The sequence below is a fragment of the Serinus canaria genome, chromosome 2 (assembly GCF_022539315.1).
Source record: "Serinus canaria isolate serCan28SL12 chromosome 2, serCan2020, whole genome shotgun sequence".
NCBI lineage: Eukaryota > Metazoa > Chordata > Aves > Passeriformes > Fringillidae > Serinus > Serinus canaria.
In genome coordinates, this window is record NC_066315.1 from 65909564 (window position 1) to 65981652 (window position 72089).

At 37.8% G+C, this 72089-nt stretch overlaps 1 protein-coding gene across 3 annotated transcripts; it reads left to right on the forward strand.

Annotated features, from left to right (window-relative positions):
• Positions 1–18909: 18909 nt before the first annotated feature.
• Positions 18910–42682, forward strand: SLC35B3 (solute carrier family 35 member B3). Of its 3 annotated transcripts, none has more exons than XM_050971107.1 (10): positions 18910–19067; positions 22455–22733; positions 24004–24125; positions 25983–26137; positions 27523–27630; positions 29692–29789; positions 32470–32562; positions 32953–33064; positions 35977–36046; positions 37024–42682. In XM_050971107.1, exons 2-10 carry the CDS (start codon positions 22533–22535, stop codon positions 37172–37174), a joined length of 1110 nt encoding a protein of 369 aa, XP_050827064.1. In that variant the 5' UTR covers positions 18910–19067; positions 22455–22532; the 3' UTR covers positions 37175–42682. The 3 variants fall into 3 exon arrangements, with proteins under 3 accessions (XP_050827064.1, XP_009087648.2, XP_030086346.1); XM_009089400.4 differs by having other exon boundaries at positions 19065–19191; XM_030230486.2 differs by lacking the exons at positions 35977–36046; positions 37024–42682 and adding an exon at positions 34894–35926 and having other exon boundaries at positions 19065–19191.
• The last annotated feature ends 29407 nt before the right edge of the window (positions 42683–72089 follow it).

Consider the following 72089-nt stretch of genomic DNA (forward strand, 5'->3'; position numbering starts at 1 on the left):
AGAAAAAAGATAAGACACGTAGCTCAACTGAATAACAGAGGCAGGTCTATATCCCTCTAAAATTAGGGGGAGAAAAACCCCAAAAGGACAAATCAAACAATAACCTTCAAAATAAAAACACAATACAACAGCATACCACACCAGAGGACTTTGAGCATCTGCTCATTACTACTCTTCAATCCAACCTTTTTATACTCTTCATCTTACAAGCCTTTACACCTGTGTTCCCTCTGTTCCCTTGGGTGATTGTGCACCTCAGCACTCCAGGTCTCATTACCTTCAATACTGGTCACCTGTCCTGCACAGCTGTAGCCCAATAGAGATGAGGCTCCATCACAGCCCCACTCCCAATTACCACAAACCATGTGCCTACAGAGCAGTATTCCCAGAAATACAAGCACCTGTGAAATTGAACTAATTGGTCTCCTCCTACAAACCATCACGAAACAGTAGTGTATCAATCAATACATCCAATGGAATAAAATAAATCATCACATGATTTTCACATCTACCCTTACAGCAGTCCTCTTTCCAGCTCCTCTCTTCCAGTCAAATCCCAGCACATTCCTCACAGCCAGCTCACATAACTTCTCCCACAAGCAATACTTTGCCATAGTTTGTTTTCATTAATTTTGTTCATCCTTTGCACTGAAACATCAGTCACTGTGTTATAATTCACACACAAACTCACACCACAAAACCCAAATTTGTACACCCTTGAAAAGCTTGCAAAGCCCAGTCCCACAATATTTAGCATAGTTATATATATGTGATACCAGACCTGATCTTGCATTCCCAAAAGGGTTTCAGTGAACAAAAATTCCCACTAGGCTGAGCAGAAGCAGCAACAGATCTCATGACACCCGAAGTCTTTCATATCCAATCACTACAGTCAATCTCAATACAACTTAATTTGTGGCTCAAGAAGCACAGTTACTGAGTGATGTGCATCTTGCAATGCTGTGTGCTGCAATCATTTTTATATCAAGCCTGTGTAATCACCAGACCACCCTGGGGAATGCTACTGACTAAAGAAACAACTGATAACTTAATATTCAAATGCACAATCTCACCAGATACCCTAAGACCATTGCTGGTATTTTTGCTATCACTAGGAGTTGCTGCTCCTGAGAACAAGGATCAAATAGAGGAAAAACCATCAAAACCAAAACCAAATTTGTATCTTTATAGCATTATTATTATTATTATTATTATTATTATTATTATTATTATTATTATTATTATTATTATATTATTATTATTATTATTATTATTGTTAACCTAATTTTGAGGTTAGCCAAATCATGGGGCAAAGCAGCTTAATCCAGCGATCTTCCGAAATAGCTGACTTCAGATCACTTCAAGCAATATGGCATAAAAAATCCCATACTAAGTAGTTTATTTTTAACTGCTTTTATTTTGCTATTAAGATACTTGATGTCATGAATTATGAAAGAGAATACACATTCATGAAAATTGATATAAAATTCACAGTAGGTGAAATTTCATTAAAGAAAAAAAGGGCAACCAACAGGTTTAGACTTCCTTAGAATGTTGAACTATAGACAGAAATATAGAAACTAATGGCATTGGCTTTCTTTAGTTTTAAAAGGTTGGCTTTCTGTAGGTTTTGAGTCTTTTTTGATTCATGTACAAATAAAACTAACAGAAAATTTATCATTCTATGGTTTTGTCTATTTGTGTGTGTGTGTGTGTGATGATCTATGGTACTGCCTAGATGATTATCCTTCACCATCTGGTTAACCTTATCAAGCAAGACACTAGAAAACAAATCCTGTGCACTACAATTTTATCTATACTTCAGTTATTCTGATCAGAAGCAGTTACCCAAAACCATGAAAAATTGTTATGGAGACTTGAAATGTGCTGCATAAACCACTTATGAACTAAGGGCTCCTGAACTATTCAAAGAAAAATATTTTCCCCCAAAACTCCACTCATGGAGTGGAGTTTGATCATGGTTTTCATGAGTGAGAATGTGCTATGTTCGATACTAGACAGATAATACTGGTTGGTACCAAAGTACTAAGAAAGCAGAGCACATGGAAGCAGGTTAAAGTTCTTCACATGCAAAATACCCACAGAACATTCCTGTCTCGGTAACTTTGGAATTTAGAAAATATAAGCAGCAATTAAATTTTGCATTAGATTCTTCAGAGCAAAATAGACATGTTTATCTTACAGATCAACAGTTACAGTGAAAGTCTCACACAGCAGTTATCCATATACACATGAGAGAGAAAACTCTTGAATTTATTGCATAAGTGCTAAGCAGAACTAAATATCTCACATACCACATGACAGTTATGCTGATGATCATAAGTAATCTCTTATTAAGAAAGGTACTTTCTAAAGGATGCATTTCTGTATTAATTCTGGAAAATTGATCTTTCTCAGTGTTTGAGACTGTAGAGTCTCCTAAAGAGGCCACTGAAACTTTAGAACTAATTTAGACCATGCTAAAAAGTGAAGTGGAAATCATCAGGCATACCGACTGGTTCTCCTAATTCCTCTGGGAAAAAGATTTGCCAGAGCAGACTTTTTTACTTGTAGGCATACTCAAAGAAAGCAGAGTGACCCGTTTTTTCTAAATGGCAGCGAGGAAAATGTTACCTAATAATTTCTCCATTACTGGAAAGAAGCCTTTATGAAGTAAAGGCAAACATTCTAATTGAAGTTGATAAAAGAATATATCTCCTAGAAATGGAAAAACCTTGCTAAGCTTTTTTCTTTCAGCTTTCTCCGGCAAAAACACCAAAGTCCCACTTTCTACTGTAAGGCAGCTTCCAGCGATCATAGTCATAAAGAAATGAGGAAGAGAAAACAAAGCATAAAGAGGGACATTGCTATACCTCACAAGAGTCATTCAATATTCCTCAGGTGATATTCCAAGTGGATTGTCCAGCCTTAACTTTTTGGTGCAGCAGTTTTTTTGAAAACAGAATTAAAATTTATCATAGTTTGAATCCTATTTTGTGTTATGTATCATACAAGGTCATAAACAAAGAGATTAACTCTGCAAATGAATGCAAACTGCTCTACTTGGACAGAACATTTCAGTAGTTAAGCAGAGCTGCTTGGATTAACCACTACTAATGTGATAAACAAGAAAAATTAGTAAATCAGAAGGAGGTAGGGAGAAATTACCACAGGAAGGCAACACAGAGTAAATAAAACTGCCTTATAGTCCATGCCAGGCACTAGTACAGAGCAGGATTAGGTGTGTGAAAACCTTGGATCTCAGTGCTATAGCAGATACATATTATATTGCATCCCACTGCTGAAGAAAGGCTGCAATGAATTACAGCACTCCACATAAATTCTCTAATTTATGCCAGAAGCTGTCATAATCCCTCCCTTGACAGAACCTTCTTTATTTCAGCTCCCAGGAGAGTTGCATCAAATAATCTGCCACACTGAGTCATGCATATTACAGGCACACACATCCTTTACAGCAGGACTTCAATATAGTGGGCAGCCTAGACTGTTATTTTTAGAAAGAACAAAGCCAGAATCTTCTGACAAATGCTTCACTTGAAAGGAATTGAAAAATTTTTGTTTGCAAAACAAAACACACACTCTTGTGCTTATTGTCACCCAAATGAAAGGCCAGTAATACAAGTTATGTTTTCTCTCAGCATAAAATCTCAAAAAATTACCTTGGAGGACCACCACATCCTGCTAACACAGAATTTAGTGTTCAACATTCCAGAGGAATTCTATCCTAACCTCTGTTACAATCTCTCTCTTCCTCATACCTACAGAATGCCAAGAGCTTTGAAATGCATTAGTATGCTAATATCTTGGGTGGCTTTACTACACATTTATATTGCAGAGTAATCAATAAATTATTATTTCAATATTTATTGGAATCTCAGAATAAGAGAGAAGACAGATTACACAAATCCATCTTAGTTGATTAATGGGTACTCCAGCAAAAGGCATACACTGATGGAGTGGGTCAGTATGCAGACTATATTACTGAATATTTCAGCTCAGTTGTAAATATAGTATCTGTTTCTCTTAGGGACTGTCACACTGAGTGCAGTATAAAAGGCAATAAATTTCAACAGATTAATTAACTCTTTGGTTACTGGGGCTGTGTGTCACCTATCCTGGCACCTAATAAAAAATCCTTTAATGCCAAGACATAAAGAAGGGCCTCTTTGAAAATGAGTTATTAACAGCATTTCGTGAATAGATGGAGAAATTGTAGCCCAGCCATTTAAGTGTCATAAAGTGCAGCAAAGGCTGCTGGAGGCCTCTGAGGGACGCCAGGCAATACCATAACAATCAAATCTGAGATGGAAGAGGGATTGAGCTGTCCACTCAGAATTTTTATATTGTCAAAGAGCAGCGAGGAAATAATGTGATCAAGAAGTGAATTAACCTTGTGTGTGAAAGAGAGGGGATGATCTGATGGAAAAGGCAGTAAAGTAAAAATCACTCCATAATGCCTACATTGCAGGCTGGTCATGAGGGGCCCCTAATGTCTGCAGGCTGTCAGGAAACAGATCCAGCCCTCTAAGTACCATAAAACCATTACCTGCATTAGTCAGTAATTGGAATACATTTATTCATACTTTCAAAGTTCTTAGGGTCCTGGTGCTAGCTAACCACACGGCATTAATTTCTAAAATGTTTTTTGTTTCTAGCCTTGTGATAGAACAGGGACAGTCTTCTGGGGCAATTAATACTCAAAAAGGCATGAAAGACTTCTATACCATATTACATTTATACATATGTCTATATCACACCATACAGTTTAATCTGGTTTCCTTGGTGTCAATTCCCTATGAAGCTATGCTGGCATTTCCAGTAAATAACAAGCTACAGAAATTTGCACTGTTGGAATTGAGGCAACCATATGTAAGGACTCCACCAAGGATGAAATAATCCATACCAAGGTTAACAAGGTTGATTCTGTCTTCAGTAACATGCTAGTCAAGAAAGAGGCTGTGAAAGTAATACAGTACATTTGTGCTCTGTAGGAGCGTGGAAAGTTTTTTCTTCTTACACAAGAAAAAGTTTTCCTTGAGCCACTCGTTATGGAAATAGACAGGGTCTGCAAGTAGATGATGTCTACTCAGCCCAAACCTCTTGCATATATAAAACTCACAATGAGATGTGACACCAATAAAGTCTAGTATAAGAAAAATCTTGGATGGACACACATATATTTATTGAGAGTCTAGATAAAGGACATGAAGAGTGGGCTCACACTTGATGTTTTGCATGTTAAAAAGTATCCTTCTATTCCTAAGGCTGCCTTCCTCATAAAGAATTGTTCACCTCAAAGCAGAACATATAACTGTGCAGTGAGACCTAATACCATCTAGTTGCAGCACCACTGTATAAAGCAAGCACTAGAAAAGCATCCTCTGGGGAAGGTCTCCCAAATTTTTATTCTATTAGAAGTAGAAGAATTACAAAATCAATACGCAAGTTTAACAAATATTTCAAAATGTAATATGGTTTTCCAAGAATTCTTATCTTGTGAGGAATTTTTAGTTATCCATTCCTGCATATTGCAGTTCATCTAGCAATCAAAATCAGGTTGAGAAATGCAAGAATGCAAATTCTCCTTGTTGCTGCCAACAGAATTTGCGAAAAAGAGTATGTTTCCTAGTCAGCCACTGCCATGAGAGGGAAGGCACAGGACTTGTGGTGTAAGCCATGTCTCTGAATAGCTCATGTTCAGTCACCATCCTGAGATGGTACTGCTGGTGGTTGTTCTCCACTGGCAAACCTCCCAGTCCAGGCCCTAGCATTTCTGACTCTCAGCATATGAACACATTTTTAGCTTAAGGAAGGTCGTTTATTAAGAATTACTGTTGTATTTAAATTTCAGAGGGCCTAGAGTAAATACTAGTGCAGGCTATCCTTTCCTTTATCAAACTGACATGAAGAAAACAAACATTGCAGCTGACATTTCTGCAAATACCACTTCTTGGACAAGAAGAGCTTGTATTTATGCAGAGGATTTATTAACATAAGAAAAGCATATAAAATAGAAATAATAATCAACAAAGTATTCTCCCCTCATTGTGAATGCATTATTTTCCTCAAATTCTATTCAATGGTCAACAATAGCAGGACTTGAATGAGTTTGGAAAGCTTTGGACATACTTATGTAACGAATTACATTATGAATATAACCATTGAGTTAGTCTTCTCTGCTCCATCAAGATTGTCCACACTCTTTCATGCTCATGACAAACATACAGCAAAATACCTTGTTGTCTGTCAGCATTATATTCACTTATCACCAGAAACTATGCAAAAGCTGCCTCTAGGCACATCTCTCCAGGGCATGGAAAAGTGCATCCCTAATCTCCCTTTCCCTTCTGTTCAAGCAGCCAAATATCCAAAGCAACTAAGTGAGCAAAAAATACTGGAGAATACATTCATAGCTGAAATTAGGTTAGTCACTTTCAACTCTGAAAAACAACAAATAATGTACCCAAATCCATTACCTAAGGAAATATGGAATCAAGATGTGCCTTGCTGAGCAGATTAAAAAGCACTTTCACTTAAAAAAATAAAACCAAGCATTTTTTGAAACAAAACAGATGAATGAAAAAGTCTTTTTCTAGGCCTGCAGAGCAGCAGAAAGCACAAAACAAGGCTCGAGCACAGCAAAATTAAATCTAGCAGAAGTCCAGGTACAGTGCCAAGTATTGCATGCTGCAGGGAAAACTATGCATCCTCCTACCAGACTTTCAGTTCAGTAGTAGGTGAAAACACCTCATCATTTTTAGTAACCTCATACTGATAATCCAATTGCTTGAAATGAAAAATATTTTCGCCAAAGAATATTAAATTCAGGTGACATTTGCTGAGACTAATAGCGTTCAAGCACATGGCCACAAATGTAGATCAATGTTTCAGACTCTTCCAGATTGGTGGGAAACAGACACTTTACTACTCAACAGACATTACAGAAACTGAAATCTCCATGAAAAGCTTGTTTAGTTGTTCAGTTGCATTTTAATTCCTTAAAATTCATTACTTAATCCACAGGGTTCGTGCTCTGGAAATGAAATGGGCACAAACTATTAGGAGGAAAATTTACTTATACAATAGTACTATTCACATTCATGATCAGAGAAGCCTTACTGATCCTGACTAACTCTTGAACATCATCCAACTAAAATCAGGTTGAATTAAATTTTTCCCATGATGATGCTACATGCACAAGTATTTCTAAAAAGAAAATAAAAAATCACAGAACAGAAACATACTTATATGAGTAAATTAAAAGAAAAAGATGATAAATGCAAAATTTTGAGAACAAAGACAAATATGCCTGTCTTTGGCAACAAATTAAAAAAATAATATGATAAGAATCAACCTACATTTTAAATGGCAAAGTAAAGTCAAACTCTCCTTAAAGCCAGAGCATTCTGGGACAATGATCACTGGGCTGTGAAAGGAATTAATGAACTCTAACAGTACAAGTACTACTGCCCACTGTGTTATAAATGCTTCACTCACTTCTTCAGTTTCCTCACCTATAAACAGGAGCTGGAATAAAAACAGCACGGTGTTGAAAGACTACTTGTGAGACCTTACATCAGCTTCAGAAATTATCAGACACTGTACTAGATTAAAGTATTACAGATAAATGGTTAGACTAAAAGGCCACATTTCTATGCAGATGACTTTTCACTTCAGGAAATGAGTAAATAAAATGGTTTTCATTCTTTCATAATAGAAAATGTTAAAAATGGATGGTGTGAGTCATGAAACATCAGTGTTCACTACTTAAGGTCATGCCTACCACTACACTCCCTTTGAATTGAGCTGAGTGGATGTTCAGTTTTGTAGTCAAGCAACTTAAAGACCTAAGTGGACACTCCAGCATGGAAAACACTGAATACTAGAGAAAAGAGAGACTAAGAGACCAAAGAATCCCATGGAAAATTACACAGAGGAAATTTGCTTCAATATAAAAAATACATAGATATTTTGTTTTGGGAGAGTTACTGAAAGATGTCCAGACACCTCAGCCAAAAACAATGATCCTCGTTAGGGAAAATTGTTCTGGTGAGTGAACTATCAAAGAGCTTCTTATAGGGAGCAAACTAGCACAGTTCCAGATACTTCTCATTAGAAATGGCCTTTAAGATAGCTGATATCTTACAAGCAAAGGACCCTGAAATTATTTTTCTATACAACCAGGTTCTCTTCTAATACAACTGTAGTATAACATGTTTTCAGAATGGCCAATTGAGATTATTGCTCACACAAACAGAATACTTTTAACCAATTTTACCTGTCAAAGTATTTGCCACAGCCATTACCATTAAAAGAACGCTGCTTTAAGTTAATGAACGTACAAAATTTATTTTTCTCTTTCTTTGAAAGAATTGATTAATCTTCAAAATTAAATGCAGCGGGAACAGAGGAACTAAAGGCCACTAGTTTCTACCTTAAAAAAAATTGTTTAACACTATCTTTACTTCTTTACAGAGAACTCTGCTGATTCTTGCTTGTAGAAGGAATTTCTGCCACTAAGTTTTGTGCCTCAAGTAATTTTCATCTTTCTCACACACCATTAATAATGCTACTGCTCCAGGTATCACTAAACAATATAATTAATGGAGCCCAAGAACACTGCAACCTAGCCATGTTGCAATGTGATTTGGATCTATAAAGAACATGCTGAAGGCTTTGGATGAATTGGCCAGATTACCCCAAATAATAATGCTGTGTGGGTTCAGGAAAAGAAAAAAAATGCAGAAATACGCTACCTTCAACATATCCAAGCAATCAGAATATAACTGTATTAAACTGAGAATAATATGCATGTTATAATGCTGCTTCACTTATTTGTAAATATCAGTTTAAACTGCTTAGCAAAGGAAAAAAGCTTGTAAGATGGACCATAGGGGAAAAAAAAGACTTTAGATTATTGGTCTAAGTTCAGCAGCAATTTATGGACTTGATTATACCTTCAAAATGAACAATAACCCAGTAACTACTGCAGTAGAAAGGTACTAAATTTTTATGATATGGGGTAATCAGGTTGGCTACTAAAGACATAGTAGACACACTGCAAAGAAGAAACAATTCACATTAAAATAGTCAAGTAACAAATTCTCTTCATGAAAAGGATATTTTTCTTTATATGATGTCTCTAGCAGACTGTAGGCTGTTTCTTTAAATGAATGCTTATGACACAGTTAATTTTCAGGCACACTTTATTACAGAAACAGGCACCACAGTGTACATCATGTTTAGAAATAAATAGAGCTGTCATACTTGGATTCATATTGACATTTACATCAGACTCTTAATCTGTGTAGATTTGACAGATGGGAAAAAGTCAGCCACCCCACATATAAATGACACTTACATATTCATAATCAACATATTTTTGGTTGTTTACTCAGTAAAGCAAAACTAGTTTATTTTTACATCTCTTCTATGGCAATAAATAGTCTGACATTTCAGCATATTTGGAGATGGTATGCCATTTTATTGCAATTACTATTTCCAGGGAAAAAAAAAGAGGCGAAAAAATAGTGGTGCATTTCCAAAAAAAAATATAATGTATTCTTTTTTGTAGAAGATTTTAAAAAATATATATATTCTGTGCTTCATGGTGTAATGGGTACTCACAGACTGTGGAATTAGCAATTTCATGCAAAATCAGTAAACTTTTCCCTTCTATTTAGTGCATGAATTGTTAACAAAAATGAAATAAAAATGATGTACCTATGATAACTCAATAAATATCCAAAGAAGTGTAGTGCTTTATAATTACCTAATGCCTACAGAAGTAACTCAGTTGCTATAAAAATTACGCAAATATAATTATAAAATAGAACTCAAATAAAATTCAATACAATTCAAAATTTAATAAAAAATTACACCCAAAATATTTTGGACTCTACTATTTTTTTCCAATTTCTTGCTATTATCTATAATTTAAAACACTTTTTACACTGTCCTGTCACGGTTATTTGTGTAATGAGCTGAGAACAGATTTGGGCATGATTCCTGTGTAGTTATATGCTGGATGCATTCATGAGGATTTTTTAAAAAGTCCATGAGGTCACATAAGACACAGGACAAGTCTTAAGGCATTGTATTTAACTTTTTAGATATCAATTTATCTTTGTCAGTTGCATTTATTGTACCACAAAATATTATTCCATTCAAACATTTTAGATAGACTTTGGATACATCGTATACTACCCTATTTTAAAAAGCCAGTGCTTTAGAAAGCAAAAAGAAAATTTACCAATATACTCAATCCTAATAAAAAGAAACCAACAAAACACTATAATGCAGGAAAACCTCAAGCTTTGAGAAGACAGAGGAGTTCCCGTTATCCTTGCATTCTCTTCACACACAGCAGGAGACACCCAAAAAACCATGACCGTGCAGAGGGTGCATGACACAAAATGGAATATGCATCATATGAATTAGTATATATTTCTATTTTTTTCCTAAGTTATTCCATAATATAAACTCCCCTGTTTAGAGAGGCTTATTTTGCTGTAAATTTATGCAAATTTGGCCACAACTCAAGCTCTGTCTTGCTGAAAGAATCTAGATGTTATCATAGCAATAAAAACGATTCAAGCATGGGCAAACAAGATACTTATTATATAACAAATTTTTAAAGCCTTGCTCTAAAATAAATATGATGTAAATAAAATATTTAGAGGCCTTCTAGGACATCTGTAACAGAAAACATCCCTGATGACAATAAATTATACAAACCAACCCAACATGGAACTTTTTAGCAAAGAATAAGCCAGAGGGTGAAGTTGGCACTTACAGAAATGTCTGGCTTTGACAGCTTTGATCACTTGAATTTTGTAGAAATTGAATGACATTTCTCACCAAAAGGACCAGAGGAAGCTGTACCTGACACATGTCAGTTCAAAAGAGAATATATCCAATGGCAAGAAGACAACATCTTTGTCGTCAGCTCTGTGACTCCTCTGGAAATCTGTAGTGATTTCCAACATGGAAGACATAATTTTATGTTGATTTGGGGCAGGGAGAAATACACTCAATTGCACACAGTTTCACTGGTCATTCTTCACTACAGTGTGTCTTATGGATCCATTCTCAGATAACTGCAGAGTAGAGATAAGGACACCTCAATAGAATTTACCACAGTACAGAGAGGACAAATTCCCAATCCTTGTAAAACACCAGGAAGTGCTAACACAAGAGGGAGATCCGAAGAGTTAACACAAGAGGGAGATCTGCATACCCTTCTTACTGGGAATAACTCACTGGAGTCCATTTAATGCGAGCATAACATCATATCTTGTAGCATACCACTTCTGATGCCAATAAAGCAATGACAAAATTACTTCAGAAGAATGCTGCTTTAGTTTTGAAAGATACTACTAAGACACTATAAAATATAATTAAAACACCCATGAGTACAAAAACAAGTGATGTGAAAATTAATTTCAATACCTTCCCATGCATAACACTTTAGTTACTTCAGATTACATTATGCTACAGAGGTTTTTCACAATCTTGCCTTCAGAAAATTTGAGAATAAAATAAAATCCATTATTTATTACACCACATCTTTAGTAATAAATGGATTCTATTGTTTTAACTTCAATTGTGATTAATTCCCAGCTGATTTTATTTTCTAGCACATCAGCAAATACAGAGACTTCTTTGACACCAATTATTAACTTATAAACTAATTCAGAAGAAGAAACCAATATAGTATAAAAATTACTTCAATCCTCTTTTAAGAGGCATTAAGACTTAATGAAAAATGAACTTCAGAAACTCAGGAGTTTTGTTTCAAATTAAATTAAATTCAATATAAAATATTTTTATGCTTATCTAAAAGTCTCATTCTCCAGCCAAGCCTGTCCAAATTTACTCTCTCCCTAAAGTTACCAATCAGAAGTATAAAATAGACTCCCATATTCTTCTTTTCTTCTTCTGAGAAGTATCAATCTTCTCTTTTCAGTATCCACTTGAAATGAAAACACCTGTTTGCATTGTTTTCCAGGAACATAGCCTGCTTGCCAAACACCAACTTCCAACTTAATGCACCTGGAAATATATGGTAATATTATTCATAAGTATAATGATGGAGAAAGAGAAAAAGAGGGGGGAAAAAAAAGAGAGAGAAAAAAAAAAAGAGGAAAAAAAAGGAAAACCTGGGGATGTACAGGCCAGTTCCACCTCTATGCCCAGCAAGATCATGGAGCAGATCCTCCTGGAAACTATGCTGAGCCACGTGGAAAATAAGGATTCATGACAGCCAACATAGCTTCAATACAGGCAAATTATGCCTTACAAATCTGGTTACCTTCTATAATGGATTTACTGTGGTGGCGAATGAGGGAAAAGCAATTGAAGCCATCTGCCTGGGTTTGTGCAAAGCATTCCATGTTGTGGCACACTACGTCATTGTGTCTAAAATGGAGAGAGATGGATTTGATGGATGAACTCCTTAATGGATGAGGAATGGTTACACTCAAACAATTGCAATCAATGGCTCAACATCCAAGTGGAGACCAGTGAAAATGGGCATTCCTCAAGGGTCAGTGTTGAGACTGTCACTGTTTAACATTTTCATCCATGACATGAAGAGTGGGAATTGAGCACACCCTCAGCAAGTTGGCCAGAAAGCCAGTCATAACTTGGGCTACATCAAAAGACGTGTGACCAGCAGGTCAAGGGAGGTGATTCTGCACCTCTACTCTGGTATTGTATAACCCCACCTAGAGTTCTGTGTCCAGGCTCTGAGGTCCACAACATAAGCAGGACATGTATCTGTTAGAGCAAGTCCAGAGGAGGGTCATGAAGACTATCAGAGGGCTGGAGCATCTCTCCTATGAAGACAGGCTGAGAGAGTTGGGGTTGTCCAGCCTGGAGAAGAGAAGGCTCTGGAGAGGCCTTAGGGCAGCCTTTCAGTACCTAAAGGGGGCCTGCAGGAGAGCTGAAGAGAGTGTTTTCAAAGGCATGTAGTGACAGGACAAGGGGGAATGGCTCTAAACTGAAGGAGGGTAGGTTTACATCAGATATAAGACAGAAATTCTACAGTGTGATTATGATGAGGTACTGGAACACATTGCCCAGAGAAGTTGGGGATGCCCATCCCTGGAAGCATTCAAGGCCAAACTGGATGGGGCTTTCAGCAACCTGGTCAAGTGGAAGGGTGTAGCTGACATGACAGGGTGGCTGGAACTAGATTATCTTTAAAGTCTCTTCCAACCCAAACCAATCTGTGATAACTTCACTTATCAATTCCATGACCTTCACTGTACTGCCCAGTCCTAAATTGATCCAGACTGATAATCCATTACAGCTGCTTAACTGAACATTACAGAGGCCAAAAACTTGAATGACTTCAAAGCAATAGACAAAGTGTAGGAGGAAATGTCTACTAGAGGCTGTTAAACAATCTACACACAGTCTCCACAAAAGTTACTAGCACAAGTCGGGCCTATGCTAAGAGAGGGATTACTTAACCTGTCCTCAACTCCCTAGACTCCATTACAGAGAATGACTAAACAAACCTTTGATCTGACCTAATACTTGTTCTTAGGTTAAATCTCACACCCAGATATCCCTCAACATTTATCAAAACACACATCGCATATGCCCAGGACATATAAACAGCTTCATCCTTCCTCAGCAAAACTCCCACATCTTCAAGAAATGTTCACAAGAAAAAACACCCCTCACACCTTCCCTTCTCAGAAGCAGGGCTTGAATTCAAACCTTGCACAGCCACAACATACTCTATTATTATAGAGTAGTCTTGAAAGCCCAAAATTATTTCAAAAATAATACAATAGGACAGTGAGAATATTTTTTATAGAAAACATTCTGTCAATTGACCTGCCAAACTAGTACCTACTCTGCCAGCATAACACAAGACCTTCAGGCACAAGTGAAACCACTTTTACTCCCATGATCTGGAGTGTCATCAGTGTAATACTGTCAATACCAAGTCATAACCCCATTCACAACTATGTAGGAATAAAAAGAAGTTATTTCAAAGAAGGCTAGTTGTGACCTAAACTGACCAGATAAAGTTGCTTCAACCACCTCCAATGACAATGTACAAAACTATTTAAGCATGATTTTTTGGATATCATCCAGTTATGACTGCAAAAGTCCCTGCACTGTTATTCCAAATAAGTCATAGAATATACATCTGGACATCCACTATCTCTGAGCAAATTACTTACTGTTAGCATTTCTAAGTACAAGCATTTATATGCTCCAGTGATGAGACAGAAATAATGAAGTTTTATCTAGACTGTTATCAACACTTGATAGATTATCTCTCTGGCCCTATGTTCAATGTTTTAAGTGCAATTTAAAAATTTAAAAATCAGTATTACAGTACTTTGTAATGTCAGAAGGCAGAACTTTAATTTAACTTTATAATTCTAGATACAATAGCTTTCCTTTGAATATGAAGTGATGTATCACACATTCCAAGCTTTGTATTCTATAATCATAGAGCTTTTTGTTACTGTTAAAGTCACAATTTAGGTTCTGAGGCAGTAAAATGCAGTAGTACAAGGAATACTTTAGAAACTATTTTTAAAATTAGGCTAAGAAAAATCATTGCAGCTGGAATTTAAGTAGAGAAAATTATAGGAAAGTGTTCAGAAAACATTTATTACAGAATCCTAAACAACGTACACATTTTGATAACATATATGTTAAAACATATGTATTTTAATTGCATTGATATTGTGATACTTAGCTAGCCATCCTCAGTTTTGATGGGCATTTATTTCTAATTTTAAAAATATTCCAAGCAAAAAGCTCATCAAGTCTTTCTTGTGTGCGTGTCTTATTTGTATTGTTCACATTCTACTGCATCTCAGAGTAACAGCAGTCAAAACCTGTACAAGGTTGGCAGAAAAATTTTACTGTAATTAATTACCAGAAATATCATTATGTCTGTCAACAGGAGAGGAAAACTATTGTTTTCCCCAAGCTACAGAGGTAAACAGCTGCTCTTTTTTCTGTCAGTCAAGGTTTACCTAACTCCCACTAAGTCAGCAGAGGACCAGTTATGACAGCCAAACCACATTTTCATCTAACCAAAATACTTACTTTCGTGTAACGCTTGTCTCAAATGTAAACCCTAAAACAAAATTCACAGAAAAATTGGCCACTTTGCATATAATTCCCCATCATCTTTGCTAAGGATGATAAAGCAGTAAACGATATCAGCTTTAGCTGTATCAAGACTCACAAACTGCATCCTCATTGAGTTATGTTCTGATTTAGTCAACATAGAAGACTCTAAAAATATTTATCCAAATAACACACATCTCTGAGAGGTGGGTTTAAGCATTTGAAAGTGGTGTTAATTTGCCTTTCATGCTGAAATATAGGAAATGTCCCTCATTGTTCTGCTTCATTAGCTTCATTTTATTTATAACCATAGTGAAAATGTTCATGGATATTTGTGTCACTCATGGTATACTTATACACATTTCTTGGGGAAACATACCCGTATTGGGTAATTTTGCCACACATAGGAAATATTTTTTACTCCTTTAAATTCTTAATAGCAACACACATTATGCCATGAAGATATTACTGTCCAAAGCTCATTGACAAAATGTAAGATGTGCACCTATTATAAATATTTCATATTTGTGTTCTCTTCACAAATAAGTGCCTAACACCTTTGTTCTGATTAATTCCCAATCTGGCATATGGCAAGTGGGTACAGGGGTACCATTTCCCTGCAGAAAAATTAGAATTGCTCATATTGAATGGGCAAGAAAACAATCTAGACTAGACAACAAAGGCAACAAAGCCTATTATGGATCTAACATTTCTAAATTAGACCGTAGTGAACAAAAGCTTCTGTTAATAAAACTACAGCCAACAGCATTACTGTGTGACTTCCAGAAGAAAAAAAAATAGGAGTAAGTTTGTGCACAGACTAAGCTTTCCTATTGGTACCTTGAGTAGGTCAAGATGGAGAAGTACAGACAGGGAGTGTGAGAACTTTGAGATCTTTAATACTTCCACTGCCTCTGCTTGTGATGTACAACATCTATTTCCTGGATAAACAGAGAAGTTAGGTCCCTAGAGCCTGAATCCAGCGCCTTTCATAAGCCCTAACTTCATTTTTACAAACGATAAAAGAAAATGTAATTTGCTTTCCAGCTTTACCAGTAATCCATACGTGTTCATATTGCAGACTGCACAAGCATCTGTGAGATCAATAATAAACATCCTACTCATTGTTTACTCTTCTGCTTTATTTAAAGAGAACATTCTCCAGCATACCCGCCACTTTCCAGTTGGAATGATAGAATCCAGATAACAGAAATAGAAAAATACATTGCACACAGCAAAATATGTGCTCTTTAACAACAGGCAGGAGACCTCCCAAAATCAAGCAGCCCAATTTCTACATTTCTGAATTTAAAAAAAATAATATGACAGGGTATTAACAAGTCTCAGATAAGAGGGAATATCAGATCACATCTGCCAGTGGGTTTCTCCTCAATACTCTTCCTAATCAAGAGCCTCACATACGCAGATTCCTCCCACCCAGCTGGTTATGTAGTCAATCCAACTCAGTGGTGCAGTTTGATTTTTCCTGTTATCTGCCTGCCTCCACTGAGTCAGTAAGGTCCAACCACTCTGTTCAAGCAGGGTGCCCTCAAGTTCATTACTCAGGATTGTGTCCAGATGGCTTTTGAATATCTCCAGTGAAGGAGAATCCTGAATATCTCCAGTGAAGGAAAATCCACAGCCTCTCTGTGGAACTGAGGAACTTCTTCCTCACGTTCAGGTGAAACTTCCTGTGTAATCACTCCACTTACATCTCTAACAGTAAAGTTTATTACAGCTGACATATCTAGAAAATTTATTTACACAAAACTAGAAAATCCCAGCTGATCACAAGCCAGCTTGAATATATTTACCTGAGTTACTGAGGAAGTTACTTCTGTCATGGAGATGGTGAAAAGCACCATCCATATTCTTGCAAAAAAAGCACAATTGTTTGCTAACTCAATCAGGAAAAGGAAATTTGAACTGAGAAGCACTGGAACTTCCCAGGGTGGCTGCAAGTATTTTTCTCAATAATCACTAATCCCGTTTTTCAGAAATAGCTAGTTGCTAAAAGGTTTTAGGAGGTTCAAATTTTTGTTTGTTTATTTTTAAATAACCATAGCACATTTTCTTTTTGATGCTTATCACTTAATAAATACCCCTAAAAATATGTTGTTAAATGTTGGAGCACATGTTACTACTACCTATAATACACACCGATTTACTACACTAACATTGGAAAAGGCAAAAAAAACCTTTTAAAACACTGTAAACACAAAAGCTTGAATTTTTTAAATATGTACCTCTTGTCCTCTAGTGATTATGTATAATGTTAAATACCCCTGCACATAATTACAGAAAATACAGCACTGCCATTTTACAGACTGATATGAATAATAACTGGATTTTATGTATTGTCAAGCTACATCTAATTTGCACATTTTGCCCAAAATCCCTTTAGCTACATTTCTTCTAAGTTCTTTACCTGATTCCTTTGGCCATTATGCTGTATGCATTCTGCTGTTATTGCTCTCATTTACCTTTTCACTTGTCATTATAAAATACTTTTATTATTTCCTTCATGCAGCCTCATGAGGAATGATCACAAGAATACCTCTCTCTAAACGTATTTTTTCCTCTTTTTTCTTTTTACTTTTTTTTTCTTTTTTTTTTTTTTTTTTTTTTTATGAAAGCAGCAGCTTTGCGTGGGTGATTCACTGCTCACATCAGAACAGCAGAACATCAACCAAACCTCGGAAAAAACTTTTTCAGGACTGAAACAGTCTTGATGTCACCGTGGTGAGAGATACGATCGTCTGCTCCGGGAGATGTTTTCAGAGTACTGAGGCAGTCCCAGTCGCTGCGGACCCACAGCAGCGGCCGACTGCAGCACACCTGGGAGGCGACGTGACCCCCCGCCACGAGTGTCCCTGCCACTCTTCCAGTGCAGGGAGGCCGGGCAGGCACGGAGCTCCTCAGTCCCTCCCGGTTCTGCTGCCACCCTGGGCTCCTTCCCCGGGTCCCGGCTGCTCTCTGGCGGGGCAGGGCACAGCAGTAATCGCTGTCATTGCCCAGCGGTACCCCGGGGAGCACCGCTCTGCGAGCGTGGGCAGCAGGCGGGAGGAGGGGACTCCCCCTCTCGGCTCGGCCCTGGTGAAGCCACGTCTGGAGCGCTGCGCCCAGTTCCGGGTACTCAGTACAAGAGAGACCAGCAGCTCCTGGAGAGGGTCCACTGGAGGGACGCGAAGATGATTTGGGGTCTGGAGCATCTCTCTTATGAGGAGAGACTGCGGAAGCTGGGCGTGTTTAGTCTGGAGAAGAGAAGACTGAGAGGGGATCTCATTAATGCATACCAGTATCTCAGAGGCAGGTGCCAAGAGGATGGTGGCAGAGTCTTTTCAGTGGTGCCCAGTGACAGGATGAGGAGCAGTGGCCATAAACTGAAACACAAGAAGTTCCACCTTAACACGAGGAAGAACTTCTCTGCATTGAGGGTGGCAGAGCACTGAACAGGCTGCCCAGGGAGGTTGTGGAGCCTCCTTTCTGGAGACATTCCAAACCCTCCTGGACGTGTTCCCGTGTCACTTGCTCTAGGTCACCCTGCCTTGCCAAGGGGGTTGGACTGGCTCTCCAGAAGTCCCTTCCAACCCTAACGAACTGTGATTCTGCGGTCTCCCCCAAAGCCCCGTGGGGAAGCCGCGCCGGGCCGCCAGGACCCCCGAGCCGGCCCCGCCCCTCGGGCGCGATGGGCGGTCCCTAACGCGCGTGAGCCGGAGGGCGCCGTCCCCGCCCGCCTCAGGCCGGGTAGCGGAGCGCCGAGCGAGCGGCGCTGTGTCGATGCGCTCGCTGCTCGCGCCGACCCCTGGCGCCTCCCGGCCACCACTTCCGGCGGCGCGGGCCCGCGGGAGGCGGCGATCCCGGCGGGCGGGCGGGACGCGCTGGCCGGGGGCGGCCAGCCGGAGCCGCCGTGCCCCTCCTCGCCCGCCGGACAGGTACGGGGGCGGGGCCGCTCCCCACTCCTTCCCTCCCTCCCTCGGGGTCGGGGGGCGAGGGGGAAGGAGGCGGGGTCGCTTCCTGCGAAGCGTCTCCCGGCATCAGGGGGCCATGGGCGCGACGGTGAGGGGCGCCGGGAGCGGGATGTGGAGCGGGAGGAGGCTGGCACTGAGTGTCGGGAGGGTTTCGGCCGGCCCGAGGAGGCGGTGTCCCGCGGGTTCCCTTTCCCGGGGGAAGGGCGGGGAATGGCGGCCCGTGGCGGCTGGAGAGGCTGTGCCAGCCCTGCCCGGGACAGCTGCCAGGCGCTCGGGAAGGGCACACCTGGCTCAGGAGAGTGGGCAGGAAGGGAGCCTCGGGGCTCCTGCTGGACCCTATTCCCTTCCCTGTTTTGCCTCCGGAGCAGGACGCAGGTAGCGACAAGCAAAGTGTCTGCTCAGGTTTCCCGCAGATGGACTTTGGCTTCCCGGTCACCTGGCGCATCCCTGCTGCAGTGCCAGCCGTCCTGCCACCAGGCATTTCTGGCATTTGGCCATGACACTCCGGAGGGTCATGGCCTAAACCAACCCTTGGGAGCTCTCCTTGTGTGTCTGAGGCGAGCAGTTTTTCTGAGCGGACTAAGACGCTGTTTTCTGCCGAAATGATGGGTTTAACAGATGTTCTTCAGATATTAAAAAACCTTGGCCAACCAAGGCTTGAGCTCCTTCATGATGTTTTTTCTATGCTTAGTTAACTTTTTGGAGGCAGAAGAAATTTTGCTTTTCTACTCGTTCGTTTGTTTCTCCTTCATGTAATAGTCACTATTTTCTGTGCTAGGTTAAAGTACTGACCTGCAAGGGACTTTATTTTTAAAGGGGAAGAAACAGGAAGTCTGATCTAAAGAATCTGTTGTTTACACTTTTACACAGAGGAGGAGAAAGAAAAGCGGGAAATTGGTATTTTACACAAATCAGGACAGATCTTAACTCTTTATAAAACCGATTTTTGCTGTATGTCTGTTCAAGATGTGAATTAGGTGCTTGAGGAATTTTGATGAGAGGAGTAGGAATAACAGTTTTCATGCTTAGAAAAACAGCAGTTTGAGTAGTCCTTGTGAATTTCAGAAGAGTTCTATCACTTTTGTAATGAAATTGCTTGGTGGAGACTGTTTCAAATGCATACATACATTTACAGTTTCTTCAGCTGTTAAGTAATTTTCTTTTAAAGATGTAGAGAAAAACAATTACCTTGTATCATAGTTTTGTGGATAGTTGTGGGTGTGTCTGCAGTGATCAGTGTTTCTTACCACTTTCATGACAGACTCAGTAATCTGCAAAAAATTAAGTGGAGAGACTGTAAAATTTGATGGTGTTCCTGAGGAAATATTTTTAATAGAAATAGTTGAAAATCGAAGGTTATGTCAATTGTGTGGTTTAATGTTGGTGAGCAGCTCAGCATTAGACAGACACTTGCTTACTTTCCTCACTACCCCCAGAGGGATGGGGTGAGAGGAAAGAGGAGTAAAAAACAAAAATTATGGGTTGAGATAAATATTTTTTAAGAGGCGGAGAAAAATATGGGAAAAGGGAAGCAAACCAAAGAGAAGCAAACCAAAGCTGGTGATGTAAAAATGATCACTCCTCCCACAGGGAGATCAATGTCCAGCCAGTTCCTGAGCAAAAGCTGGCTAACCAGATAGTTTGGAAAGTGTAAATTTGTTCATCATCACTTCATACCCACTTGTTCTCATTCTCCTGTCCTTAAAACTATTTTTTCTCCTTAGTGATACTCCATACTTGTATTGAAAGCAGGTCTCTTTCCTTTTCATTGGGGTTTTGTTGGGCTAGACAAGTTATGCTTTCATCTTTTTTCAGTTCCTAAGATGGGCAACCTGCTCCTCCATCCTGATAACCCTTGTTTGCCATTGTTCTTTCAGTCTTTCTCTGAGGGTGATCAGAACTCTATTATATTGTATGTGAAGGTTCACTCATGCCTCCTTGTCTGACATTAGTGCTTTTCTGGTTCCACTAAAATTAGTCTAAAACTTTTTTTTCTTTTGTTTTATGGTCTCTTCATGTTGGAATTAGCTAAAAATCTGCAGGGGTAAACTTTCTACCTCTCACTTCTGATCTTGAGGTGAAGAGCTATGAATTTAAGCGCAAATAATTATTATGGTCCCTAAGCATCTGTTATACTCCCCAAGACATTCTTTCAGAACTCTAGAAGGAGTCTTGTTCCAACCTGATATTCGCTCATATAAAAAAGAAAACATAAGCACATTGCAAGCTTCATGCTAATACTTAATTTCTCAGCTAACCTTAAAATTTCTAGTATTGTATAATATATTGTATTTACCAGTGTTCTTGCAGACTACAGTGTTAGCGTGATCTAGTGTTAATGTACGGGGACATTTTAAATTTGAAAACAATGGGGAAAGCATTTTCTTTTATGTATGTGTGATGAGAAGAATTATTCTTGAACTGGGAAAAACAAATCACTAAACAGTTGGGACAAACACAGTGTAATTACTGACTGATTACTGAACTTGATGCTGACCTGCACTTAAAAATCTTGGGACATTTGGCTGACCACTGTGTTTTATCTTTAAAAAACCCATCAAATATTTACTGTCTGTTGAGCTGGAGAACAGAATTATTTGCATCTCAGTCTACTAAGCTGCTACATTCCTTCTCTAGGCTTCAGTCATCCAGTTTTCTTTTCTGTTACATGTGGAAATAGCTGCATGTGATAAATATTTAAGAGATTGCCATATCATAGACCTCATCAGATAAGCAGTCTGATTTTTGAGACTGGCATTTCAATCTCCATGTTCTTTTCTGAAAATCTGTGCAAGAAATAGTGAATAAACGTGAGGATGAGGGGATAACTTCTTCGGCTTCCATGCTTGTAATTGGTCATAGGCTCAAATCTGTAGTTTTCAGCAAGGCTTCCTGTGTTGTGAGCTAGTCTGGTGTGTTTTGCTGAAGAGACGAAGGAAGGAAGGTAGGCAGAACCACAGTGCTTCAATACCAGTTCTTTCACTGTTGGTCATGGAGATCACTTCTCTCCCAAGCAGTCACTCCTGTGAGTACATGATAGGACCAGTTAGAGATGTTGAGAAACTGAAGCTGGTTTTCTGTTGCTGATGTTTTAGCGTTGTTTAGTTGGTTTGTTTGCTATGTCGAATGTAGGAATGAAGCAAAACTGCTTTCATAAAGTGTTGTTTGCCTCTGTTGTTAACAAAGTTAACTGATCTTAACTTTGGGCATCAGAAAAGATAAGTAAAATTTGTGAGTAAAACCAATTCAACAAAACTCTAAAACCTTTTACCCTACAAATGTCACATTCATTTCCTGTTGTTGTTGGAAGGCTGTATGTTATCTCCCATCTGACTTTAGCATTTCTTTCAGCTTTCAGACAGAAAACACATAGAAGAAGAAAAGCAGGCAGAAGACAACAACAGCCCCGAATGCAGCAAGCCAGGAACCATGGATCTGAAATTCACTTCATCAAGAAAATACATTTCAATCAGTGTACCTTCCAAATCTCAAGCTATGTCTCCCCATATCAAATCAGTAGATGATGTTGTCGTTCTTGGCATGAATCTCAGCAAATTTAGCAAACCTACTCAATTTTTCATCTGTGTTTCTGGAGTTTTTATGTTTTATCTAATCTATGGATATTTACAGGTAAATATTATGAACTTGTGTCTTAGGCCAATTCTTCCTACTCGTCTTTTTCAATAGCATAATAATATAGTATGTATTTTAATATGTATAGATGTTTAAACTAGATATTTATGGCAAAGTCAGCCGTTTCAGTATTCAAGAGCAGCAAGTAATATATAATCTATGTTGCCATTGTGGTTCATGTGCCTGTAAAGTTTAGATCACTTGTACTTTCATAACTTGATCTTTTACTTCTGTGTGCAAGACACACCAAAGTCTTCATTGATGCTGAAACCTTTAGATCTCCCTAGGTTCTATGAGTACTGTACAGTTACAGTCATCTTATTTTTCTCTCTGCTCTCAGGATAGAGCTGAAACTTGTGCTATAGTAATTTTTTAAGCAAAAGGATTATGTTTATGCCATCTTAGTTAAACATTTACCATTCTGCTAATCTTTTGTCTCTTATGTTGAGCAGCTACATTTCTGTTCCCTTTTAAAATTATTTTTAATTTCATTGAGTATTCTCAATAAAGCAGTGATTAAAAAACTTGATAATTAAAAATCATGTTTCTAATGCAGTTTTCAAATGTAGCTGAGAGGTTTCTGAACATAAAGTTACTTCAAAAGAGTCAGGAGAACATGATCAGTAATTAAAAGCAGAATCTCAAAAAGGCAGATATTAGGTAGCCTTTTGTTTCTATAACTGATATACCTACATAAGTCTTTATGATATGTATGTATTTTTCCAGAACAAATTGCTCTGGTTTGAAATATTCCTACAGTGTACAAATTTTTATGAACTCACTAAGTGCTATTTAATGTTGGCACTCAAAATATTAGGTGTGCATTCCTAAGAGCTGAAAATTATCAGTAAGCGTGTTTGTTAGAGAAAATTTGTATTAAATTTATCTGGAGATATTTATAAAATCTGAATAAAAATGGTCTAATGAAGTAAATAAATGGAAGAGCTGCAAAAAGGCAGGCAGGAAGCCATCTGTAATATGAGGTAATTAGTAATGCATCAAATGTATTCCCTTAATGAATTGATCCATTAATTTTGTTGTATTTACAACAACAGTAAATTTTCTTCTTTCATTTTGGAGAACCTAAATGGTCTTTTCTTTTTCAATATTTTTGCAAGTTACATATGGTAGATAAATCTAGTTTAGAACCAGCAACTGCAAAGGCTAGATTTGCATGTACATCAAGGGAAAAGGTCTGTTAATTCTTTTTTGTCCATTTAATATTTTGGTGTATGTACATGACTTTGGTGGGTTTTTGTTTTTATAGGAATTGATATTTTCAGTGGAAGGTTTTAAACCTTTTGGTTGGTACCTCACTTTAGTGCAATTTGGATTTTATTCCATTTTTGGACTAATAGAATTGCAGTTGATTCAGGACAAAAGAAGAAGGTATGTGTTTTTCCAAGCATTTTACCCACTGTCCATGAAATTAGAAGTATTTGATACTTACCGTAAATTTAACTTCTGTTTTTTGAATGTGAGTACTGTGAGGCATTGCTAGCAGTTCTGTAGATAAAAGGAAGTGAATTTGCTGGATGATGTTAGAGAATATTTTAGAAGCACCCACATGGATTTGGGACCTGTAAGTAGTTCTGTTAACTCTGCTGTCACTGTCCCACTTAGAGGATATATTGTGTCCTTAATGTGGCTGATAGAGACTGAGTCATGTATGTGTTGCTTGGGATATCACATCTAGAATAGAGCCAATGCACTTCACAGCACTTGAAGCCATCTGTCAGTGAATATGTTTTCCTCAAATATTAGCACCTCCTCACCAAGAGATTCCTCTTACATGCTGTGCATCTTGGAGAATGTCAGAGGTCTGCTCTCTGCTTACTGTGTAGCTGAGTGGGTTTGCTTCAAAGGATGTGCTGAAGTGTTGTGGTTTTCATTTAAGACAGGACTCAACACTCTGCCACAAAACTGTCCTGTGTTTTCACTGCAGTTGACCGAAGAAATATTTGATGTCATGAATCCCACTGGAAATGGGATGTATTCTGACTCAGTGTAGCCATTCTGCAGCCTCCTACCCAGCTGTAGTCTCTGCGAAGTGTTTATTGAGGCGCTCTGGAACTTGAATGCAGGCTGTCATGGTGTACATGAATTTTAAAGTTGCCTCATATTCTAGTTGAACATAACTAGTTTTCCTTACCTGCAGTCAGCCTTGTATGATTTTGTATATACTGGTTTTAGATTATAAAATTATTTTTTAGCTAAACAACATAACTTTGATAAATTATTCTTTTTATTTTAAATACTGACAGCTCATATTTCAAGTTATATGACTTCCTGAGATGCATCAGATAATATTGCACAATTACCTTTCGGGTTACTTGTATTTATGGGGTTTTATTACCAGTTGGAAGTGCTTACAGAGCATTTTCCTTCAAGTAAGTTGTGTTGGAAATGTAGATCTGAAATATAGTTTATATTTTATTTTCTGTAACCTAGGCATCTTCTTGTAGACATGTAGAAATCTATATTTCCTAAATTTTTAATTTTTCTTGCATGCCTCAGAGTATGTATACATCACACAATGAGTTAGAGTTAAGACAGGATTGCAGCAAGACAGCTCCTTATGCTCTTAGCGTGGTTCTGAGTATGCATGAAAAAAAGCTGAACATATGCACAGCAGTACTTGTAAAAAAAGCACAAAGTGAGCACAAAAGTAACTGTTGGATCATCTGTTGTCAGGTGATAATTTCATCAGACTGTGAACAAAACATCTGAAAATGTTCAACAAGCCCCTCTGTTCATGGTATCTGAATCACTGCTCTCTTAGTTTCATTGAGTTTCATTAAAAATTGTACTTTTTTCAAATTTCTTTCTTTTAAAAATGTCAAGGTTCACATGAAAACTTCACCAAACAAGTTGTCACAGTGACCTGTGACAGAACTAAGATCCAGGTTATCTCAGTATACCACGTTTCCCTTGACCTGAAACCTTTGTCTTGATTCTTGTGTAAATAGCATACCTTCTCAGAAGGAGATTAAAGAATTACTGCTTGAATACTTTATGAGCCATAAAGTTTTTATTGTCTTGTATTTGTTTTTTATTTGCAGTAATTGAAAAAAAATGAAATATGAAATCAGACATTTTTGTGCATTTAAGTTTCTGTGAAGTGAAATTCAGTGAGAAAGATGTTGAGGTTGTATTACAAAAGCATTTCTTTACCTGAATTTTCCAAGCTAAATCCCCTTTTAGATGAGTTTGTAATGCCAAGATTTGTATGTTTATGTTTTGTAGAATTCCTGGCAAAACCTACATGATAATAGCATTTTTGACAGTGGGAACTATGGGTTTGTCAAATACCTCTTTAGGATATCTGAATTACCCTACTCAAGTCATCTTCAAGTGCTGTAAACTGATTCCAGTTATGATAGGTGGGGTTTTTATACAAGGTAAGTGTCTTGCTATTAGATGATTTTTTAAAAAATTCCTTCTCTGAGAGGCAGTCATAGATGGAATCCTGTACTTTTTTTAATTCTACTGGTATAACTTCTCTTATAGAAGGAAAAATGAGAATTTCTGAAGCATCTTCTGGGAAAATGTACAAATATATTTAGATCAAGAGAAAATATGGGGAAAAAACATTTCTTGCACTGGTCACTTGCAAAACTTCATTTTTACACAAGCTTTCTTAATTTTTAAGTGTAAGTTTGTTTTCTAAGCTAAATATCTTCATAAATTGTATAATTTCACAATTGAAATGAAAAAAAAATCCAACCATGAGTTGTGAAGAAATCTCTACCCTTGTTAGAAGAGATTAATTCCTAAATTTTGATCAAATGTTTAATCAGAAATACACCTGATTTTGCATGTCTTTGGCTAGTCCTAAAGTCATAGTGCATATTCCAATAAGAGAAAATGGAATATGGAGAAAAATGGAAAAAGGTTGCCATTATATGAATAAATATGCTTCAGTGTTTCTGATTTAGAAGGGTTAAGCATATTATAAAAGTTTGTGTTCAATACACAAAAATTTAGTCAGTAACACTCCACATGGACAAGTATAATGGAACAAAATGTAGAATGCTGTATTTCTATTTCTGTAGGTAATTGTGGCCTTCTGGTTGAAAAACAGCTGAATTTTCAGAGGAGATTTCAACTTTACATATGTACATGCCTACACAGTATTTTACCTTTTATTGAGAGTAATTTTATCATTTTAATGCAAAGTGACTAGTATTTCCCTAAAGCTTTATGGAACTTTTTGTTCCATACAATTGTGCTGTATTACTGTTGTAGTCTCAGAAGCTATTTCTTTGTAATATTACTGTTACAAAAATTCAGTTCAAGAAACTTCCCTTGGAAGCTTATGTTCAAAGTTCAGCTTCTGAGCAAAGAATTCATTATTTTAAACAAGATATACTAACTCATGCTTTTTCATGTCCTTAGTTTCTTTTTCCATTCCCCTCCACAGCCTGTCTCTCCCAAACTATAAGACAGTGTAGGGTTCTCAGAGTACCAAAGCTGTCTGTAACTATTTGGAATTGACTTCTTTCTGATCAGTAAAGGCAGCTGAAATGTCTTGTATGAGGGAAAAGTATTAGGAAGCATCTAAGCTGTCCTGAAGTTGCTAGGGGAATGCTTTGTCAGGGAGGATGTGTCAGTGCTGTAACTGTGAACTCAAACCAAGGCTGATTACAAGAATCAGGTATTTTCCCTGTGGTAGGAATTTCTGTTGTAGAAGAAGCTAAGTCTGTTTGTGAAAGACCAGAGCATCGTTTAAGTAGAAGAATTCTGAGAGTGCTAACAGTCCGTTCTTGCTGTTTGTATTTTGTAGGAAAACGTTACAATGTTGTAGATGTGTCTGCTGCCCTATGTATGAGCCTTGGATTAATATGGTTTACTTTAGCTGACAGCACAGTTGCACCAAACTTCAACTTGACAGGTAAAGACATAATTTAGAGTTTAAAAAAAATGCTTGGTTTTTACTACAATAAGCATTCCATAGAAGTTCAGAGTTCTTGTTGGAGTGCCTTCAGGTATCCTACTGAGAATGCAAGTTTCATTGTAGCTTGGCTCTAGCAGAACTCTGTCTGTGGCAGAAGAGACTTCTATTCAAAGTGTAAATTCCTAGGTTCCTAAAATTTCCAGAAACTGCACCCTCTTGGTTGAAATGTCTCATGTATTCTCAAGAAAGACTTAGCCCAGTACATATATATTAAAATGGATATGATAAAATTCGGTTAGAACATTTTAAAACTTAAAAAGATAAGTTGTCTTTTCTAGTTAAATTTTTAAGTATTTTTCCATTTCAGAACCATTTACTTTATATTAATGGATGAGCGCAGTCAGATTTGCTGTAGTTTTCAGGTGGAGTTCTCACATTTTAGCCTTTTAATACTATCTAAATCAGAAACAAAGCAAGGATTTTAAGCTGTTTGGAATGAAAAACTTATTTGAATTTCTTTGTCAAATGACAAAGGGTAACTGAATTCCTGAGTTAATTCCAGTGATTTGTGTGGAACTGTTTCTATGCAGATTTCTTTCAGAACTAATTTGGGTCCAGTTTTTCCAATTGTTTTTACTTATGCCTTACATCCAATAAAACTTTGCTGGTCTCATTTGTGGCTTTGCTGCTGCTGCTTCTGCTCAGCACTGCCACAATGAGTGGAACAATTGTCTTCGTACTCCAAAATGTATAATGGTCATAAGATTAACATTTTTCTGGTCCCCACATTTCTCCTCTCCATGTGCACTGGTGCTTCATGTTCCAGGTAACCTTTTCATCTCAGTCCAGTGCTGAACCATACATTTGTCCAGTGGTGTGGCTGAGCCATTAAGCACGGCCAGAACATGAATCATAATGGAGAATGCCCATGGAGACATGCATCCATCACTTTACAGAGTGAAATTGCTGAGCTGGAACTGTTACTATATCTTTGGACCAGAGCTGAATCCGTGCAGATGAGATACCCATATTTTTAGCATTACCAATATTATTCATGTTACCATGTCTTTTCTATTGAGTTGTACCTTTTCCAGTGCCTGATAATCTTGAATGATGAAGAGACCTGGAAAGTCTAGCCTTGGAAATGAAATGGTTCCCTAACTAAAAACACTGGTTTAAAGTTCTTACCAAGAAAATACCACCTTAAACTTCATGGGCCTTAAAAATGTTAAAATCTTCCACCTCTGACTGTAAGAACATAGAATTAAGAAAATAAAACCACTGCTTGTTTCTAATCTTCTAGTTTCTTCCCTGACATGATCTTTTAAGGAACCAAGACTAGGGCGGGTTTTGATTTGCATTTTGATGATCAGTATCTTCTGTAATGTTGTATACTTAGGAAAAGTGTTATTTCAACCTGTGTTCATCATTAAATGCAACAGTCATGAAAGTTTGTACGTTGGGAAATGAACTGTGACTGACATGACTAGAGTTACCAGTTTTTTTGTTATTAGAAAGCTGATTACAGAGTGACTATATAGTGACTTCCTTGTCAGCATAAATGTTAACTTAAAACCATGGAGTTTGTACCTGAACAGTAGTTTTTCTTTTAAATTAATGTTTCAGTACTTAAAGATCTCTACTTTTCAATCCTCTTTCATTTGTTTTACCATTATATCTAACATTTTTATTTGCCTTTGTCAGGAAAAAAATAATGGGGAATTAACTTCTCAAAAAGAGTATTTTCTCCGGTTATTTATCTTCATTAACTTACTGCAACTGATACTCTGTCGCTCTTGTTACTACAGTAGCTACAGCTGGCTTCTTTATAGCAATGTCCAGATGTTCCCATCAAGCTTAGAGACACTCAGTGCTCAGGGGTTAATTGGTGGAGGGAGAGTGGAGGTAGGCACTTTTTGTACTGGTGTCATGAAATATTTTTGCTGACATTTATAGGGAAGAGCTGGGTAGTATTTCTCTGTTCCTTGGACTTTTTGCCACCATTTTGCAATGACTATTCTGAAGAGTGTTTGTTTGTTTGTTTGTTTGTTTTAATAGGTGTGATCCTAATATCCCTTGCCCTCTGCGCAGATGCAGTTATAGGAAATGTACAGGAAAAAGCTATGAAGTTGCACAATGGTTCTAATTCAGAAATGGTAAATACCATTTGCAATTTTAAAAGAACATGTTTTACCATAGGCAAGGCCTCTGTTGGCAAAGCATGGGACCTAATGTGCTTTTTTCTCGCTTATGGAGGGAAAAGCTCTTGGTGTACTGTTCTTGGGGTTTTATCTGAGGAGTTCTGCTGATTTTGTTGTTTCATTTTTAACCTTTAAAGGATGCAGCTTTCTGCGTGCAACTTCAAATACAACTACAATATAGCTACAGAAACACTCCTTTCTATCAACAATTCCTTTGTCTACCCTGCAGGCCTGAGAACAATGTAGTGTTTTTTGTATAATCATGCACTTAATCTCTAAAAAAATACACACTGTTCTTCTGGGATAGTTGGGCATGTTACATGGAACATGTTGCTTTAATTTACTTGCTATACTTTATATTCTAGAGTGTGCTAGTGCCTGGGAGGCAGGTTTTTTAAAATCTTTTGAAATCTGTAAAACTCTGGGTGAATATTTTTGTTCCTGATTCAGTGAAATACAATTTTGATAATGTCTTGCTCTGGTTTTTTAATGTACTTACTTGGAATGCAGATTATCTATTCATATGGTCTGAGGTTATTTCTCTTTTTAGACAAGACTTGTTTGAATTTGGCATATTTTTCTCTGAAGTTGAGTAAATATAAGTAAATCTTTTACTATAAAAGGCATGATATGAATATGCCACAGGTAATAAGTTACTGAAATTTGTTTTCTATATTTGGTATGTATTTGATATTTAACTAGAAAAATCTAATTTCTCATGAGGATAGCTTCAGAAATGGAGAAAAAGTTAGAAGGCATCTTCATTTAAGGCTAGAGATGATTTAGGCTTGACAAGTTTGAGCTACAAGTTTCTGGAAAGTGGAAGAATATATACCTAAAAGTGCCACTGTATTCTTGTTTTTATTCTTGTACTTTTTCTTAGTGTTCACTGTTGAGTGCTGCTGAGGGCAGAGATTTGGCTGTGTGACCTGGTGCAGCGTTCTTTAGCTGTCATTTCCAAAATCCAAAACCAAAGGGCAATCTGTAGCTTTTTTCCTGCCCACTTTGCATTTGACAGTCGTTGCTGCCTTACTTACAAAACTCCTGCTGTCTCTAGGACTTTGCTTTTTATTCTGCATTAGTCTGGCAGTGTTGGTCCTCATACTGTATACTCATGCTACTTGTAGAGAATGATGGTCTAGGATATCAAAGTTTTGCTCGTGGTTTAGACATTCCACTTCGGGATTTCGTTCCAAGAATTCGATGCAGAAGTACAAGCAGAATTTTGGAAATAGTTTTCTATACTTGAGACTCTGGGTAAAAATTGAATCTGAATTGGAGATCATGGTTAATGGACAGTCATCTAGAAATAAAACTGAACAATAAAAGAACCTGTCATCCGCAGGGTCTCTCTTACTCTGTCAAATTTGGAAATTACCCTGGATTTAAGCAATTGTGGAAAGACAAAAGACGTTTTGTGGATGAAATAGTAACCACTGTTCTGGAAGATTTTACCCGATTTTTGCCTTTTGTGTCATTTTATGGAAGTGACATATATTAGACTGCCTAACAAGGAAATAGCAATGTGGTGCTTTTTCCTGGCTGTGAAAAATGAAGTCTTTGGGTACTTAGGGAGACAAGCTGGATGCAGAGGCAAGCGAAGAACTAGGGACCAACTTCTGTGCATATAAACAGCGTCAAGTAAAAGCTCTGAGGATTAGGTCACTGGTTTTTAAGTGTATGAAAGCAGGTCTGCTCTTTAAACATGTATGCATCCTTCTTTATTGTAGAGCAGTGATAAGGGGTCTGTTGTCTCATGGAATTGCTAACAATTTTTAATAGTTTTTTCTCAAACTGAGATATAAGACACTGAGTTTTGAGAGCATAGTAGATCAGCATGTTTCAGCCAGTATTGTGTAGAATAGTTCTGTTGACAAGAAAAGACTACTAAATGTTGCCCAAACAGCTGAATGCCTCCTGCTGCATGGGAGGATTGATAGATGGATGGATGGACAGTTCCAGTTTATACTTCTGTCGGCTCTGTGTAGGAAAGGATAGATGAAGATTGTTTTGTTGCTCAGTGCACCTATTAATTGAGTAAGGGTGCAGACAAAATAAAGAGCTTACCTGTTTCCTGAGTGTTCTGAGCACTCAAATAGGCCAAAACTGGTCATGTTTGAAAATCCTGCATGTTATAACCATGCATGTGTGCCATGCATGTGAACTGAAGTGACACAGATGAAACTTACGTGACACTCCTGGTGATTCTGTGCTACCCTTTGCAAATTTAATGTATTGCAGGTGTTTATTGTGCTGTATAAGTAGCAGAAAATGAAATATGTGTAACGTGTTCTTCAGACTATTAAATTGCATAGTTGTGGGAAGTTTTATTTAGGTTGTAAAATCCTGAACCTGAAGGATTTACTACAGTTGACACTGACCTCAGGATATTATTAACTGACTAGCTTTCCAAACTTTTTATGTTGTTGTGGGTAGGAAGAATGTGTCTAGCACTTAAAGTTGACTTTTCACTGTACATCAACTATTATATAAATGCTAGTAAAAATATTATCAAACCCTTCAAATTCAGCTCTGAGTTGCTGATCGTATTAATGGGGCCAAGCATCTGAAAGCATTTAATTTTGTCCTTTTGTAAAGTATCACCTACTAATTATTTTCTCTTACACTATTCTAGGTTTTGTATTCCTATTCAATAGGTTTTGTGTATATTTTATTTGGATTAACATGCACTAGTGGATTAAGCCCTGCAGTAACATTTTGCTCAAAGGTAGGTGTAAAGATTTCCCTTTTGCTATTAAGAACATCATTGGAAAACCTTGCTCTGTATGATTTAGAAAATCTTACCACTTCTCTCTCTAAAGTTCTATTTTCATCATGTAAAAAGGTTATACAGTAAGCAAGCTTTTCCAGTCTTTGATGTGTTAGATAGGGTAATGTTTTAAAAGCTACAAAATCACAGGACCAGACTTATGAGCTTATAATTTCATTATTATTTTTCCATTATTTAACTAAAATTAAATAAGGTTTTTGCATGAATGCATTGTTGAACAGCTTATTATTGCTCAAGCAGTTGATTAAAGTCTGTAGTTTTATGTCATTTTGCAATACCTCAGGGTTTGTTTTACATTTTCCTAACTGGCTTTTTTTATTGTTGCAGCATCCAGTTCAGACTTATGGTTATGCATTCCTTTTCTCCCTGACTGGGTATTTTGGCATATCCTTTGTTCTAGCTTTGATTAAAATCTTTGGTGCCCTTCTCGCTGTAACAGGTATGAACAAATGATATTTTTACTGCCTTTGTATAAAAACAAAGTAATCCTATTCTATTATTTAGGACAGAGCCTTTGAGAATAGTTCTTACTCTGGATTTTTTTCTGTTCTTTGTGCTGACTGATTTGTGTAGCATGGATCTTCACATAGTGGAATGTGTTTGAGATCTTCCTGATTCTTTTTGTGCCACAGTTTCAACCATGAAGAGCCTGTTAAGGAAACTTGTGCATATAGTCCATGCCATGTTTTAGTGCAGAAGCAAACACTGTTCTAAGTGGAGGAGTTGAAATTGAATCACAGAATCATTTGGGCTGGAAGGAGCTTCAAAGACCATCTAGTTCCAACTCCCCTGCTATGGACAGGGACACTTTCCACTAGACCAGTTTGCTCAAAAGCACCATCCAACTTGGCCTTGAACACTTCCAGGGATAAGGCAGACACAGCTTCTCTGGACAATCTGTGTCTCACTACTCTGCCAGTAAAAAGTTTCTTCCTAATATGTGATCTAAAGCAGCCCTCTTTCAGTTTAAAGCCATTCCCCCTTGTCCTGTAATAACATGCCCTTGTAAAGAGAACCTTTCCAGCTCTCATGCAGGCCCCCTCCCTCACCTCTAGGTACTGTGAGGTGCTATAGGGTCTCCCCAGAGCCTTCTCTTCTCCAGGTTGAACAATCCCAAGTCTCTCAGCCTGTCTTCATAGGAAAAGACAGAAAGGAAAATACATGCACCAATTAAAATGTAAAAGGAAAAGTACGGCTGTTCTAGAAAGGCATACTAGGCAGTGGCATTGTTTCTAAGCCCGTGAAACTGCAAACCTTAGTCACAAGGGCCTGGTGGGGGGAAAGGTGTAGCAAGATGTCATGTAGCTACTTGCCTTTCTTCTTCTCCTCCTAAAAGACATCCTGGTTTCTGTCAGGTGATGCTCTACTTCATTCACAGTAGTGGAAGAGAAAATACATCATTGTTCTCTGACCTGAGGGTTGCATGCTCTGATTTCCTATTAGTTATTTCCTATGCAGTATATCTGTTTTGTATTTGCTTTTAACCAAGTTCAGTAGCTCTCCTGACTGGAAATTGGCCCAGAGGAGAGGGTTGTTTCATGTATTAAAATACCTCTTAAAAAAAGGTCTCACTGTACTAAAAAAAAGTTTTAAAATGCTGTAGAATAGTAAACCTTTCCCCAGTTTTCTAATGCCTGACCTTGACAATTCTACCACTTGAGCCCTTTCTGTCTTGCCTGTAGCAATATGAAAATGTTTATTGTTCCTTGGAAGAACACCACATTCATTACTGTCCCTCCCAGCTCCCCCATCTACCCTCCCCCTTCTTGAGGGGAGTGGGGTGAAAGAGTTTAATGAAAATTGTATTTCTATTAGCAGAATGAGAAATTATCAGACTTAATTGGGAAAAAGAAGAAAAGGCACTTAATTTAGAAGGAAATGGTTACATAAATATTTTAATTAATAACTGATTTGAAAGAACAGAAATAATTGTAATTAGAAAAACTGAAGTAATTCAACCATTTTTTAAATTATTCATTCGTAAACTGTTTTCTAATTAAAACTCAATTTTCTTTTTCATTCTCCTTTAATTTTTCATGTAATAGAAAATCATTTTATTTGATGTGCATAAATTTCTTAAAATGTAAAAAGAAAATTATTACTAAAAAGTTGAAGTTTGGGCAGATGTAGCAGTAGTGAAGGCTGTTTCTTCTACTATAAAGTACTCTTAAGTGAATATTTGTGGGGTAGAGTTGGGAAGAATGAAACTTACTTTTCTAGCCAAAGCACTGTGGAAATACATCAGTAGTCATTGTTTCCTTTTGCCAGTGTGTTGCAGTAAGACTAATTTGGATGTAGTTACACAAATAGGACTTTCCAGTATGGTATAGTTAAAGGAACTTCATGGTAAGCAAAATATTTTCTGATAATAAAAAAATAATATTCTTTAGGTGCAGACCTACTGCACCTTGTACTAGGGTCTTTCTCAAGTGAGAACCCTTTGCCATCATGTAAAATAACACCTTCTCAGCCCCTTAGCCTCCATAGCTTAACTTGTGTGCATTCTTAGTTTGTTTTTAAACATTTTCTACAACTTTCACTCATTTATTGATTTTGTTTCAGTGATAAACTTCATAGGTTTTCTGGTACACAATTCTCTAGTAATGCTTTATCTTTGTTCAGTGCAGATAGCATTGAAATTGTTCAAAAAATTGTTGGAGCTGTAGTTAATTTCAGAGCAAACAAAGAGTTTATCTCTATTTTGGAAACAGGATTGTGTTCTCCACTCTTCTTACTACTTGATTCTTTTTAGTGAAAGGATCAGGTGTAGAAGAATATCTCTTAGTGGTTTTGAGGGAAACTTCCTAATGCAGTCACTGAAGTCAGACATCCTTGGTCTCTTAGGCTTCTAATCAAAATTGTGACTCCAATGTTACGGAAATTTTCAGAAACTTCAAAAGAATGGTGAGAGGATAATCCCATTCCACTCAAAAATAGAGCCCAAAACACCACGGAGTTGTAATAACATGAGGTGGAAATGGCAAGATATTTGATCTTTGGTTTTTGGTCTACATCCAAGCTTTAACAGATGAGTTTATATCATCAGTTATTTGCACGTTGCTCTCTGAGACTCTGAATTGATTAGCATGAAGTTATTAAATAGCTTGTTCTGGAAATTTCCTTGCTGTGGGTAGTGTGACTTGTGTGGCACTACTGACACAGTGTACTTGTTTCCAAAAATCACATGGTTCCAGTGCTGTTTTGCACTGCACTGCACTCTGTGTTTGCACCAAGGCTGTGATCATCATTTTAGTGAGACAGTTATTTTATGAAGTTACCTGCTAAGCCTTTGTTATGTTCTTTTGTTGTAACTGAATTCTTAAAGAGGTTAATACTTGTTTTCCTCTCTAGTAACAACAGGAAGAAAAGCAATGTCCATTGTGCTTTCTTTTTTGTTCTTTGCAAAGCCGTTCACGTTACAGTAAGTATTTATAGTTTTTAGTGGTCTACAAAGTATTTTATAAAAAGTTATGTTCTTCATCATGGAAATACAACGACACTAATCATAATTGGGGTTTAATGCTTGTCTTTTTGTATCCTCTACAAATGTTGGCAATCTATTGTAAATATTGACTGGCGTGTTGATGCTAATCATGCTAGAGAAAAGAGTTTATATTTTTCTAAAGGTCTAGAAGACAACAAAGAAAATTAATCATAATATCTAGTGCTTATGATGCATTATAAATTGTTTGAGTACTTTCTCTGTGTTGGAAAACTTGTGTAAAGGAAGGGATTTTCTCCATTATGGTATTGTTCCTGTTTTTATAAGCTCAAATTTGAATTATTTTAAATAACAGTATTATCTTGATATTGTCAAATGTTTGAGTAAATGCAGCTAAGTTGCTACTTTGATTTTAATTGCTTCAGGTTTGAAACAACATAAAATTCTATTTTATTTCTATATACAAATTGCTTTAAGAAAAAAGCTTGTGTGCAAATCCCAAATGGAATGTACTACAGCTAAAAATATTGAGGCTTAAAAGAATGGAGAGCTGAAACAAAAATATGCCTACGTTGGGATGTACGGATGTAAGGCACTGAGTGAGAAAACGTTTTGGACCAGTATAGCTCTCATAACCATAGGAAGGAAAAACATACTAAAACCCCTCAGAATTATTTTATTCACGTGAGAAAGAACAGATACTGTTAAGTTATCATTTCACTTATAAATGTATTTCAATAAGCTCTCCAGCCAGGACAGGAATAAAGAAGGGTAGAAGGATAGTAATAGAATTTCCCTGAATCTTTATTATCTCAGAGCCCACTGATTTTGGGGGATTTTTCTTCTACTATTCTCTTCTTAATGTGAGGTTTGTTTAATCCACAAGTATTGGTATGTAATTGCTACAGCTAAAGTGCTAATGGTAACTTTTTTCCTCTCCTCTGCCTCCCCTCTAGGTACGTGTGGTCAGGCTTACTGGTTGTCCTTGGTATATTTCTTAATGTTTACAGTAAGAATATGGACAAAATCAAACTGCCTTCACTGCTTGGTCTTTGGAAAAAAAGTGTGGAAGAAAGAAAATCAAGGACGTTTTCACAAACTGTATAGACAGTGGTTCATGCCTTGTCTAGACTTTGACTTACTATTTTATTAGAAGACTGCTTCAACTGATTCACTTTCCAAAGGGAATGTTTTTAAAACCAAAGGAGCTGAAGGCATATTGTCTGCTTGCAGATTGCTGTAAATGCACACTTTCGTGAGCCCTTTCTTCAGAGCACTTGAATTCATCACAAACGGTGTTATAGGCCATTGTCAGATGGTTTTATCAGCAATGAAGGACTGCAGCTCCTGGCAAACTGCTGAGAAGCTGCACTCAAGTGGGACACAGTAGAAGACTAGTTTGGGCATTTTAATAATATTGGCCATGTGGCTGATCTGAAATTAGTGGTTCTTTGTTAATTGTCTAGGTGGGGTAATTTAAATGTAATACTGTACTAATCACCAACTGGTTGACCAAATTGAGAATTTAAAGGTGGAAGGTTTAGAATACAGTATGTTGCCACTCTTTTACATTTTAAATAAAAATGTTGGGGTTTGTTTAAGTTATTGTTCAGATCATCACAGAACTTGATATTTATTGTTATAATGGAAATTTTTATTGAAATCCTAGTGTTACTCTTTTTGAGTATTGCTTGCAAGCCACAAAACTGAGATTGAGTTTGTGCAGTCAACACTCATGCTTTTGCTGGGGGGAAATGGGCTTTTAGGCCTGAATGAGGTGAGAAGGAAACATTGGTGTAAGAAACTGTTACTTGCCTAATCTGTGGTGAAATACATCATTTTTAGTGGCCTGTTGCCCTCTCTATCATAGTGGTATAAAGAGACATGGAAGTTCTTAAACTGATATCATCAAATCAAAATTCCTCAATTTCAGTATTGGAGTAAATAATAACAGCATCAGCTAATGTGATTGGAATATGTATTATGTCAGTCTGTGTGGTCTTCTGATGAAGTTAAGAGGATTAGGGTACAGATTACAGTTTTCTTTCTTCAGTGACAGGAGGAGACAATGTGCTACCAGTCTGTCTTTTTCATCATAAATTTAGAAAGACTAAGTCCATTTATCGCTCTTTCTTTTATAGTAAAATTGCTTTTGATTCACTTGCCATCTCTTTCATTTTATATATTTAACAACAGCACTTTAAAAATACTAATCACCTTACAAATCATTGTTCTTACATGGTCATGGTTTTTTTGTTATTATGTCCCTTAGATGCATCTTGGTGTGTGTTCTTTCAACTTAGACAAAATTAATTAGATAATAGAAATATATAGTCAGAAAGAACATACAAAGAATTAAAAAATCTCACAGGATGGCCTTCTGTCAAAAATACTAGTTGATGAAAGTATTTGAGATATACAAAATGTTTTTCACACACTTAGAATTGCTGTTCAAAGGAGCTTGTAATCAAAGCAGAGACACAAAATGTGCCTTAAATTTTTCTTATTTATTTGGTAGCTTGCATCTGCCACGTTAAATATGTTATGGAATAGAACATGGGATAATAGCCAGCTGAGCACAAATGGAGGAACAAGAGAAGAGCTGTGCTGACATAACAGTGATGCTGACGCTTCTCTGGGGTGCCAGCAAAGCCTCTCAACACATACAAACCCACTTTTGCCAAAATGGGAGAATTTATTGCATGGAACTGTTTTGGGTTTTAAATTCCCAGCTGCTGCATGATTGACTGTGTCCTGGATCAGGTAGAGAGGTGAAAATTTGATTAACAGATACACCTTGAAGGATTCAGATGGCCTGCCATGGCTGTCCATTTCCATGTTGCAGCCAAAGTTTTATGATAAGGTATAATAAAGCATTCCAATTTCAAATTTGGTGTAAGAGTGCATTTGACCAAGTCAAGGGGATTGATACACTTCTTTCCCTGTAATGTTTATCAGCTCTTACATTCCCTTGCATTCTTTCTACTAAATGCCGTGATGTTAAGATAATTTTACTTTTTACGAAGTCCTCGTTCTGCTATCTGTAAACTCTGCCTGTTGCTAAACTTTATTAACCTTCAGGAAAGTAAGTTATGTGAAAGCTACAATATATGCAGAAAGTCATAGTAAATGTAATTCATTTGGCATCTGTTTTATTTAAATAGATGAGAAGTCAATTACTAAGTTTCTGACTAGAATTCAAATGTAGTATGTATGTTTCTGGACAGTTAATATAATCCAGTTTTGTCTCTATTGTGTCTCTTTGGAGAGAATAGTAATCAATAATTCACCTTTTAATTTATTTTCGGTTGTATACAGGACTGAGTTAATGAGCTATCATTAGCTCATTAACTAGTTTTGATTTATTTTTTTAATAATTTTCTTAACTGTAGAAGTGTATGTTTTGTTTTACTGGTGTACTTCAAAATTATTTTTATATACAGATGGATATTGTAGGTTTACTGTTAATAGCATAGATTTAAGAGTTAGCCCTTTATTTTCATAGGTGTGAGTCTAGTACTTGCCAATCAACAATATGTGTGTTAAAAAAAATGCACACACAAGTGAGAGTAGTTCATCATTTGCCCACATCATGGTCTGTGGAGTTTGATGCCCTCTTTAAGAAAACTTCATTTCAGTGAATTACTCTTTGTGGGGTTTTTTTAATAAGCTTTGTAGTGCATGCAAGCTAGAAAACCTTACAAACCTGCAAGTGTTCTTACTACAAATTTTTGGGGTTGATATGTATGTTTGGTTTGTGTTGTCTATGAAACATGAATAAGGGCTTGCCCACAAAGTACCTGTAAATTATTTATTTTTTGTGTAAGAGCACTTATATTGGGGTATTGGTTAACCCTTCCCAGTGTTGAAGGCTGGTCATAGTAGCTGTTGCATTTTATACTTATTGTTTCCTGGGCTCTGCAGTAGGCATGGGGAAACTGTAGGAAAAGCCAACCAATTGTCTCACCAGAAAATTTGTTATCTAAATATAATGTGAATTAGTTGCTTCTCATTCTTGTCCTACTCAACTTTTTCCTCTCTATTAAAAAAAAAAATCTGTGATGTAGGAATTAGTTATAACAGCATTGAAATTCTCAGTAAAATTTAAGTCTGACCAGCATCTCCATTGATGTCAGCAATCTGCCTCTGTGACACCTGCTTCTGCCTCCTTTGGATTGCTGAAGGAGCTCTGTTTTCCTAAATCAGCATGCATTTGCAGTTGCTTTCATGTTACATTTTTGCATTTGTCTTGCACAGTTCAGTAATGAAGTAATTGACTGTGCAGTGGATTTCTTCAGTATTTCAGTACTTCAGTATCAGCAGAACTGCTGATTACATGGTACCTTTGTGGGAATACAAGTGTGGAAGAGCTAATGCCCTGCCCTCCAAACCTATAGTGTTTCCTGATCTTGCATAAAACTGTTTGTCTTCATCTTGTTTTACCACTTCTGTACTTTGAACTTTTCCAACTTTTTAAGCTAAAGCTTGGGCTTTATATCATTTCTACTTGTCTTCCTTACTTCCTTACTTTTCTTTCTTGCTTTCGGATGTGAAATCCTTTTTCAACATGCGCTGTTTATGCACTGTGTATTGTTTCAGGTTTGTATTCCTCCATTTAAAGGCTTGCATCACACTGTTGCAGGTTGGTCACATTGCAGATATTCTGTTTGATATAATTTATAACCGTCTGGGTGATTACTTTAAATCCTTTATTCTCCATGGAAAAATCTTCCATACTTCTCATTATTTTTGGAAAGTTCTTGATGAGTGCACATATGAGTTAACTCCTTGACCTCATTCCATCTTCCAAGAAAATCTCTCTTCTCCCTTGCCTGCCTGTGAGAACTAGAGGAAGAGGAAATAAATTATTTCAAGTGCTCTTTTTTTTCCTTTTATAAGTGCCTTCCTCACTAACCTGGTATGTCTTAATTGTTTCTTTTATTTCTGCCTCCCATGCTCCCAGGCACAAGCAAGCCCCTTTCTCATGTTTGACTGCTGCTTGTTCAATCATGGAAACTTTTTGAGTTGTTTACTGTTCTGAAAAGAGGTATAAAATTGCTTGTATACTCTGGAGGGCAGGAAATAATAAGTAAACTTCACAAGTTAAGGAAGTAATTAAATGGATTAATACTTTTTTTCTGGAGGGATTTTATATATGGTTTAGTTAATAGCTCAGAATTTGTTAGTGGAAGCGGTTTTCTTTTACATTTTACCTCTTTAAAAGTCTTTATATTAATTTTAATATTTAATATAAAACTCATGTTTCAGCTTTTAGAGATTAATTTCAGTCTTGCCTATGAGGCAGAAAAGCCCTATCTCCATTTCAGAGATGTAGCATAAATGGTATCTTGCCCAAAGTTGCCTTGGTAAGTCTGATGAGCAGGGAATATTAAGTCCAATGTGCCCCAAGTCCAGCAGAGCCCATCTGTACTTTAAATGAAATGGTACCAATGTAAGGTCAGGTTTTTTTTACCCCCAGCATTAGAGATGTTAAATTGTCGCTCTTCCTTGTTCTGTACGAGTAAAATTTAAAGGGAAAATGAGAGAGCCATAAAATTTTATTTGAAGCTTTTTTGCATTGTCATTTTTTGTTGATTTGTTGTTTTCTGTCAGCACCTGTGTGGACACCGTAGCAGTTTTAGGAGAAGCGTAATATCCTTCACTTTAAGGTGACTGGTGCACCTTGCTACTAGTCAAAAGCTGCTGCCCTGGAAAACTATGAGGAATTGTCATCACATGAGGAATTAAGCATAATGATGCATTGTAGGTTCTGTATCACTTTGCCATTCTCTTGTAGAGAAGCAAAGACTATTGCAATAAAGAATATTCATGCACAAATAGTCAGCTTAGAATACAATGCTGCTTAACACTTGTGTACACCTCGACTGGGCTGTTGTGCTAGTTTTTTGAGATGTGTTAGCAATGTATTGATGTATTGCTTGTCTCTACTTTTGGTTATTTAGATGTTTTCTTTGTTAGATTTCTCAGTTTTATGCTTACTCTTCTTTTTTTTCCCTTTTTTTTTTTTTGCCTTTTTTATTACTTATGTTTTAAGTGTAAAGTTTTACTTTGTAATTTTCATTACATCTGTGGTGCTGTGTCCAGTTCTGGGCTCACCAGCACAAGAGGGAAATGGGGCTACAGGAGACAGTCCAGCAAAGTGACAAGAAGATGATGGACTCGACCATCTCACCTGTGAGGAAAGGCTGAGAGAGCTGGGATTTCTTATCCTGGAGAAGAGAAGGCTGGGGGGAATTCCATCAACGTGTACAAACACTAAAGAGAGGGCACAAAGCTGGGGCAGCCTGGAGTGACAGCGCTGGGGCAGTGGGCACATACTGAAACACAGGAGGCTCCCTCTGAATAGTGGAAATACTTTCTTACTGTGAAGGTGATTGAGCACTGGCATGGATTGCCCAGAGAGGTTGATGAGTCTCCATCACTGGATATATTCAAAACCCTTCTGGGTATGGTCTTGGGCGGCTGGCTTTTCTTTGAGCGGGGGCAAAGGCATTTTCCAACCTCAGTCACTCTGTGATCTTTAATCTTGCTGTCTTTGTCTATCTTCCAGTTTTCTCCTGTTTACAAATTGTTAATAAATATGCTTAAAACGAGCATCTCTGAGTTGGCTACAGTAACTGCTGGGGCTGGCAGTGCCATGCTGAGAACACCTGATACTGTTCTTCTGGCTGCACAGGGACTACCTCCAGAGCACAATCCCATGGGGAGAGAGACACCTTCATTTGGTAACTGCTGCTCAGTGCAAAACAAGAATATGTGGCTGAGCAAATGCGAGACTTGTAGATGAAATTGATACTGTCACTATAGAAGGAGTTCAAGGTTGCTTTTTGTTTTCTACATTTAGATCTGGCAAAGCTCTCTGCTGCTGTAGTGCAGCACCTGACCTGCAGGTACTCTGGAAGTGCTGCTACGCTGCTTGCTGCCTTCTTGTCAGCATTCTGCATGAACGTGGACAGCTGTGGTAGATGCCCTCTCACTAGTTCAGAACCTGAGTATAAACCACTCAAGTACAGTTCTGTAGTGACAGGCATTCATGGGAGCAGGTCTGTGCAAAAGTCCAGTACACAATGGGGTCTGCAAGAAACATGCGCAAACTGTTTCTTGGGGGCTGTTGTGCTGGGGTACTGGTTTTAAGCTAAAAGAGGCTAGATACAGATTGGGTATGAGGAAGAAACTGTTTACAATGAGAGTGGCAAACCAGTGGAACAGTTGCCCAGAGAGGTGGTAGATGTCCCATCCCTGGAAACATTCAGGATTATCTTGGACAGGACTCTGAGCCACCTGATCTAATTGAAGGTGTTCCTGCTCATTGCAGAGGGTTGGACCAAGTGACCTTTAAAGGTCTCTTCTAAACCAAACTATTCTGTGTTCTCAAAGGCGATTTGAGGCCCCTGGAAGGCTTTAATGCATAAGGAAGAGTTTGTATAGGCTTCAGGCAGTAACAAGCAAAATTTAAGCTCTTTAGGCTTTAACATGCCTTTAATCTTTTGTTGATTTAGCCTTAAGTAAGGATTATTTATTTTGTGTACTATCCAAATTTTGGTACTGGAAAATCTTTTTAGTGAGAAATACACTAAAAGTTGCCCTTAATAAGCAGTTCAAGCTGACAGCTGGTAGTGCTGTATACCTACACTATCCTGTGCAGTGCAGCTTATAGACAAAAAACTGAGTGAGTGCTTCCCTCTTCAAATGAAGACTGTATTCTTGCCGTTGAGAAATATATAAAAGAAAACAGATTCTGTGTAACTTTGTAGATAAGAACTGGTTTAAAGGTAGCTAATCCTTACTTTGAGTAACACCTGACTTCCCTGGACTCCTTATTCTTAATAAATAGCTCATGCCTGCCTGTACAAGCTTGGCTTGCAGACTTCATCTTTCCTGGGATTAAAACAGCCTGAGATTAAGCTATTATGCTTGCCTGCTTGCCAGGTCTGAGACCACTTATTGCCTGAAGCTTTTGGATCCCCAGGCACATAGGTAAAGGCTGCTTGAATCAACTGTCTTAGACTTGGTAAATTTTGCATCAAAACACAGCTTCAATAGAATCTATTCTTTGATAGATGAGAATTTGGGGTTTTTTTCTGGGAAGTTGAAGTATAGACTGTGTACAAATGATACATAGTTTGGCATCTCAGTAAAAATGTCACTAGTGAAGAGAGCTAGCTTTCTTCCTACTGAGAGCTAAATTTGTATGGAGAACAGGTGTAGCTGTGTATCAGAAATGTGCAATGTGATATCTTTTACCAGATTATATTTCTGCACTCTGCACTGTGGTAGGATAAAGAAAGGAATGAAAATCAAGATGTGTTGGAGAGCAATGGTATTAATTCTTGGCCATCCTACTTTTACATTGAATGCAACAGATACAAAGCAGTTTTCAGTAATCAAACTAAGGCTCAGGACAGGGATTTTTCAAAGGAATTGAAGACAATTTAAGTACTGTTGAGCATTTACTACTTTACTGTTCTGAAAATATCAAATTTGACCACCACAGAAGAGCATCAGGCTGCCCTTCTCCATGGAAAACTTCTCTTCCTGTCAATGGAGATCCACTGTTAAGGCAGATTAATCTTAAATGTGTATCTTGCTTGATGTAGGTATGCTGAGGCTTTGTGTCTGGAAAAAGGATGGTATCTGTCAGTCATCTTCAGCGCAGGTCCTCCAAATCTGAGAATATCTATGCAAAACCAAAAATGACTGAACAATGCTTGTTCGGTACACAAGTGGTCAAAGGGAGCTTTTTATAATTTAATGTGCAATCTCCTCAGTATGCTAGATTTCTTCTTCTGGAGCTGTGGTTGTTTGATCAGATTAACTGTTCCCTTTCTGCTAATGATTTAGAGTGTTAAAAAATGTATTTTAGAAAATGCAGATACTTGTGTTTCTCACAGTTTAGGGAGTTCAAATTGATTCTTTTAAATTTGTTTTATTTTTCCTAATTAGAGTTTTATGGTACAGGGGATTATTTACAAGTAGTTTTCAATATTAGGCTTTTATCCTCTGTTTAGTTTATTTATTGAGACTCGCAGTAAAAACTGCATCTCTTCTTGTCCATATTCATTTCTATCATTGCAATCTCTCTTCAAGAGAACTGGTAACCTGCATTATTTTCTCAGCATCATGTAGTAAATAATGGTACATGTCTGAAACTCATCACAACAGCAAATAAGATGGTGCATAGTGCATCATCCTTTCCAAACTGCCACAGCAGGGAGTCCTGGCAGTACATCCATTACCTCTGTTATTTCTTGCAAAAAGCTTGATTTTTCTGCTCTTTGATGTTTTAAGGCAGTAACAGAAAAAGAGCTGAGGTAGCTACATGGGGACATGAGCCTTTGGGAGAATGTTGTTTTATTTTAGAGGTGCAACCCACACTAAATTGCTTGTGGCTTTATCTCCACATTTGCTCCTCTGTCCTTACCCTTTTCATTTTCTCATAACTGGAGAATACATTTAAAAACCTGGCATCCTAGTTACTAATTTTGTACTGTGCAAGTTTTTTTTATTTTTTTGTATTCCTTTCACCATGACAACTATGCCCTTATTGAATGTTCATTTTGTTCTCCTTTTGAGCAGAAGATACATGGACTATTTCTTTGTGCAAAGGTCTTGAATTATTAAATACAAGGACCAGATCCCCAAAAATATGTAAATGTTTTGCTCCTTAAAATGGATGATAGACAGCAAAGAGTTTGTGTCCACAAATTCCTGTGATGTGATACTCAGAAAAATTCCACGCAGTAGGAGCTGCCCATGTGCGCACACTTCTCCCCGGAAAGTCCCATGAATTATCTCATGTGTTGAGCACATAGGATGTTACTGTGGGATAGCTGACACTGTAAAATCACATTCTTCCGTACCTTGCAGCAGCTTTGATATGTCTGTGACCTGTACTCAGTTATATATTGCAAAGAGCTGGAGAATATCTGGGAGTGAGCAGGGGGATGCAGCCAATACTTCCTTGAATACATGTGTAGCCTCATAACCTCAGCAGTCTCTTTAGCAGAAAAAGTGGTGAAAAATCACAGCAAAGCCCCACTGCTTGCAATCTTTTAATATCCAACTCTCAAAACAGCAGTACCAGTAGCCTGTGAGTTGCCCACTGCTGTAGGGATGAACATTTCCCCTCTCAGCTAAACCAGTTAATAGTAAGTCTGAATTTATACCTCTTATATTATCCTACCAATAAATAAAACCAACACATTTTTCTATCAGGTGTAATTTCATTTCTGTTAAAGTGTGAGCTGCATCCTGACTCTCTTAACTGCTATATAGTCAATTGCAGATTTATTTTGACAGTGAAATAACTGACACTTATGAGTCTAATTTAATTTCATCTCTTTGCCTCTGGAATTCTAGCATCCAAAAGCAAACCAAGTAATTTACTTGTATTTGTTGCTCAGAAGTCTGTGTCTGGCACTACTGCATCTTATTTTTTAAAAATGTATTAATAAAGTTCTGTTCAGACACAACTCCCTGTTCTCCACAGCTATCTGTGAAAATCTGTATTGTTAGTTTGCAAGAAGGGTATTAACTACAAATTTGTCCAAATTCTATTGCATGTAGTGCACTGCACAGTGTACCATGAAGCCTGTTGACACATACGAGCTGCATGGACTGCAGGTCTATTGTTATTTCTCTGCAAGACTGTAACTGCTACTTACATTTCAGAAGAGAACAGAATCTTATATCTTTGAGATCTCCTGTTGAAACAGAGGAATTAGTTATTCTGTTCTACCAAAAAATGACGTGTTTCCTGGAGAAAAAGAAAGTATTTGAGACTTTGCCTTGTCAATGGAGGACAGCACACTTGTATGAGCTCATATGTTTAATATGCATGAAATTAGTGTGGTTTTGCAGCATAATGAACAACAATGGATGGTTTTTAAAGAAACTGTGTATACAAATTGAGACTAGAAGAAATTCTTGAAGAAAAGCAAAAACATACTCTTTACCACAAAATGAGATCAACAGCTCCTCCCTGGGGCTGAGTTTCAGCAATTTATACTTCAAACTCAACAGCCAAACTGGAGTAATCGTGTGTATTATTTGGCTTGGGCTGAGGACAAATCTCATCCTTAGGGAAAGTGTAGGAAATATTTTGGTGGTAGAAAAGGTAGGAACAACAAAAGCCAAGAAAGAACAATTCCGTCTTACTGGAAATATTGTTTGATCTAAAACAAGATGTTACATTTTTAGTTCAGTGCTGGAATAGACCTTTATCCAGTGATCAAGTTACCACACCAATCATCCTGGCTCCTGGAGTCTCCTTCAGTCCCTTTTACTTGAGAAGGCTGTAATGTTCCAAGTTCATAGAGGAGGTTTACATAAGAGGATGAGAAAATGGACACTTTCCCACCACATTGTGGAACATTATTTACTTGGGCAGTCTTGTAGCTAGGAGGGAGCTGAAATAAAAGAATTAGACCTTCTATGTAGGTCTTATATTAAAGGTGCATTGTATCTTACCAGTTTACAGGACAAAATAGAATTAGCACAAAATATTCTTTCCAATTTTATTATTTATATTTACTAGCATTACAGTTGGAGCATCAAAACCTGGAAATGTGATCTTCACATTTCTGTTACTCCTCCAAAATAATGCTGACATGGCTGTTTAGCAGGGGTTCCAGAGTGAATTCTCAATGTGTGGAAATACCTGGGTTTTGTTTTACCTGTTCTTTTAAGATCTTGCCACTCTGAAAGTCCTCTAAAACAGCAAGTAAATGGGAGAAAAAAAATTCAAAATGCATGCTTGTTTTCTTTTGATTTTGCTCTAGCCTTTTTTTTTTTTCTCCTTTGGAGTAAAGGTCTGCATGAGTGTTCAAGGTTTGTAAATTTTTAATGGTGCCTTCATTAGGAATATTAAGTGCTAGTACTTAGTAGAGTTTCTTAATTGGCATTAATGTAAGAGGATTTTAATAGTTTATCCTAAGGAGTCTTGAGCTAAATTAAATTTTAGTTCACATTTTGATAATGTAAAAGCAGAGAATATAAATTTTGTGGGAAGGTTATAACTATCCCCAACTGGAACAGCCCAGTTTATCACTTTACCCTCCTATCCCAAACAGCCCACACCTTTTCCCTGCTTTGCATTCAGGCATGCAAAGGGTAAAACGCTGAAGAAAAAATGTATAGTGTTGTTTTAAAAGTCTTTAATTTGAAGACCTAAAATGCCTGTCTGTCACTGAATAGTTACAGCTTCACATCTCTGCAGGCTGAGGTGAGGCTGAGGGCTTTAGTTACATTCTCTGCTTTGTTCCCCATAGTTTCATAATGGGGACTTTAATTGAATTTTTTGGATTTATGGTGCTTGTCTTAGGGAGGTTATTTGAACCACGTAGCTTTGGCTGTTTATGTTTGGGATACACATACCCAGATCTGCCTTGCAAACAGCCCTGTGGTGCAAAGTCACATTTGTCATGGGAAGCAAACCAAACCAACAGGCAGTCAGCCACATGTGAAAAATGACAATATATTTCACCCACTTCAGAGAAAAAGAAAAGAGTGACTCTAATGTGGGCCTGCTGGATCCCAGCCCGGTGCCTTTGTACCATAACCTCTGTATTGCTCTTCCTTTGTCTTATTAATTATTTATTTTATTAATTTCATTAGCTTGATAAGTGCTCTCATTCTGACTGATATAACATGAAAAAATGTACTTTGAAAATTCCTTCCAGGGCTGTTGTGGTGGCCCAGATAGGGCTGTGTCAGAGACCCCAATTCATTTCACAGCCTTTCAGTCCTCTGGATGCCACGTTTACTATCTAGACTCCCACAGGTTTCTCCACAGCAGGCAGAAGGGCAGATGAGCAAGAGGCATAGTCAGTACTTCAGCAAGTGTTTGGATACTTGATGGAGTTTCATCAGGAAATGCTTCTGGTGCAGTAACTTCCTAAGGCTACCTTAATTAGCACCTCGGCTTGCAACCTTCACTATGCAAGGATGCTCTCTCAGCAGCAGGATAAAAACAGGTCTCCCTCTCATCTTATTACGAAGGAAGCTGTGAGTCTCTTGGGCAATGTGACCTCAGAGCAAAGAGCTCCCATTGTCATCTGTGAGTTTTGGATTAAAAGGTTCATGTACTCAACTTAATTTAGGGGAAATAATATTTGAATCTTGGAAGCGTGGGTGTTCAGCAAGTAAAATGCCTTGACTAGCTACCATCAAGCACCCAGCTCTTCCTGGATAAAAACCATGCTACAAATAAGTCAAAAAAATGGAAAATAATGTTGAATTACAAATATATTTGAGAAAATTGTACTGCACTGGCTGGCAATTCATTTTAAAAGAGGAGTTGAAATTGATCAAATGAATTGTTTGTTACTAATTATTTGCCTAGTGCTAGCTGTGATGTGAGACCTTGAGGGTGGGAATATATTATCTTAATGAGGGATTAGGTTAAGGGATGTTATAAATTCTCATTTCAAGAGCTAACCCCACTATTAATATATTTGCCTATAACTGTGAATCTTCTTTAATAGCTGCCTGTCTTTTTCTGCGCTGCATAAAATGTTCCTCTGTTTTTAAATCCATGTTCTGAATTGGAAGTCTTGGGCTCCCTGATTTTGTCTTCATGAGGAACCACTCAGAAATATCAGCAAGGAAAAAACAGTAATGTAGAATGTAAGTTATATTTCATTATATAGAGAGAAATGTTCACATCCCAAGGATGAACTACCAGATACCTTTTACCAAGAGCTGAACACATCTCTGCTTTCAGAAGTCCTGTTGTGAAACCTTACAGAGAGTTTTCCAAGTGAAATGAGGATGGAGAAATGCAGATAAACTGTTTATACAACCTTGAAGGGAAAAGAGGAACAAGGAGGCATGTACTGCTTCCTGGTGAGAGTCAATAGCTGCCTCTCATGATCCAAATGCTGTACAGGCTCATCATGGTTCGCCTCAGACAATCTAAGTAGCAAGGATTTTAAATCCTATCTTCCTCCACTAAACCTCTGTAGTCACATTATTAGCATACTTAATTATTATAGCTACTATTAATAATTCATAGCAAATTCTGAGGTAAATCACAGACAGATTGAAATGGGGACCGTTTCTCTTTATATATGCGGGCAATGTTTTGTGAGTCCAGATATTAACACAATCTAACAACCACATAATAATAAAACATCATGTTTTTCTCTCCCTGTGCCTTTCTCATTTTCCTTAGTTGTCCTCAAAATGCTTTTAAAAGAAAGGGCAAGTTAATATCTGTATTCCTACAGGCAGGTCAGCACCCACCATCACTCAGCAGGTCAATGTGGCAATCAACACTCACACACCTCCCTGTGCCTCCTGTGTGTGCTCTTTTCCTTAGATACTGCTTTGTCCCTGTGTATGCTCTTTTCCTTAGATACTGCTTTGTCACAAGGCCATCAGTGCTCTCTGTTTTCTAAGGTGGGAGTGGAGAAGCAGGAGGATGTGTTAGAAAGTCTTGCCTTTCCATGAACTTGGTTTGTTTTAGAGTTAATGTCATTGGATTTCCTCTGTATCTTTAAGGCATGATATAATGCCTCAGTTTGCCAAGAGTTTTAGAGGTCTTTTTAAAGAGATATTTTATTTCCCTTCTTTTTGACTTTTTAAATATACACTTCTGGTTTTGATTCATTGCCTGTCTCTCCTTTTCTGCAGCACTTGGTATATAATTGCTTCAGCTCTGGGAACACACAGGAGATTATACACTATCCATACTGATTGTCAGAGCTTTTGGGGAATGCTGTTCATGAGCTGGGCCTTCTCCACTTTCAGAAAGACTATTTTCCAAGCTCTGCCAAGCCCCTTGCTATTGAAATTCAGAACAGTAGCAAACTCCTCTGTATTCATTATTCTATTCAGTCTCAATTCAGAAGCAGCACTTGTGTGTTTGGTTTGTGCAGGAAAGATTCATCACATTTTTGGGTCAGCTACCTTGTCAGCTCCACAAACACAAACACACGGACACACAGAGAGGGCAGAAAAAATGAGCTTCATATGCTTCATTCATGTCAGAACTCAACAACTTTAAGAGTGCAAATATTCTGCAGTCACTCATGAAAAGAAATTTTTAATAATAAATATCTAACAATTAATGGGCTGGTAGCTGCAGTTGTCTTCAGGGCATAATATCTAATTTCCTTGCAATGTTTCATATCCTTACTTTTCATGCTGCAACAGTCTATCATTAAAACCAAATGCAGGTTTCTATCACTTTTATTTATTTTTCAAATCAACTTATAAATCAGTGCCAGACCTTGTTACAGATGAGTTCCAATAAATTATCAGCTGTGGACAAATTCTGAATGTTAAACATTCTCTGTTTTTTCCTTTATTTTTTTCCACCCCCACACACTGTGCTTCTATGTCACCCTTTGAGACTGGAGCTCATGCAGGAGTTTTTGAAGGGGTTTTACCCTCTTTAACAAGATGAGAACCTGGCTGCATAATTATATGCTTTTTAAATAAAGTAAAAATGGAAAAATGTAAAAATGTAAAAGTGTAAAAATGTAAAAATATAAAAATGTAAAAATATAAAAATATTTCTTTCTCAAGAAAGGGAAAACGTTTCACACAACCTGCAACAAAATTTACATCTCTGGACTCCAGTAAAATAGACATAATTTCTTCTACTTCTAGCTGACAGGCAATCCCCAGAGCAACTTGTAACCCTTATCTAACTCACATTAATGCTTTCACCAAAATACTGTGTTGCCCTTCAGAAGAAGGTCAAAAATGCTATCATGTGCTGATGCTAACTTTTCCTTGGCTGGTTTGTCATTTCTAAATTGGATTGTTGCAATTAGCAGTGTATTGCTGGTTTTGATATGACTCTATCAGTTAAGTAAATTTCATTGCTACTTTTACCAGTAGGCTGAGATATATCAAATGGCCTGAAGTGGCGTAGCCTTGCATGGCTGATGGGAAGCTCTGAATATAGTAATTAGCAAAATAACCTCTAAAAACATTCTAGGTTCAATTAGCCTGAATGAACTCTGTAAGATGTGAACATGTATGGAAGATGCACCCAAAAAAATTCATTTACAGAAGGCCCTCTCCAAAATGTTTTGTTTCCCTGTTTTAGATCTCCCCCATTCTTCTTGTTTTCTTCTTTTTTTCTTTTTTTTAAATCATTATGCTTCTTTTTTTCTTTCACATTTCCTGGGTTTTCAAAACATTCCCTTTATGTTTAGACATCATGGATTTCAATTCCCACAGACAGAATATGATTCAGTTGATTTTATCTCCTTAAATTCAAGTAAACTTCAACCCATTCCAACCTTAAAGGGAATCAAATGGAAATTACGCAGTGTTCTTCTTTTTTTTTTCTTTTCTTTTTTTTTTCTTTTTATAAAACCCCCTGTTATCAGACTCTACTGCTACTTTATCAAGTGGTATTTCTGGTCATTGTGTAATATTTACCTTGCTGGGTAAATTAGGTCATTTGATATATTGTTGAGAGACAGACAACATTAATCCTTAGCATAAAATAGGAAATTCTTGAAGAAAAACAAGAAGAATTTCTACACAATGTGGCTAAACCGTGGTATGGATGAGAGCCAAAAGTGCAGATTATGCAGCAGTTTTAGACATTTTCCATTTGAATGTAAAAAAAAAAATAAAATTTGTAATTATACAGTGCAAATTTTTGGCTTCATCTGAATGCAGCGAGAAAATCCTTGGTGTGTGTTTGAGGTCTCTTCTGATTCCTGCCAAATGATCATCTTTAGTCTTTTTTATGCTTTCTTCCCAGGCACCTGCCATTATTTCAGTAAAGCAATTACTTTTTTCCCCTTAATTCTTCATTTAAATACATATCCTTGTAATCAGCCAGATGAAACTGCCTTATTCCTATGGCAAAGTAATTATATGTATGACTGGTTGTTTCTCCTTGTCCCTCAGATTAAATGCTCTTCAGGGCAAAGATGCTGTTGGTTTCATGGTCTGCTCTGCAGCCACTGTCAGCACAACAGCAAGTGCACAGGTACAGAGCTGAGCCACATAATCTCCTTCTGATTAAAGATATAACTTTGCTGCTACACAGGAGCACCTGCTTTGTTCTGTTTATCAGTCCCCGTGAAAGATCGATGAGGAAAACCAAGGATGTCTTGAGTTGCAAAACATGCAAATCTGGGGACAGGGCAAAACTTGGACTTTGCTGCCCTGCCCTACTAAATTTCAGTTGGCCCATTTACACTGTTTATGTGATGCAAAAAACTGTCTAGAACAAGTACTGAGCTGGGAATGTGCAATTCACAGCTTTCCTGGGGAGGTGTATTTTTAAATCTGGACCCAGTGAGGAAGCGCAATTGATTTGATCCTTCCCCTTAACTCTATGTACATGACAAAGAAATTGGGGTAAGAAGCAGAGACAACCTTTTCCATTCTCTGCAGTGAGTCTTTTGAGTTTATTTCAAGAGTATTTAATTTTGCTGATAGGAGTGCACTTATATATCCATTTAAATACAGGGGATTAGCTACAGGAGAGATGTAACCACAAAATGGGGACAAATTTGTGCTTATAGGATTCAGATTCCTGGGTCAATGTGAGGAAAAGTTCCACATACTTTTGTCACTCCTGCACTCAGGTGATGCCACTGAAGCCACACAGGACTTGGAGTTCTCATCAGTGATTCTGCCTGTCAGCCAAATGTCTTTGCAGCATAACCTGGTCCTATGAGTAAAACAGACCTGTTATAGACCCATGGTTCTATTAGTCTAACACAGACATTTTGCACCTTAGCTACAACACAGACAGATCAGTTGTACGTCAAGAAAATAACCAGATTCTTATTAGCTGTGATGCTGAACTGCCACCAGTTTGAATCCCAGATCCTTTCAATAAGAAGTTTAAATTCTGAGGTGCCTAGACTTAAACTGAAATCCAGCTGTGTGTGCTCAGTGTCATTGAAAAGCAGGGCAGTTTTATTTATGTGTTTATACAGAAGCTGATTTCAGGAACCTAGACTGAAAATTAATAACTGATATGGATATCTTATTTCTGAGAAATTTCTTTCTCCATCTTCTAATCTCCCTGTGTACTTTGCACTGTATAGATGAAGTTGCCTTATAGTCTGACTTCAGGGAAGTATGAATTGCGACTACAGCTTCTATCCACAGCTCTCCCATTGACTTCCCTTGGAGTTTAGGGCAAATCTCACTCTTTCCCCACCTAGAATCTCTCAGATCCCACAACAGATTGTACCAGAATAGCTGTCAGGCCAAATTAATTTTCAGGGTGCTTGGAGTTGTTTGAATGAAAGGTGCTATAAAAGGGGTATAAAAGGTACTGACTTTATTATTATTGCTGTTGTTATTTCACAGGAGCCCAGTCCACACCAGCTTATGCCTGGTGGAAGACTGCCTTCCAATCTTTCTAGACATGAGCTCTATTAACATACAAACGAACAGGTCACACTATTCTTGAAGCAGAACTCTTTAGCATGTTAATGACATTCACACTGGTGGCCCCCTCAGTGCTCTGGAGAAATACAGATTTTGCTTAGTGCTTAATAAAATAAGGCAGTCATAAAATATGTCACTTGGGGCCAATGAATATTGTCGCAAGAGATAAAATGGAAGAGGAAAATGACATGGATTTATCTTTTCCTGGGTGCCAAGTGTAGCTTCCACTTCTGCTGGAACCTCCTTGCTGCTGTAGCATTCATTCATGACTACCTGGCAGAAGCATATATGAGACTAAATTTTCAAGTGAAGGCTCAAATAAAAGGGCTTAACTTCTGTTTCTGGGCACCTGAAATGACAACCTGTATCTGTGGCTTAGAAAAGAGACCATAGTAAATATGGACTAATGTGGTGACGGACACTAGAAGCCATGGGATGGATCCACAGCCACCATATCCTACCCTAAGGCCACCAGAGGACTGCTACAACTGATGTCATCCAAGGACTGGTCTCACAGCCCTGGCTACGTAATTTGGTCCTCCAGTGCAAGATGAGCATTTCTGAACATCTCGTCCTGCATATAAACAGGTGGGAACTTTTTATATTTATGGCCACAGTAATAGGCAGTACTTCACACCTTCAGGTGAAGTTTTAGATGTGACAAGGCATGGAAAAACTTCTGCTCCTTATTTCTTACAAAGCCCAATTTATGGAACACTCTTTTGGATTGGAGATTCTACATGTCACTTGCATGAGTTGTGGATGAGAGAAAAAAAAATTTCTTGAAGGGCTTCATCCATATTCTAAAGAAGTGAGCAGAAATCACTCTCTTGATTCTCTTGGGCTTTGTACCAAGCCCTCAGTTAGAAATGACATTTTATTGTTGAAAAAAGATTTTTTGGTGACAAGATATATATGCATGCCTTTAGAAACAGTCTTCTGTTAAAACATACCAGATTAATTTTTCACTGTCATTTTTGGTTGAGAAGCAAACAACTTCAACAGGGTGCAGGAGGGCACAGTAGCATTACCCATATCCTGTGCTTGTTGCTTGCTACATTGTCCATTATAGCAAAGGTGAGTTGTTCCATAAGGGGAAGAAAACACTTTAGGGCTTCCAGCAGCCAAGCAGAGAGATCAAGAAGAGCTCTGCACCAGCCAGAGGCTGTCCACATGCTGCTCCAGCCAGAAATGCTCTGTACACATGCTGAAAATCATGGCAGGGATTTCAAGATGTCATGCTGACACTGATGTTGCCATTTTAAATTCAGTCAATTAATATTCTAAACGGGCAAAAATGTTGCAGTAGTAGGTTTACTGCTGCTGCTCTCATGGAGCTAAACATTATAACAAGTGCTGGTACTAAGTGGTTTTCTGAGTTCCATAAAGGTTAGATCATATCTTTGAGGATTTAATGCATTTCTTCTTTTTTTTTTTCTGACTAGTTCATTTTTATTATTATTAGCTATAGTAAGGGAGTTTACCCAGAAGTGAATAAGAAAATGAAACTGAAAAGCAGTTAATTGGTACTTTAATTGCACAGATACAGGCTTTGAAATTCCAGCAGCAAACTGAAGTTACAATATTTAGAGGGAAAAGAGAAACAGAGATATATCTTCACAGGCTTTTAATTGGAATCCTAATGAAATCACCTTGTGAAGGTGTGGGATGCCTGAAGCATGTACGTGATGGTGAAGGAGGTGACTGTGCATTAGCATTCACAAAGAGAACACCCTGTGACATGGTTTAGGAACAGTCTACTCAAAGCTTCCTAGATGTGGGGAAAGCAAACTTTGCTACTTCGAGAGCAGGAAGCTGAGCTTTCCAGTATATCTTCCTAGGCTTTCTCAGCAGTGGGTGGGAAAAGAGGGATTCCTCCAAGAGGCAGCAGTAGCTAAAGGTAAGAGCCACTTAAGTCCCATTGTGTGATGCAATGGGACTCTTCGGCTTTGATTAATATGTTTTCCCTTAGGAAAACCAGAGCACCAAGAAGATGTGCACAGCTGATTTTCAGATGGAATGAAAAGCTGACACAGAACATGGCCTGTACCCAGCTCAGTACACTGGAGAGTTTTCCCAGGCTCTACAGCAATAACCTAGACCCAAATCACCTTCCTCCAAATCCCCTTCCTGTCACTCTCCATCAATGAAAGAGGAATAAGGACCCAAACAGGTAACACCAAATAGCGTGGCTTGGGTACTCCTGCAAGTGTAGAATAATAACCACCATTTTACATTTCCTAAGGATAGATAAGTCTAGGGTATGTCCATAATCTCAGTCTACTGCAGCTTTGGAAATGGCAGAAAAAGATTAGACTTTTTATTTTCTGGCAGTGGTTTTATGCAAGAGGATCTGTCCTGACTAATATGAAATCACTATTTCCTTAACTGTGATTGTACCAATAAGAGTACTAGTGTACTTACAAGGGTAAACCGGCATGAGACTAATTTGTTAACGTTTGAAGAACTTGGCCTGGAATAAGGAATATTTTTGTCACCTGGGAGTCTGCCTCTGAGGGAACAGTGGTATTTTGATCAGGATTCTCAGGGTTTTTGCACCTAAAATGAGCATCTGGTGTTCAAAGATGTTTCCTGCCTAGCAGGCTTCATAGGACTTAGCAGAACAGGCTTTTTTTTTCACTTGAACGGTTAAATTCACTTTCAGAGGAGAGCACCAGTTTTCATATGAACATCTCAAGTCTTGTTTTCCATTCCTCATATCTTCTTTCCTTTTCAGAATATCTTTTTTAAAATGCAACTTTCAACCAAAGGTGCATGTGGGTTTTAGCTTGCATGACAAATGAGACAGCACACATTTAAGTTGAATTAATGCCATCAATTGTATTGTGCCCAACCCTACTCTCCCTGAACTCAGCTGGAGGCCGGTGAAAGCAGAGTACTGAGTTGTTTGGCATCAGCAAGGATTGTAAAGGCTTTTGGAATTTATGGGAGCACAAGAGGCCATGCCTATGTAAGATCTTATCCCAGAATGAAGAGTAGGAGAATGGAAAAATAGTAGGAATATTTATATACACTAGCAAGTGACATTTATAGCAAATTTTACTCAAGAGATCATTCTCTTCTATTCTGGTCTTAACACATAGACTAGACTAGACTAGACTAGACTAGACTAGACTAGAATAGAAATTTCATTGGGAAGGGACCCACAACAATCATCAAGTCCAACTGCCTGCTATAATAACACTCCATTCTTCTCTCTCTTCCTCCATATATACATATGGGTCTGCAAGTAAGCAAAAAATGTGCAAAATTTTGAGACTATAGAATTAATTATAAATCTAATGATACTAACTTTCAGACAGAGATGGATTATCCATTTCATCAGCTAAGTAACCTTTTGATGCACCTTTGATCTATTCATTTGCAAATATTCTTCCACATTAAACTTACAGCCTCTCTTTCATTTGGATAAATTCAATTGTGCAACTTCAGGGCATTTATTCATGAGTATCTTAGAAAATCTTTCTGAGAGCCAGTAAACACAAAACCTTGTCTCTGAGAATAAAGCAGTATGTATCTGGTTAGAGTATTCAGGATGTTCCACAATAAACATGATACTGTATTTAGGGGAAAAAAAAGACTAATTTTTGCTTGTTGGGACAGATCCAAAACACACCAATGTAAGAGATCCATTAACTTCTCTGAGCTCTGGATGAAGCTTCCATTCTAGGAAGAAGGATGCTGCTGTGCACTCCGATAGCAGTAGTAGCCCTGGCAGTTATCTTTGCCCCTAAACACATCCAAAAAGCAATTTAACGCACCAGCAGCAGTTGCCTGTTAATCGGGCTAGAAAAAAAGGTAGCCTGGGAGGGTGGGTTTAAAAAGAGGAATGTGGCACTATTATGTATTGCTTGCAAAGTAAACAAGCAACATCAGTATAGTCATTTCCTAATTACGAGCTGTTTCATAAACTGTAAATGCTAACATGGGAGAGGTAAATCATAGCAATTTAATTAATAAAACACTTTAGACAATTAAATCCATATGTGCATGTCCTGGGGCACAACATCAATAATAGAAGCTTGCAGGCATATTTTGGAAATTTTATGCAATCATTTGCAGATCTTGTAGTCAATAATTGGTACAAACTGTTTTAACCCTTCCTTGTCCAACCTGGAAAACTGAAAGGAATTGCTAATTACAATTATTATTATTGATTTCATTACTGTTATTTTGTTGCCCATTTTTCCATTCTATGTGTATATTTTAAAATTATTTCTGTGCAGGCTACAAAATTAATCTGATTTCTTTCTTACATGTGTATTAGCTTTCTAACACAATTACTTAAGTACAATTACTTAACAGAACCCTGAGAAAGTAATAGACTTGTTTTTCTGGTCCACAGAGCTAAACTAAAATTTGTACAAATAGTTCAGCTTTGGGCTCTGAAGTCTGAGTACAATTTCTGAACAATGGGACTTGAACTCTGGAATTAAAGGATCTATCTGTGAGAAAAGATATCTTTACAGCTTTTGGAGACTCTAAGCACAGAGCTGAAAGGTGATTCACAGCTAAAAGCTATTCAGAGAGACTGCCTCATGTGTGCAATAAAGCAGACTTGTGCACAGGCTGTTATCCTGATACTTCACAAACCAGGTTGACAGCAATCCAGAAAAGAAACTAAACTCCTGTGTACCCAGAAAGTGCTGGGGTCCTCCAAGGCTCATTAAGCCTGGAGAAGGAAATACCATGGTTCCCTTCCTTGCACTGGCTCCCAGCTAATTTCCAGTGTCCATGTAAAGCTTTGTTCTTACAATTTCAGGCAATAATGAATCCAGCCCTGGCAACATCAAAGCATAGTATGATCTTTGAATCACTATAACTGCATGTCCTCTGGGACAATGCAAATCACAAAGACTTTTAAAGCAATTAATGCATTCAGCCCCATTTACATCAAAGTTCCAGTTCTGATTTATGCACTGCCATGATAGCAGTGCTTCCTGGGGACAAGGCAGTTCACAAAGCCCCAGAAGAAGTATATAAATGCTGGGGACATCTTCAGTTAAGGGGATCTCACAGTGCCTAGTCTTCTAGTAAAGATCAAACAGATGTTCAGTCTCCAGGGAAAACAGCCAAGCCTTCAGAGAAACTCCACTTTGAGTCAAACGTGTAGTTTAAGCCCTGAAGCCTAACTGTCTACTCACTGTAAACCTTAAATGTCCATACACTTCCCAAAAAGAGACAAAGAAGAGATTTAATCTCAAAAAAGGGAACATTTGCCAAAGACTTAATGGAATCCACCATGGGTTTCACCGTGTCTACTGCTGTCATATAAAAAACAATGGATGAATATTTTAAATTGTTGAACAGTTTAAGTAGAGAGATGAATTAGTTAGCAAAGTGTCTTTGCTCTTTACTTATGAAGATAATATGGGGAAAAAAAATCCATTCTCTGAGAACACACTACCAATAACCATGAATTCCATCTTCCCTTGAATATTTGTTGTCTCAAGTCAAGTATTGCTATAACTTTTTTCTCTGCAAAACATGGACATTAAACATATGTCCTTCTTCCTGATCTGTAACAGATGATGTTTCCAGTGCCTGTTGTTATATGCAGGGTCAGAATTTCATACACTTCCATCCGCAGAGAATTTGAGGCTTTCTGAGAGTGTAAAGTAAGTATGAATCACTGGTGCTGTTACTGATAATGATGCAAAAATATTTGTCTGTTTGTAAGGAGAGAAAAAATCAGGAACCTTCTGGAAATGTGGATTAAAGAGCCTAAGAGATTTAAAAATTTCAGTGTTAAATTGCAAATCATTGTAAATTGAAGCTTAGTTTTTTCAAATTCCTTTTTAATTATTATTATTCCGTTATTTGGTAATTCAACAGAGCATACCAGAGCAGTTCTATTTTAAACTGTGAGGGCACTTGTGGCATGAAATTCTGACATAAGGGATGTTTGCTGTAACTATGTGGGCCATTATGAAGTAAATTGCCAATATATAATAATGACTATTTGCTTTTTAGTTTTATTTATAATTGTTTTTTCTACCCTGTAGAACACAGTAAAGCTCTTCTGGCTCATGCATGTTTTCACAGCGTGGAGTGATATCAAAATGAATAATGTTGAGGTGGCTACTGGCAAAACATTCCAGGGAATATGTTTGTTTGACATCATTTGTATGTAAATCCTTCTCCAGTTCATCGAGATGTTAGGCAATTTTAGAGCCATGCTGCACTGCCTTACTACCTTCTCACAGAAGTTTATTCTGTTACACTGCTTTGATTCCTGATACAGGCTGGCCTCCTTCCTCGGATGAGAAGGGAGCAAATGCCCCCACCACACTTCAAGTCCCGTCGCTCATCTGGGCTGGTACACTTTGCCTCTGACAACACTCCTGCTGACTCCTGCTGCCCCAGCTCTAAGACTGTCTTGGCATCTGAGAATAAATTTCACATCCTTTTTTTAGTGACTCAGTACTGCTTTACTGCAGAAAACCATGATTGAAAGGGGAAAAAAGGCATTCAGTGTTCTGAACTGGCACCCCTGCTGGCAGTCTCCTTCCTCCACCTCGGATCTGTGAGAGAGCTGAGACACCACCTTGTGTAGCACGGTCCCTAGTGGGATTCTGCAGGGTTCCATCCTCGGCCTTGTGCTCTTTGATTTCTTCATAAACAACGTGGATGTGGGACTGGAAGAAATACTAACTAAATTTGCAGATAACACTAAATTGAAGGAGCTGTCAACTTCCTTGAGGGCAGAGAAGTCCTGCAAAGACACCTCTACAAGTTAGAGGACTGGGCAATCACCAGCTGTATGAAGTTCAACAAGGGAAGGTGACAGATTCTGCATCTTGGATGGAACAGCCCTGGATGTACAGACAGACTGGGGAATGAGAGGCTGGAAAGCAGCCCCATGGAAAGGGACCTGGGGGTCCTGGTTGATGGCAAGCTGAACGTGAGTCAGCAGTGCCCTGGCAGCCAGGAGGGCCAAGTCTGGCCTGGGGGGCATCAGGCAGAGCATGGCCAGCAGGCAAGGGAGGGCATTGTCCTGCTCTGCTCTGCACTGGGGCAGCCTCACCTCCCATGCTGGGGGCAGTTTTGGGTGCCACAATATAAAAGAATATAAAGATATTAGAGAGGGTCCAAAGGAGAGCTACAAAGATGGTGAAGGATCTGGAGGGAAAGCCTTACAAGGAGCAGCTGATGTAATTTCAGCTGGCTTCAATTTTTATTGAGTCTGAGGTGCAGCAGCAAACCATCCCATGTGTTCTAAACTCATGGTAGGCAGATGGTGCGAAACACAGGCCTTACTGTGAGATGTGGCCTACAAAATGCTGCTGCCACCAAGGTGGCACCCTTTGCTATCTGCCTAAAAAAGGAGTGAAACTCCCAAACAGGGATGATGTTGGTCTTTTTATACTACAAGAGCTTGCTTTCATCTTACCTAGAAAAGATATTCATAAAAGAGTAGTTGCTACTGGCAGCCAGATATGCTCACCTGTAAAGAGAAAAAGCATCGTGACTTAGGGTGAATTTGGGAAGAAGCACTGTGTGTGTTAGACAGCCTTCCCTCGGGCCCTGGGCAGCTGGAGGGAAGCCATTGCAGGAGAGGTGGTCGGAGGTTACCTCAGGGATGGAATATGGTCCTTCTAAACTGGATTCCCTCCTGTCGTCACCAGATTGAGGTAAAATCTTACAGGTGTTCCAGACACTGAGTATTTTTGTGGGCTCTGTCAGGAAATGGAGACACCAATTGGTGGGATATAATCATCATCATCATCTTCATCATCATCATTATCATCATAAAATATTGCTGTTATTATAGTAATAGTTATTATAACATTGACACTAGCAACAACAAGAAAAAAAAAAGAAAGAAAAAGACCTCACTTGATGCTTTCAAACAACATTTTCTGGCCAGATCATTGAGATTTAGAGAACACTGGAAGTGTTTAGCACATATGTTCAATTTTCAGGGACACATTTGTTTATTAAAAGGAACGAATCATACTGTCATTATTAGAGAAGGATATTGGTGTGAATCCCAACAGCTCCCTGATATATCCAAAAGTGATTACAGTCAAAAACTAAACACGGTCTATTTCTCACTGTAATAACAGGGGAGTTCTTAAAAATATTATTGCAATCCATGAGATTGCAATAATCCACTGTCAAAATTCAATGTTTTTTTCTCTCTTCATTTTGTAATAATAAAAATATATTTTCAGGACATTGTATGACATCATGGGGATTTTTTTTTATACTAATAGCTACATGGGTTTAGATATCTCCCCAGCAAATTATAATTTAATTTTCAGCTACTTAAAGGTCACTCTGAATAATATATATGCTGCTTAATAATCAGTTAAAATAAAGGCACCTTTCAGGAGTGTAGGCTAATAGCAGTATTGCCTTTGCACAGGCCTTTGCTGTTTTCATTTGTTGTATGATCAATGAAGCAAGAGAGAAGTTCCCCTCATGCACCCAAGCCAGATCTTCACTCTTTCTTTCTTTCTCTTTTTAATGGGAGGAACAAAAACCTTTTCGCAATCAGCAGTAATCTCTCCAAAGGTCTTTTAATTTAAAAAGTCATAAGTGTTAATTAGCTATTATTAAGTGCCCCCTGTATAAATTAACGTGATTGATGAAAAAATTAAGGGTAATGAAAAATGTAGCAATGCATGTATTTTTAAGAGACTATATTAAAGATGAAAGTCCCCAAAGACAGAAACTAAGGCCTGCTGCACCCGTGCCCTGCCTTTATTAGTGTTAGTAATAAAAAATATATAGATATATATCTCAGGAATGCGCATGGATATGTTGGATATACCAGTTTTAATATACTTCTCACTTCACTGAGCTTTGAATACCTCTTTGTCACAAAGGCTTATTCCAGTGTGTTATACTGTGCAAATTCTATTTGGTTTGTGGACCAAAATGAGCTCCTTTGAAATTGGAAACTGAGATCCAGGTTTAGAATGAAAAGAGAACTGAACTAACTGAATGACTAGTTTTCTCCTAATTTTGCATATACCTCAGTACGGCACTACAGTATTTTACAAAACAAGTTCTTGTTTTATGTGTTATCAGAATAAAAAAAGATCAACAAACAAACAAAATTAATTATTTTTTCTCCACACAGCTGATTTTCTTTTCTGTTATAAACAGTTTATAATTTCACTGGGTTCTGCCACCTATTTGTCTACATGAAGCTGGTTGAACAATTGTTTGTTTTAACAGCATTTCACAAGAAAGAGGTTAGATTAGGCCACAGCAACTGCAAATCAAGAGATACTTTCCAGTGAAAATCATTTGAATAAGTCATATCAGATCTGAGTATTTTATTTGTCTTCTTCTTAACTACCCAGAAAATATTACTACCATCATGTAGTCACTAGTTTACTTGCATTTCTGGCTTCACATAAAATCATAATCATAATGGGACCTACGCTATGTTAACACCCATTAAGAAACAGTTCCCACCAAAACCAGGCTGCCGCTACAAAGAGAAGGACTAGGACAAATTTATTACTAGCCTTCTTACATGCTACAAACTCAGAATCCCTCTCAAAGAGACAGAGACTTACCCCTAGACTACAGGACTCCACTGAGTGTGAGCAGTCAGAAGTTCCACAATCTGGGAAGTTTCACAGGCTGTGAAAAGACCTGGCTTTCTATGGCACTGTGTCATGTAGTGTGGCTGCCATACCTGCATCTCATCCTTCTGTTGCCTGGTCTGCAGGCTGGGGGCTGTGAACCTGTGTTTTGTGGGCTGGCTGGCCAGACCAGGAATTCTGCATGGCAAAATTGGTTTGTGTTTGCTGTCCAGTCTCTCACAAGCATGTAGTCCCCAAAAATGGCTTCAGAGGGTTCATGAAATCTCTTCTTCCCCCAACACAGCCCCCAGAAATTATTATGTAGAACTAATATGGGAGTACCTCTCTGTAATCCTACCTGATGAATCTGAAGCTGAATGTGATTCAAGTTATTGGATGGTCATGAACAGCACAAGCTCATAAGCCTGTTGACCTTATTTTATTTTGTTTACAGTCTGTAGCTTCTTCACCTCAGTTCTGTATCTTGCTAACTAAACTAAATGGTATTTCAACTGCACTGTTCTACAGACTGTGAGCCCTGGAAGTCCAGACTAACATACACCTAAGTGTAGGTATATGCGACATTATATTAAATCTGTCCAACACCTTCCAGTATGAGACCATATTTTTCATTTGTGCATCACCTTTTCCCATTAAATTAATTAAGTAATTGTAATGAAATAATTTTTCAGGGCAAGAATCTGTCTCACTAATAGTTTTAAAGCAAAAAGGGCTAAATATTTTTGAGAGAAAATGTGGTTTTCTAGTTCTAATAAAAGAATCTTGCAGTTATTCGTTGATTATATGCCCCACATTTTATGCTCTAGTGCAAAAGTTGGAAAGTGGGAAGAACATACTAGATATATGCCTTTAGCACAAATTTGATCAAATCTCAAATCTCTATAAACCCTCTGTGAAGTCTGCTGTCAAGAATTGGAAAGATTTTGACAGCTGAAGTCTCTGAAGAGCCTGACTGCATTAAGCAGCCCCATGCAATGAGCAAGGTGCACGTGCACTGCTCCCAGAGGGCTGGGCATTCTTTAGCCAAGAGCTCCAGGGAAGAAGAAAAAAAATTATCTCAACACACCAGAAAAGAAGAAAAGACCAAAAGAACAGCTATATTAAGTCAGATCAAAAGATCATCTAATCCAATACCTTTTTTCTGAAGGCGATAAATAGTAGATGCATAAGGAAAAGTGTAAGAATAAAGTAAGTATGAAACAATACTAGCCTTGAATATACTTCAGATTTCTGAAAATTTGCAACTCTGGGACTTCTGGAGTCAGAGGTAATTTCTGTTTATGAAATCATCACCAGATTTCTCCTCAATGAGCCTGGACTCCACATGAACCTCAAGCTTCCACAGTACAGAAAGAATTGCTATGAAGAACCCTCTTTCTTTTGCTTTGAATTTGTTCCTATTCCTTTAATATCCAAATAGCTGTTGTGTTGGAAGATGAACAAACCTGTCTATAGTTTTAACTTTCATTCTGCACAAAGAGAACTTGAATCTAGTAAAAACCCAGAGATTAATATATGATGTTCTTCTAAGGCATGATAATATATGGAAGTGGTATTTCAGTTGTAGCAAATCTCTGCTTGTGAGATTAAAAAGACTTACACAGAACCATAGAATATTTTAGACTAGAAAGGACCTATGTGGTGGAATGGTTTAACCCTAGCACAAAGCAGGTCCAACTAGGTGCTCAGAGACTTGGCCTGGCAAGTTTGGAATATCACCAAAGATGAAGAATGTGCAGCCTCTCTGTCAACGTGTTCCAATATTTAACTGTTCTCATTGTGAAAATTTCTTTTCTAATATCTAAACAGATTTTTTCTTATTGCAGCTTGGTCCTGCTGCCCATCATCCTTTAAGTATGAACCGTCCTTATACTTTCTTGGATGGTAGAAGACAAAAATAAAATCTCACCTAAAACAGCCTCTTTCCTAGTGAAATCACCTGGTGAGCTCCTCAGCCACCCCTCAAATATCCTGTGTTTTCACCTCCAACCATCTTGTTGGCCCTGCATTGAACTCATATGACAATGTCCTTATTGCAGTGGGAAGACCAACAACTGAACACAGTGCTCAAGATGCAGTCTCATGGGTAATTATAAGGACATGTTAATTATTTTGCCATCCAAGTAGTGTCTCAAGGCCCCCAGCCCCCAGACCCCTAGACAAAGGTTTTTATATTTGTTTTTAGTGAACAGGCATGGAATGAGAACACTGGGGAAAAGTTATTGGCTCACAGGAAGAAGAAACTGGAGGCCAGTTTCCTAGAACACAGCAGCCCCTGAGCCTCATCTGGCATTAACAATCACAGCCATATTCAAGGCTATGGAAGCATGCAAATTTATATTACCTGAGAAGGTGATGTGTTGCCCAAGCCATGGGAGCATTCTAAAGCCAGTTGCAGAAACTCTATTTCTTTTTCTCAGTGACCCCATAACAGAGTAAATCCTTATTAATTTGCATTTAAATGTAGGAGAAAATACTGTCTGAAGATCTAGTAGATCTGTTGACTTGGAGAAAAGTCCACCGCAGCAGCAGAAAGATTCCTAGAGATTTAAGTGGACTATATTGGACTTTTTCATGAAATTTACACTCAGTTATCTGGTACTATTATTCCTCATAATCTACAGCACAAGAAGTCACTCTGGCATGGATCTTATGCCACCTATCCACACAGAGTCTCAATTATTCAAGAGCAAAGTCCTTATGAACTTTACTTAATATGGAAAATAAATAGATCAAACCACCAACCCAACATTTACAAACTAGAAAGGATTTTTTTTACTAGAAACCTGTAGACATTTCTATCCACTTCAGTAAAATCAAAGAATATTTTCAGTTGCACAAGGTCTTACTTTGTAAAAAAGAATACCCTTGGATTGTGTTTAAATATGTACAAAAAAATCCTGCAAATTTTGTGCCTCTCTATACTATAAATCACTCCTCCATAATAATGCCTTCCTGTCCAAGCACACTAATCAAATCTCTTCCCTGTCACTGGAATTATTACATTTTAACAAGCACAGGATTTAATCATCAGTGCAGGCTTTTCATGCATTTGCTTCATTCAGGTCTTGACAGCAAACCTTTACTCATGAGTTGTCCTTACAGTGGTGGTTTGATTACCATTTTGACTACTCATGTGAGTAATACTTTCCTGTGTCAGGCCTTTAATTAGCTGAATGCTTTCAGAGATATTTCTATAAACTGCATTTTCTCTGTGAACCATGGTATCCTTTCTCCCTCCCTAATGTTAATGACTTGGGCAGGTATGTATTTGCCTGATGTATCAATCACTTTCTCCTCACTTTCTACACATATAAAGTCTTTCTGATTGATCTCATGAATTTTAAGAAGCTCCTTTGATAGAAAAGACCTTGCCATCTCTAGTGCCAGATAGGATGGCATATCATGTAGGATTTGATGTTTTGTGACTGAAATACAGGGCACTGCCCAGCTAAGACATTAGCCCACGTTGTTTTCAAACTTGCCAGCTGTTTTGTTTCTTTGTCTTTCTGACACCCTCTCATGGCTTCTGCAGCTTGAAGGTCATCTGTGCATGTTCACAGGTCTCCATCAGCAACCAGGAGTGACTACAGATGTTGCTAAGGTGATTTCTTTAATTAGATAAGTAGCTGTTCATTGGCAGAATGAGTTAGTCCAATTGGCACATGGGACTAACAATGACTTTCTGTAATATATCAATCTACTCCTGTTAGAGACTTGAGGTGAGAAAGGAGAAGGAACTTGTTAAACTCGATGAACTGTCTAAATTGACATGTTATTCAAAATGCTTCATTTTCTATATATACTGATGGATGATCAAAAGTTAAAACTCATCAGCAATGCCAGGAATGTCCTGCAGCCAAATGTTGGTTAACAAACATTTTTGTTCTGTGTCATATATTCAAGGAAGACCAATCTCACAAAATTTTACAAATTGTGTAAGGATTAGAAATCCCACATCAGATCCTGAAGAGTGGTGACCCTACAGTTGCTTTTCCAGTAACTCAGATGAGTAACTCATTCAGTGGACTTTGCAGGAGAGCAGCTGAGTGAGACCCGTGCAAATTAAATCCAGCTAGCTCATTGTGGTAACAGTAATATCTATAGAAGGCTGAAATGGAAGCTGGGGAGGTAACTTGTAAGGCTCTGCTGGATTAGTCAGGGTTTACCTGTCATCATGTTTGAGTTAGAGGCTGGAATGCCAACTAAAAGAAAGTAAGTTTGACAAGGAAATTCCCATTGTGCTCTGCTCCATTTCTCATTGACCCCCTGTGATACATCATATTGCAACAAATTCTGACAAGTGATGAAGAATCTGAGTTCTCAAGGTCATCCAGGGATTATTCTCCCTTCTTCACCTTCAGAGAAAATTAATTTGTTTGCTTATAAAATATTCATTTTATATTCGAGTGTTATTCACAGTTTCAAATGTAAAACATTCAAACCCTATTTGGTTTGGAGGAAGAGGAAAGTGGATCTAGTTTTCACATCCAGATAATGATGCTGTTTTTTCTCTGTTGCATCAAGCTTCAAAAAGGGCTGTTTTTCCACATCCTTTGAATATTTTTTTCAATGAGATTGTGAGCAAAAAGGCAGAAACTTAAAAAACAAACAAACAAAACACTTTGGATCACATAGCTCATATTTGCTCATTTCTGTAATGCCTGCCGAGGTTGAGAAAAGGCTATACAATTTCCGTAAGATCTCACAAATAGCTAGGGGAATGCGGACTCTTTTTTTTTTTTTTTGGCCATGAAAAAGGCCTAAGCAAACAAGGGAAAAGGGGATTGCACATGAGGATTTTCAGAATTGTACCCAAACTCTAGACAACACTAAGTATCTAAGTAATGAAATTAATTTTCCAATGCAACTATTTCTATTTTACTACTACTACTGTTCCTAGTGAGGATTTGAGGTCATCTCAAGCAGACTGGTCAGTCCATATCCTCAGATCAGAAACAACTTCATCAGATTCCAAATCCACCCTTGGGTATTGCAGATCATATGGGAAACAAGATAATTGAATGTTCTGAGAACCCTACAAGCTGATTCAAGCAACTGCCCTAGATAAGCCTGATAGGTGAAACGAGGAGAGAATTTTAGACTTAACTCTGAATATCCCTGCATTCACCATTCATACAGGCAATACTTCACTGGGCAACTACAGCCTTGGGAATGCAGGGGGCAGTCTCCACTAATGTTATGAGTCCTGTGATATTAAGAAATCTCCACTGGCTCAATGGTTATGTCACTTCATAAGCCACTTCAGTAGCACTGGGGGGTTGTTCTACCTCCTTAATACCAGCAACTACAAAACAGCAAAAAATTCAATATTTTCTCTTGTTGTTACTCCTGTTTCACATACGCATATCCTTCTGCTACTAACTGCAATTGTACCACCTTAAGGGACAGATTTACACACCTACAACACAAAACATACAAGTGGGATGTCCATACCTAAAAATGAAGGGGCCTTAGAGCTGTGACTTCCACTCTTGTCAAGTTCAATTTCAAACAGCTTCCAGAAGTTCTTGAGACACAGATTAGTTTTCCCACTCTAAGTCTTCTTAAAAAGCATTGTAAAGCTCAGCTGTATGAGGGAAAAACATCACAACTGTCTTGCTAAAGGATAAAAACAGAACAAACCACACTGCCACTGAAAGCCCCTCCCTGTCAATAAAGCAGTTTTACAGCAAAAACATTTAATTTTATTTTGTTTTTCATTCATTGCCATCAAGTCCTAGCTGTCTTCAGGAAAAGAATGAATTTGACAGTTTCATGTTGACTTTTACATTTCCCATTACTAACTCTTTTCATCTCTGTCCTAGAGCAAAAATACATTTCCCTTTTTAAGCTTTTGATGATAAAAATCTCATCTGTAACCTCATAAATGATCCTTTATTATCTATATTAATAATGAATAAATGTCTGTTGAATACCCCTGATCCTTTGCATTAATAGTGCCAGATGTATTATAGATAACCTTTTGATTTAACAGCACAAACTGTGAAACAATATTAAACCAGCAAAGGGCTGATCTTACTGGAGTCGCTGAGGTCAAAATTATAAACATTTCTTTCATTTCTATTTGTAAATTGTTTCATTATGCAGCACCAGTCTCCATCATTTATTTTTGAGAGAGGTACCACACTAGCAGCACTCCTAGAAATAGAGCTCATAAATAATACCTTGAATAATTTTTTTAAACATTTCCGTCTCTTCTACTTCTCCTTCCTCATGCCTCCTGATGATCTTAATTAATAGAGCATTACTACACGAGCAGATCCACTTCCGTTTACTTCACTATCATTTAAAAATATGTTGCTTGCCTCTTTTCCCATTAGCCCTGTCAGAATCAGGCACAAACTTCACTCAATCATTTTTTTGAGATAACACTGAGAGAACTGTAATTATTCCTGAACAAAGGGATGAAGCTCCCATTAGTTTAGCAGAACTGTGTCCCATAAGTTTGACTGCTTTGTTCTTACATACCTGTTGTGATCATTCCTTTATGGTCATTTTCAAGTGAGTTGCTGCTTTACACTGAGGGCCGTAATATCTGAAAAGCCATTTGCCTGTAACTCTGGATAACGCTGATCCTAAATATTCCCTTCCACCTGTGACTACTGTACCAACTTCCAATGCTTTGAACAGAAAAGAACCTTCTTCAATATTAGGTAACAAAATGTGTGTCTTTTTTTTTTCCAAGGGAAGAAGAAAAAGATTCCCACTAAAATCAAGTGGGAAATATCCTAGTTTTGTGCTTATTCTTTTCTTAACTGTAGTTTCTGAAATAGATTACTTTAGGCTGCTGAGGCTAAAGCACAGCAATTCCACACACCCACTTACCTGTAGCAATAAGTGTAGCTATACTGTTACCAGGCCAATTCAAAAAAGCCTGAAAAGTTCTTATTGCCTATGCAGCACTTTATTTCTAGGCTAGGTGCCCTAACAGGGTCATCTGAAAAATGTTAGTTGAGATACATGGTGGCAGATGGAGCTATTTAGTCTTAGTGCTGTCCAATTTTTATTCCCAGCTCCGTGCTACCAAGTTTGCCTAAGAACCATCTTTAGGAATACTCTTGTACCTCAATAGCTGGGGCACAGTTTATCACCAAATATTCATGGGTTTTTAGAAGCATTGAAATAATATTCTGCAGTGATAAAATTGTTACCAGTACAATTCAATAACTACTAGTTTAATATCTAAGCATGGTTAGGTTCTGTTCAGGACCCTGCAGTGGCTGCAGTTGCTGCCAATTTAACTACGAAGTATTTCAAGACTTGGACATGAAAAATATAAAATTATGCTTTGGAGGCAATATTAAAGTGAGTTGCAACAGTCCTCTTGGAATTTAAGAAAGAAAACTCAATAGATTTTGATACACCAAAAGTGTACCAGGTATCAATTATAAAGTGTGATGATAAACACCAGTGGAAAAAATAAACTTCACAATTATTGAATTGGACCATTGGACAAGTTTTGATGACCCACCACCAAAACAGCTTTTATGGCTTTGATTTTCAATTTTACAATCAAAATTACTTATATTGTAATAAACACTGTCTGCAAGGACTATTCTCTGATTCTATCACTGCTGGAATTACCCAGGCACAACAAAGGTTCTCAAAATGCTTTTATAGGCACAGACATAAGAAAGTAGCATGCTTTGGGCAGTTTAGTAATCTGTAGGCTGAAAAAATCCTATTTCTGTCATCTTATAGCTTATTTGGTTTTGCATGTCAGTTCAAACCATGCTGGAAGCTGTGAGTGAAAACCTGATAGCATTGAAGTCAAGAACAGTATTTGGTTATTCCAAAGAAAGTCAAAGGTAACTTTTGACAAATAACCAACCAAAAAAAAAAAAAAAAGATGAAACAATTTAAATAAAATTAAATTGCTGAGATAATAATAGCTAAAGTTGACATTAAAATTTATGGTGTTTGTTATTGCTTCAAAGGCAAAAATAAGTACCTCTCTTCTGCCAGTGTGGTAACATTATCATCCATCAACTAATTCCATTTGATTCATG

What these genes read in the sequence shown, in the direction of transcription:
- SLC35B3 (XM_009089400.4), top strand. An exon ending in CAGTAACATTTTGCTCAAAG is followed by an intron (nt 32,563 to 32,952) that starts GTAGGTGTAAAG and finishes TTATTGTTGCAG; the next exon opens with CATCCAGTTCAGACTTATGG. An exon ending in GCAAAGCCGTTCACGTTACA is followed by an intron (nt 36,047 to 37,023) that starts GTAAGTATTTAT and finishes CCTCCCCTCTAG; the next exon opens with GTACGTGTGGTCAGGCTTAC.